This window comes from Cucurbita moschata, unplaced genomic scaffold (assembly GCF_002738365.1).
Source record: "Cucurbita moschata cultivar Rifu unplaced genomic scaffold, Cmos_1.0 Cmo_Scf00002, whole genome shotgun sequence".
NCBI lineage: Eukaryota > Viridiplantae > Streptophyta > Magnoliopsida > Cucurbitales > Cucurbitaceae > Cucurbita > Cucurbita moschata.
The window spans coordinates 6,271,340-6,324,898 of record NW_019268518.1 but is presented as its reverse complement, the minus strand read 5'-3'; the positions used below and the strand labels follow the sequence as shown (position 1 = coordinate 6,324,898).

Genomic DNA, 53,559 nt, shown 5'->3' with positions numbered 1-53,559 from the left:
ATTCATACTTCTCATTCACACATTATAATTGTTCCTTTTTTCTGGACAAAGAGCATACTATCTACCCAAGTGGGTTGGCCTCAGGTAGTTGATTGCTTCAACCATCACCATAAACTGAAAAAAAGCCTAAAGAAAAGCTAAGAGAGGTTAGATACTAAGCTTAAATCCAACAAAAGCCTTGAGTTGGTAGATCCTTGATAATGAATAGCGCATATTCTTGTTCCAAAATCCTCTCAATCGTAATGGAGCAACGTGTAAAATGGGTTATAGGGGACCCATCGTTGAGCAAGTTGGTGCTATGCAACTTCACCTAATAAATTCAACTCAAGTTATACTAATATTGACTGATGAAGGTTATACCTTGTGCATATCCACGAGAAAAGAAACAGAAGAAAAGAAGGTTATCTCGTGCATGGATAGATGCCCAGAGTGCTAAATTTATCCTGAACCACGTAAGAAATTGAATCAATACACTAAACATAACAAATGAGAATTTCAGAGGAAAGTAAAAGGCCAAGAAACACAAACTTCTTTTAAAAGAAAACATCATTGTTTACAGTGACTGACATACGGAGGGTAGGTGAAAGATGGGTTAGACTACCTGTCTGTTATGGTCGGGTTCAACAAGCTTCTTTTGTTGTTGAACCCTATAATAAAACTCAAAATGTAGCTGGCTAGTTTTTTAACGGACTATGGTTAGAAGGGTAAAACTACAAAAGGAATGAAAAAAAAAAAGTAAAAGAGAAATTCAAAAAACCCGAACTCATAACAAATAATGAATTTCAAAATTTAACAAAGAACTAATGCATCAAATGAAATCAAGATAATTAACGTCGGCCCATCCAAGTTGGAATATACTTCTGAAAGCTCCATTGATTATTGGCAGTCTTCCTTTCAAGGAACTTTGTTTCGCAAAGAAGCTTCACCTTCCAAACTCTATCCACTTCCTCGTCCAAATGAGATACCGAATTTGGCTCCATAAGAAATGTTGAAAATAAATCTCAAAGGGAGTCTTGGAAGATAAAATTCACACATCTAACGAATATATATAGAAAGGAGAAATGCCAAAAAATTTCTTGAACTTCCATAAAAGATTCAATTTTTCAGAAGATTGATTTTTCTTGAAAAATGAAGGGATAAAAGAAGCATTTACTTTCCATTAGTAGAGTGTTTATGGAAAGGCCAAAGGTTTGCCAGACGCTCGAGTACTGCGGCACTTTTCGAGAAGTAACCCGAGAAGCCAGCAGGGGTTGATGGCGGAGGAAAATCTTCAGCTGGCATTGCAAAAGGACGCATCATTGTTTCCATTTTTTCTAGCGTTAGGCACGATCCCACTTCTTGCAGCCTCTCTGGACCCATTATTGGCAGCGTATGTTCCTGATGCAATGAAGTTGCTTCACTATCGTTTTTCTGTCGGACAAGATTGAAACATTAGCTTAGTTTGAACTGGAAACCATAGGAAATTCTGTTAGGAACCCAGTGATGCTTAGGGCATGTTTGAGAGTAATTTGGAATAACTAACATCACTTTTGTCATGCCCATTTAGTGCTTTTGGGCATGCCTCAAGTGATTTTGGAATAATTTTGGTCATTCCAAAATCACTTCCATATATATCACTTCTAAACATGACCTTAGTTTCTATTATCAATGGCCAGCTTACATGAATCATATCTCGTAAAATTAACACTGTTCTCAATTGCACAAGGGAAAGTGAAATTAGACATTTATACCACTATGTTATCCCAGTTTATAAAATCAATCAGTTTTATTTGAACGTGCTTTAATATTAAGGCACAGATTAGACATGGAATAATGAAAGTAAGAAGCAACGAAGAATATATTACACAAGATACTTTCCTCATGTGAACTTAACATTTAGATGTTTGTTATCGGTACGGTTACATTACCTCTAAGGGGGACAGGTCTGCACCACGGCTGAATGTCAACTCTATGCGAAACCTTTTAGGATCTTCTAAAGCCACCTGCAGTTTATTTGAAATCAACGAATCAGCCTCACAAGAGTTTTGTTTTTCGTTTTTTTTTCAGTAAGAAACACAAATCATGAATTTATTATGATGAAGAGGGCCTGATGTAGGCCCAGGGCCATCAGAGTGCACAATGGGCAAGAAGTCCGACCTTGAATGGACATGGATATCAAGCAGGACTTGAGGGTCACAAGGAAGGTGGGAGACCTGTATAACCCTTAAACACTACCGGCTTTGTAAATGACATCTCATTCCTTATTACCTTGAATGACCAATCGAAGAATGTAGCTCACTGTTTTCATAAACAACATAACCAGACCAACTAGCACTCAACTGACTTAATTTACCATGTGTTACTACAGCTGATTAACCAAATATGCCGCATGTCATTCAAGCAACACCGATAATGTTAGAAAATTAATTTATTGAACCTGCCCGTGTTTGATTAAAACTGAAAAGCTCGAAAGAAATCATGAATGGGGAAAAAAGATGGTTGACTGAAGTAGGTTTTAGCACTAGCACTATGAATCTTCATTAAACCTCATATATGCAGCACCCTTGCAATTGGAACAACTATTTAGGCCTGGTTTCTAAGTGTTTAAAAAAGGATTTTGAAGCATTTAGAAAGTTATTCCAAAAAGCCCCTAATTCTCTAGTTCTCATAAGCAAAATTTGCAAAAAATGGGTTCTTTTACAGTCAAGATGCAGTGTTGCTAGAAGCCCACACTCAGAAAAGCCTCAGGCTAATTTCTGGAGCAAGTGGTTGTTTGAAACATCAGTTGTAGGTCTAAAAATATTGCTCCAACAGAAATCATGTGCAACCTAACAAGGATTGAAATTGAACGTAAGTATTACATTTCACTTCACAATTACCTCTGTGTTCTCGAACATTCTGAGTACAATATAACTCATATAATCAAGCTCCTTGGTTTTATGCAACCGTTCCAAAGCACTATGGCAGGCAAGGCTATCCTCTCCAACAAGAGATTCATCAAGGTTACAGTAACGGATCACATTCATCAAAGAATGGATATGCGATTCCTGTCATTCAAACGAATATGGTTAAATATGAGCACTATCAAATGCACATGTGGAGTGACGAAAAAGAATGATTCATAACATTAAAAAAAGTTTCAAAACAAGCTTGGCTAAATTTTATGAAATAGAAAAAAGTAAATAACACTGTCAAGAATAGAACCCATAGTAAGCAAAAGTTTGTTGCTTGAAGAGTATAAAAATGAAGGTAAGATGACCACAGATAAGCTTTAACAACAAAACTAATATAAGGATTAGTAAAAGAAGGGTGTCAAGTTGGGAGTTGAGTTGAACAACTTTACCTCTACAAGAAGGATAATCCAGATGGAAGCTAGAGACAAACGATTTGCAAGAAATAACTGTTTTGACAAAAAGAACCATTTGATCTTTTCTTTTTTCTTTTTTTTTTTGATAAGAAACCTGAGCGTGTATACTAAGAACAATAATAGACAACAATCTCAGGGCAGGGGAAGAGATTGCCCCTCCCAAAACCATTTGATTAACATTTAACAGCTACATTCCTGGCTATCAAACAAAGATCATGAGGCAATAATTATCAGGCCTCCTTTCCACATGCTCAGCTAAAGAAAACATTAGAACAGTTCAAATAACCATCTTGTTTTGTATGTTGACAGAAAAAGAAAACGAAGAACTCATCAATGCCATGAAAAGTTGGCCATCGTTTGAATCAATCAAGGGATAAAAATAGCGATCAACATATGGGATTCCCATAATGCAAGATTTAATCAAATGAATAACTTATATTTTGTAATTGTTATACTTACTGACGTAAAGTAAAGTCGCGTCCTAACATGGCGTTCAGGAGTCTTTACATTAGCATAACTGAAAGATAGGAAAGAACGAAACAATTAAGTCAAGCTGTAAGAGTTTAAGAGAAATATGAAGCAGTGTCCCAATTCTTACTTTGGATCCAAGCGATATTTGGTCTCTTTATCATCATCATCATCTGGGTCCATCGATATTTCACTTGGTGTGTTGGATTTTCTCATGTCCTCATTCTTACTGCTAGGCTTCAATAGATTGTCTACATCTTTCTTTTCAGTTAACCTCGAATGGTCTTGATGACTCTTTGAATCTGCAACTTCAATTGCTTCTTCACGAGCATTCCGAAGATCAATCAAAATTTTACCCAGCAAACGGCGAGCAATCTAGCAGCAAAAGTATGAAATTTTCAGGTAAAAAAGTATTGGCTGCTGTTTATTGACTCAAAAGTAAAAAGGACTTCCATTGGACAAAATGTTGAACGTGGATGACCAGGGTTGGATGTTGAATGGGAGACTGAGTTTTATTTTGCAGGAAACAGGTTCTTTGTTTGTCAGATATGTGCATGCTTGGTTTTTTATTATTATAAATCAATGTTCTTATAAAACTACGAAGTCATATTTGGCAGATAAATATCATTGTTACTTTAAAGATCAGAAGTATTTAGAAATAAAGGAAAAGGATAATACAGGGTTAAGTTTAATTTTAAAAGATCTTAATACTTCGAACTATTGATCATCTAATCAAATTATTCATATATATATATATATATATATATATATCTAAGAAGTAACCAATCCTCATGGAGCAAAAATACATTGAAGCCATCTGTAAATAAATATCAGTGTTATCTAACTATAAATTAATATTCTACATTAGAATCTTTGAAAAAACTTTGGAGTCGCCATTAGTCATGTTGAAGGTAGGATTGGTCACCCATTTACAAGAATAAAAAATTGGTCTACATAAATCAAATTGAATTTGGGAGTCATTTGTTTGTGGAAGGTGTTAACACTCTACAACACCCATGTACCAAAACTTATCTTTTGTATCCACTTAAAATAATGGAGTTCTACAAAGTTTTATTTTTAAATGTCCCATGTTCATTAATTCACATTTTAGAAATAAAACATGAACTAACAATTGTGAGTGACATAGAGAAGTCGTTCAAAAAAATGGAATTTTGTTTTGGACTCCCAAAATAATTTTCCTCGCGTTAAGAAATTAGAAAATCAAACTCCAACTTTTCTAATCTCTATTGTCGGAATTTTTGGACAAATTTCTATATGTTCGTTGTAATCAAGACTAGTAGGGGGGTTTCGTAACAATATTTGAGTTATTCAATGAAAGGAGAAGTGAGATATTATTATTTAAACAACTTTTGGGTTATTTTCCAGTACGGTTTATTATTTAATCCTCCTCCAAGGAGAAGTGAGATATTATTATAGCAACTTTTCAAATGCCAACAAAAAGTTTATTTTTCAGTATAAAGTTGGTAAATGGAGAACAATTTTCTACTCAAGTTCCAAGTCACAGGAAGCTTACCTTCAATTGATATAAGGCCCTAATAAAGATCCGCGATACTAAATAATTTTGACAACTGATCTATTTTTTCTCTCTCTAACCTAAACCAGATTCGGCCAAACTTAAAACCTTGGAGATCAGGAACATTCTATAATAAGGTCTCGTATAATAATTTCAAAGTAGGTCATGTATAATGATTCAGCCTGAATTCAAGTTTTCAAGTAGGTCTTGTACAACAGTTTTCAGAAACATTCTCTAATCAATAGCAATTTCTGCTTTGGATTTATCCTCAACAGATCTATTAATGTCCCCCCCACCCCAAAAAAAAAACGAGGAATAAATAAAGGGAAGAATAAGAAAGAGAAGCTAACCTTTGAGCCAATCTTCAATTTCTGCTTTGGATTTATCCCATACTCATTTGGTATGACACCGTCTGCAAGTAACTGCAAAAAAAATGGACCAATTACTTTAGCTAACGTGACCATAGAAGTCAATGCTCAGACGATGTAAAACAGCATTGGTAAAGGAGTAAAACGTGTTGGATAAAACTAAACTCGTGAACAAAGCATATGAAAAGCAAGTTTGAAACCATATGACATCAATAATTCCTTGAGTCAAGTTTGAAATAGCACAACTATTGATTAGTTTGACTTGCAACTTTTCAACATCTGGACAAGACATTGAATATATATTCTTCAAGGTGCAGTTGCATATGTAGCATGACCCAAAATAATAGTAAATCTAGCACAAGATACAACTATTTGAAATATGTAATCATTTTAAGTCCAACCCATCCGCATTTGGTATGACACCTAACCTAGTATCAAGATCAGTGATTAATCACAAGATGCAAGATAACTTGGCACCTATCTAGTCAAAATACTATTCAAAGTTGACCTAGAGCCATATTAGAATCTAAGTTTTGTCAGATTGACCATGCACAGCCTGGACACCAATAAGTGCTTGTAGTCAATTTAAACAGGTAACTGATGGATCTCGTGTCCATGCTAACTTTAGTCGATGCATTAGCGCTTCAAAGATTACAAAGTTGTGAAAAGTTTTGGCATTCGAATGTACTGTTTGGGAATTGTACCTGAGCAACTTGGAAGAGCTCATCCAATCCTTCCAGATTAAGATGGGCATTATGTAAGAGGTCGTATCTGTCAGTTAGTCAATCAAGAAACATTCTCAGAAGAAGATATATATTATATAAAAACTCCATGTAAATAGCCAAATGCAAATCTGTTCATCATATCTTGACGTATGTTCACATATTAAGAGTATAAGAAGAAGACTTTGTCGCTTACTTTAAACGGAGTTTCTCAATAGTTTCTTTTGGTGAGAGGAATGGAAGAATTTACAGACATTCTTTCTCAACCTTTCGTTGTTTTCTGGTTTTGGTTCTTTTTCATGCAATGTATTGGTGAAAATGTAAACACCCATTTTTACTAATATTTAGGAACTAAATTGATCTCCATAATTCATTAAGTATTCATATCAGCTGTCAAGTCTGCAAACCTTATCTGATTGCATTTTGCACTATGCTCACTTAAGTAATGGCATGCATTGGAAACATTGAAGCATTGGGATAACATGAAAAGCAAGCAGCGTTAAATTAATTCCCTGCGTTGGATTCTTGAACAAGTACAGTGAAAACTATGTTTTTTTCTTTTTGTAGAGTTGGAAGTGAAAATGAGTCGTGTGCTGCATACAAATCAAAGGTCAAGACACTGAGAAATATACTTTCAGTTAAGACTGCTACAAAAATGAACACTCTTCATCACCAAATCAACACCTATTGAAAGCTTATTACTTCATGAGTTAGTATCTGGGCCGAGAATAAATGATATCTACACAACTCAGCTTGAGGGAGTGTCAAAGGATGAGCCTTAAGTTAGGAGATATTTGAGTAATCCCTTATTGTTACCTAGCATCTATGGATTTATTTAGATTTACTGTTATCTAGGGATTTTTCTAGATTTACTTCAGGTGTGATGTTATTTACTAAAGAATATTCCTACCACATAATTCCTTAATTACTTATGTATGACTGAAGCAAGTATAGTCGGTACTAATAAACAAGTCAAAATAGGAAGAAACAAGAAAACTTACTTGCACGAGTCATAAACATCAGGGATTTGTGTTATATCAAAGCGACTGCAAGATGATTTGAAATGGTAGTTAAAATGAAATCCACATAATTGCAACATTTTCATATGAAATTAATACTCCTAGCCTAAGCAATCCTCATCAAGTTCAAATTGTATGAGTCTAAAGCAATCCTCATCAAGTTGAAACGGTATGAGATTAATAAAAGATGGCGGCATAATTTCAAACTGCCATAAACTTTTCTCTTCGCTCTTGCTTCACTAGTCAAGGCAGCATAACAAATGGTACGAGTCAGTACTTACTCTTTCCGTTCATTATACAAGTCTCTTTCAAGTTTTCTCCAGCGAGCATACATGAGAAGAAATCCCTCGCTGCCACAAGGTAATCCAGCAGCAATACGATCAATATCAATATTGGTTTTACCGAGGGCCTTTGCTTGATCATAAGGTAGAACTATGTCGTACAAACTTGCCTCTGTAATCTCTTCATCTTCATCTTTGGCAAGGCATCTCACTTGTTCAGTGACCTTCTTAGTCAATTTTACCTGGAAAGAATGAAGCCATGAATACGTAGGAGTAAAAGAGGACTAAGGACATTTAAGTAAAATTATTCTTACTATTTTACAGCTTAAACCATGGATAAATGACAGCATGCGAATTTTTTCTTATAGTTTAAAAAAATTGACAATGACCTTTGGATACAAAATTGACAACGATAACATAACAGGATATTTCATAATAATAATTACCAATTTGGGTAGAAGGTCAAAGGCATTGGAAGGCAGTCCTGCTCCATCAGTCATCCATGGTGATTCCGCTAAACTGTTGCTGTGAGTTATCTTTGCACCCGATGTTATGATCTCATTCAACCTTGCCTTTGTAAAATATGAAAGAAAACCATAAAATTAAAATATGAAAGAAAACCATAAAATCAAGAAACTAGAATAAGGGATTAAACTAGTACATTTTCTTTGACAATCAAATCAAAATAGAACCATGCATTAAAAAAAAAAAAAAAAATCATACATCTATAAAAAAAGGGATTTAACTTTTGAAAGTGCATTACTTAGGTTGGGATACACGTACATAAGATCTTAACACCCTGCCACTTTCCACAGGATACATTGAAACACACACACGCGGGAAAACTTTCAAGTCTAAGAAAAAATACAAAAGTTTGAGCGAATTGACTTTTTCCCCCTTTTCTAATATCCAATTAATTTCACAGGAAAACTTTCAGGTCTTACAATATTTAATTGTCGGGAACCTTGTAGAATTTTAACATTCTATTAGGTGGTTGAGAATGAAGAAATAAAAAGGAGAAAAATATCCTTGTACGTGATGACCATCAATTTTATGAATTGACTGCACTTTTAAGCATACAATAGGATGAAAAAGTTTGATTTGAACGTTCTTTCCAAATATCATAACGAAAAATTAGAAATGTATGTTTGGTTTAAATTCATATCCATTGGTTCCTTTACCTTCTCCTAGGAGGAGCATATGTGATTATATATATATATATATATAAAGGAACCATCATAAACACAAAAAAGAAAGTATGTCCAATATCATTTTAACATTGTATTTTAAATGCAAATTTAACATGAAAACCATAGAAATTAATTGACTAATATTATATTTCAAAACTGTTGCCTTTTCTTTTTCGTTTCTGAAAATCCTAGGATCTAACCCATTCTAAAGTCGAGCAACTACCTTGGCTTCCTCCATCTCTGTACTGGCATTGTCAAGTCCGTCCAACATGGAGGAGTCCTTGCTAACAAGGGAAACCTTCAACAAGATGACATTATGAGCTAGATAATCCCAATGGTAATAGGCATTCAAACTGCATTGAGAGAAAGCTACAAACCAGGATTGGTGTTAATTGACCTTCTAGGTCGAGGAGACCCTTGGCAAATGCAGCTGCAGACATCTGCGAATGGATATTATCCAGACAACCCACATATTAAGAACAGGTTGGACAAAGTTCATAAACAATTCAGAAGCAGAAAAAAAAAATTGACAATACGTGAAAGAAGAAAAATGTTTCTGTTAAGAAACAAAAAATGCACTTCTACCTCTTCTTATTGAAGATTAATATCTAGTTTTTGAGGGGAAGAAATAATAATAATAGTTAATAAAATAATGCTAAAAAAGAAAAGAAAAGAAAACAACTGCACTTATACTGAACAAAATAGCTTCCCTAGTAATTTACCTGAACGCGGCCCTCGTCTGAGCTATAAATTTTTAAATCATGCCTATATGTACTATGGAGGCGAAGCAGACCTGTACCTTCACCTGAATAAGAGTAGAAAACGATCAAGAAGACAATGCAAATACAAAAGCTATTGCTGTCAATCATTTACAGATATGTCACAGACAAAGCAATTCATCTTTATTTGACCATGTAATATCTGCATTACCATCTAATCTAGCAAAATCTTCAACAGATCTTAGAAGACATTATAAAGAATATCCTAATTTCATGCCTAGCAGCGCAACCTACACCATGTGCAAATCTGGTCCACATTAAATGTGGATCAACATTCCATGGTTTAGTGATGGTACAATAAATTATAATATCTACTCCAGCAGTTCTCAAGTGCTATCAAATACAAAAAAAAAAAAAAAAAAAAAAAAAAAAAAAAAAAAAAAAAAAAAAAAAAAAAAAAAAAAAAAAAAAAAAAAAAAAAAAAAAAAAAAAAAAAAAAAAAAAAAAAAAAAAAAAAAAAAAAAAAAAAAAAAAAAAAAAAAAAAAAAAAAAAAAAAAAAAAAAAAAAAAAAAAAAAAAAAAAAAAAAAAAAAAAAAAAAAAAAAAAAAAAAAAAAAAAAAAAAAAAAAAAAAAAAAAAAAAAAAAAAAAAAAAAAAAAAAAAAAAAAAAAAAAAAAATCCATTGAATGATGAGAGGGTGTTCTTTTTAGTCTCAAAAGAACATGAATATCTATCAGCCTAAAAATGCTCCAAGTCTCGAAAGGCCATGGATATCTATTGTGGAGTATGCGACACAATTGAGAAATGGTGTCAAATCTCTTTCGACAAAGATCTTCTGCAGGGGAATTTTTGGCTTACAAGTGATATCCTTCAAGTGGTGTACCTAAGAATCTACTAGTGGCTAAGTCCAAAAATGTCCCAGTACAATATTGCCGATCAAAGGAGCTAAACGGGTGGAATACATGGTTAGGGAGAAATCTAACATGAGATGCAAAGAATTCCATGTCATAATACCTCTTACATTTGGCTCTTTTTCAAATCCCTAATAAAATGATAATGAGTTTGAAAGTGAGAAAGCATCCTAGATAGCTGGTGTCTTGGATTTAACAAACTAGAATGCAACATGAAACCCAAGTATTTACATGATTTTAAATGGTTGGTAAGGACCTATAGAGAAGAATTAAGAGGAAGAATGTAAACTCAAAGATTATCCCATAGGCCATAATATCAGTAAAAGGTTGATTAAGCCAATACAATGCTCATAATATTTTCAACAACCATTACTATAAGGCTCAAAAAAACAAACCTAATTCAAATGTTTATATCAATAACCTATTATTTCCCCGTACATGGTCTATTATATAAAAATATATTCATAATTCTAACCTGGATACATGTTGTTGCGAAAATATCTTCCAAGTTCTTCAGCCTGCAAAAAAATGGAAACAGACACGAAAAGTGACGAAACTATGACCAGAAATGTTTTTATGTTTACATGAACTGAGGAACTGTATGTGCATTACAAGACTGACATTTTAAGATCACAAATTGAAGAAATACCACAGCCACACTATAATAAATAACAGTTTGGTTCAAAATTGAGAATCAAAACCTGTTTCCGGCCCGCGTGTGTAAGAACGCCTCCATATTTAAGAACCATGAGAGCTTCCACAGGCCGTTCTTCCTCTTCACCATTACTTTTTGTAACTTTAACCCATTTTAGTGGCTTCAGCTGAACCTTCCTATAGATACCAGAGAAATGCCCACCCTGGATAAATAAAAATAAAATAAAAATGAATAAATAAAAAGCATGAAAAAGAGGGAGAAGATGCAGTCTGCATCATAAAATCTAATAATAATTGAAAAATATGTTTGGGTGGGGCTGGGGCAGGGAGGTATGTCGTTCATATCTCATAGCATAGCAAGGCATTAAGGTGCACAAGACACAAATATGACGTCTAATGGCAACCTGTCAACTTCTAAAGAAGTAGGACTCAAACATGTTGAGGGTTCATTTTCTTAACAAACATAAACAAATGAAATATAATTGCAGAAGCACAGCAAGTGACATGAACCTTTCCTCACAATTTCTTTAATCTTTCAGATGGACTTTTAGGGTTGAGTTAAATTGTGGGGCTCAGGCCGACCATAATAAAATAAGAAATGGGTTGGGTTGATTAAAAAACTTCTCATTTTTTTCAGGTGGACTTGTCTATATGTCCCCTATGTCTGAACGTATCCCTGAAGTGTGAAGTTTAAAAATAGAAAGAAAAAGAAACTACGTTTTTTTTGCATGTCAAATATATGCCTAGAGATCCAAATAATTAATTATCATTTTACAGATCGGTTCAGGTACTGCAGGTAACCACGTGTTTGCATTGACTAATGTTGGCAACAAGATGTTTTGCATTTTGCATTCATACAAGTGAATGACAACTAAATGTCTTATTATATTTGCCTCCTAAAACTACTTGACAGGATGAAATTGATATAGGATTCATACAAAAGTTGTCAGACCTGTAATAATACCAATGAGACGAAACACTGCTTTAGTTTGGCTTTTTTGTGGGGCTCTTTTCGATGCCCTTTTATTCTTTCATTACCTTGATGAAAGTTTTAGCTTTCTTATTGAAAGAATATGAAAACAGACACTGCTAAGTTAAAACCTTAAATTAAACAGATAGAAAGAAACCTCCTCAAGCACTGCTTTAACTTGACGAAGCTTCTCTGCATGCTCAAAGTCTTCTGCTTCACTATCACTTTCTCGATCTGGTCTATACGGTCCACAAATAATTTAAGAATTTAAATCAAAATCAATATCTTGGTAAGTAAATTCATCATAATGTTGGGTTTTTCATTTTCCTACTTACAAAAATGACAAACACATAAATATAAAAAGTGTAGTATGATGCATGTTCGAATAACGAAAACCTCAAAATGGAAAAGATAGTTTGCATTCTTTGAATCTTGTTGAATAGATAATTGGTAATGATAATTGACCCTTAATTTCAGCGAATAATTTGATAAATTGAAAAACAGTTGAATAAATCTATCAACCGCACATTGATGAGAAAATAGAGAGAAATATACATGGATAGACTACATGCTAAAATTTCGGGATAAAGCCCTGATAAAATTATATAATTGCAGTCTGATACCTAGTACGAGGTACAAGCATTCTGGTGGCATCTAGTAGATCCTGCAACTGCACAGCACTTTTTAATTTTGTCTGCAAAATGATTTTTAATAGGTGTCAAAAGGTTTTGTTTAGTCGGACGAAAGAGAAAAAGGATATAGATATAAATATATTGCCTCAGATCTTGGACGCCCTCCATTATACTTCAACATCAAGTTGAGTAGCTTTTCCTCGGTAACCTTCAATTTCACCTTCTGTTTGGGAGTTCTATCACCACTGACGATATAAAATGTAAGTTGTGTTAGACATACAGAACTGATACTTTGTATACAGAGAGAAATCAAAGTATTGTAACATACTGCCGAATGACAACAATTACACATCGTAATTCCTCAGACTGGCCAAATGTTCCAATAATACCACTTCCTTGACGAGTCAATCCTTCAGAGACCTGAATTTGTTCATTGACTTTCCATGGTAAAGTAGGAGGAATAGCTGAAGAAAGATGGGGAGCTTTTGCATCTAAAAACATCTTTCGGAGAAGACAAGCGGCATCATCATAATACCTGCACTTACTCACCAAATATTAGTGTATTATTTGCCAAAACAAAAATGATTTTTAGTATTAACGACAGTGAGCACAGTAAAAGATGTCAGTGATTTGAGCATTCTCCTTCGCATATAGCCAAATTATTAACACAATTGAAAAGGTTGAATGCTATTGAAATCTTTAAGCAACTTGAATTACAACCAACCACCAGAAATGATTTTAAAAGGCAAGGTACAATAAGTGATAGCTTAGCAAATTAGTCAATTAGAGCCGGCATCTCGAAGGGCTGAGATATAACAAATATGATCGTCTCTCCAGACACCTCTCATCTAGCGTCTATGAAGGTGGGTAATCTCATCGCTCATGAAAGAAAACTCTCACATACAGATATGTTCTTCAAATTGTATAAATTAATTCACGTTCAGACATTCGGCTTATCATTCTGTTAGCATAGTAACTTACTGATTAGATTCCAATCCACTAAAAAAAATGTAACAAAAAAGAACCAGCAAGCACCCTTTGACCACGTTATCTAATCACCTTTCACCATGATAGAGTACACCATGAATACCCTTAGCTTCTACTAAAGGCTTCCACTTAACAGAGACCACCGTTATTCTAAAGGAGAAAGCATCACCCTATTCAAACTACTATTCTGTAATCTTCCTATTAATAATGTCTCATTTTTCATGGCCGCTAAGGAGTTCGATTCCACAGACAAACAATTTTTTTTATGAGGTTCCAAAAATAACTTTACAGAGGCTTTCTTTAGAAAGATTCAAAAGGTAAACGGAGCTAGTCACTTGGCCTGAGGCTTAGCTTTCTTCCCCTAGTTTCATACTATCAATGAAACTAACAAACATTGCTTTAGATGGATACAATGCAGCTGCTATGTAGTCTGTTTCAGAGGTGTTAAGTTCTCGTGGCACTCTAAGAGCCTGGAGGATTTGATTTCGGAAAAATGTCTGGGAAAAAAGAATTCAAAATTCCTACTTTAGATTAAATGAGTTGTGGGCAAAGTTACAGTTCTTGGCCCCTCTTGGTGAACCCTGTTCCAAGTTTCGTGTAGTTCTGATGTGCTTTTGATCATAACAAAGGAGATTCAGTAAGGCCCCTTGGCCCTCGAGGGTGATTCCTTACCCCTTGGCATTAATGAAAGTCTTCTCTCAAACACAGCTCAACTGCTAGATGATGACTCAGAAGGATCTTTAACCCTTTTACCTTGGATATTATAGGATTTGAACATTAATGCAACGGTGCAGCAGGTTGTAAATAGAGGTATAAAAGGTTTCAGAACAGAGCCGAACCAATTGAAAAATTAGGTTGAAGTACGATATTATTTATCACAATTTTCTAGAAATGAGATATAAAGCATAAAGCATTACTTGTGAGAGTTCTTAACGAAACTCCATCCATTTACATCACAAACATATGAGCGGCCCTCACATCGTAGAAGATCAAATCCACAAACCTGCAGAAATAAAGGAAAAATAGAATCAGCTGTTAAAAATTTACACCGAAAAGTAATTTAGGGAAGAAGGAACAAACGCACAACGGTTGTGGCTGTGCAGGTCTGTGTAATAGGAGTTTCTTGAACACATAACTACAACAAATTATATTCAAAGGAGCTAATTCTTGTACAAATATAAAAAAGTTTTCATCTATAAGCATTTCATAGGAATTTGAAATGAGGGAGTCAAATACGCAATCCAACCATCCATACTTCAGACCTTAATAAATTATTAGTTTGAAAAGCAAAAGAAAAGGGAGATGGAATCAGAAAACTGAAAAATAAATTAATTGCGACACATAGTTTCCCAACTTAAGGAAAAAAAATAAAAACAGAGCTCATAAGTACCTGTTAAGAAAACTTAAGGAATGTCAAAACTAACACATTCTACTTAAAAAATTGTGAAAATCTGTTAATAGCCACCAGACTACTAAACATTTTGGGTTGTTCAAGCAGGCAAGATGAACAATTGAACAATATAAATAGTTTCTATCACGTAAAGCAATCAAGAGAGAGAGAGAGAGAGCAAAAGAGAGGAATGATATCAATTATTTCAAAGATCAATTAAATTATCAAATTTTATTCAACTTACCGCTTGCCTAAATGCACGACAAACATCTCTAGCCATTTGCTTCTCGGCAGGAGTCAAGAGTACAGGATATCTCACCTGGAAAAATACAGATATATGGTACATTATATATATATATATATATATATATATATATATATATTTATTTATTTTCTTTTTTTCTTTTTCTTTTTTTGAGTAATATATAAATATGTCTTGAATGATCGTGGATGTAAATGCTAGCTCAACACCTCTTGTAATATCAATTAACTTACTCAACAATCTTTTTCTTTTTTAACCAAAAAAAACTATTCATTGATGAAAAGGTTTTAAAAAATGGTCAAGGAAACAGCCTCCGAAGGGGGAGAACAAAAAAAAAAAGCAAAGTATAGCAATGAGCCAAAGAGATCATAGAAGAATCTCCATGTGGCGGCAATGATCCAAGTACTGTAAATACTATTATCATTATGTAGAGCACTTTGAAGCCTTCGAAATGACAATATCCCATGACCACTTGGAGCTTTCTCCATCCCTTGGAAGATTCCCACGTCTTTTAAATCAAATAATCCATAAAGCAGCTTTAACTGGAAGTATATGGATGAGCCAAAAGAGACCACAGTAGAAGTCTCCAATTGGCTACAATGATAGAAGTACAATAATTATTAACTTCCGCTTGCGAAGTTAACCAAGATGAAAAGTAGAAACAGCATTATCCTAAACATCATCAGGAGCTTCTCCATCTCTTCAGAAAATTCTAATATTTCATTCCAACAAAATATTCCACCAAAAGCTTTAGTTAGATCTTCAGAGTAAACGACAGTAAATGAAAATGGTTAGTATGTTTTCCATCCTTCTTGTAGGGGCTGCAACAGTTCGGAGAGAACGTTGCTAGGAATTCTAGCTAGGATCTTGTCAAGCCACTTAGAAATCAAGTTAAACTAAAATCTTTAATTTTAATTGGTATATTAACCGTCCAAATAGAACTACAAAGGAAGACATAGCAGAAGTTGAATAGTTTAAATCTTGAAAATGAGGTTAACAGGAAAAGAGTCTTAAGCCTTCAAGCTCCCATATTCCAACATCTTTTTTCTCTTATAAGTGAATACCCTCATTTTTAGTTATTGGGTCTTCAAAGTAAAAGGTAGTAAAAGCAGGCAGCTAGGTAAAATGCTCATCGATTCCAGTAATTGGTAAACTGTCCACAACCATACCTCGGTCAAAGACATGCAAGAGTCTAGAAATGACGATTGGGAAATTGATTTAAATGAGGTCTTCTAAATAGAGTACACTGATGGATTCCAACTTTTGCTTTTCTTTGCGGGACCTCTGCAAAGATAAAACCTAGCTTTTTAATAGCCCTACCAAGTTTACAGTGAAATCCCTTCAGCTTCCTCATCAAAAGAGATCTGAAGGCTCACCACAGCTTTATGCAACCAATTGCGAAAATCTTCTGTTCCCAAAAAAAGAAAATTCTTTTTTCTGACCTTCAGTCTTGACAACTTGAGCAAAAATTATAGAATTTGGTGAAGGAACCAAACTCTAACCTCAACCTAAATTGGTAAGTTGATGTTTATCTGCATGGGGAACAACGAGCCATCTCTGCCCTTTCTGCCCCTTCCCATCCAAACTTGGGAAGAATTTACTGTGCCGCTAAAGCTTCAACCTCCCAAGTCCATACAAGACCAGTCAATTTATAGAGCAACTGTTAAGTGATCATCGTTTCAAGGGCCAGAACTGTTGGAAGAGAGATCTACCTACAGTTGTTTCAGCTTCTTCCGGAATCTTAAATCCAAGTTCATTAGCAATTATTCCTTTTGGTCCATGCATGCCACTTGGAAAATGCTTTTGCAACTCCTTTGGCAGTTTTTCATAATTTTATTGTCTTCATGAAATGGTATCTTATCTAAAGAAGAAATAAGAAAGAGAATAATTATGATAGCAGAAACAATGCAGCCATGTAACTGAAGAATTGTCCATCCCTATTCCATGCATATTTGAGAACTACTTGCTCAAAAGGGACAAAAATTCATCTTCTCATATTCCACTAGAAAAGGATATGTTCCTTCTATATTTCTTTTTTTAAGACTTTAACAACTTTTTTATAAAATAATAATAATAACAATAAAAAGATAAAAAGATAAAAGCATGCAGCATAACTAGAACCCACGGAGAAAAAGATAAAGACGGCCAATCAAAGTGTAGAAGAGGGTAAATGATTTTTTTTTCTGTAAATTAAATGACCTACAAAATATAATACACGCCACCTACTTCTTTTCCATCAGGATTTCTCATAACAACGCCATCAACAACGGGAGATTTGCGTGCCTCGGCATGGGCATATTCAGGACCAACAGTGTAAACCTACAACCATTGGACAAGACAGTGAAACAATTATTATGCCGCCCCCCAATTAACGAGGAATTATAGGATCAACCAACTGTGACATCAGAAATTGAAAAACATTCAACAAATAAACTTCAGAAAGTATTCAACATTTCCAAAACATGGAGAAGATGTCGATTCAACTTGCACATAAACAATGAAAGAAATAAATTTCAATAGGTAAACATATGAAAGAAAATGTACAGAACCTTGACATCTGTTCCTCCAGTTGGCATAAATTCTTCATATATATATGAGCCTTCACGCCTTACTCTTCTAACCTCTGGATGAAACTCACTCGACCGATTACCAACCTGAAGTTAAGCAATTAGAATAAATCACAAAAGAATTAATCCTTCATAAGGACCTCTTAATATCTTGGAACAGAATCTAGAACTATTAATTTTTCTACCAACGCCAATGACTTGGAAATAGGTTATATGCAATGCAGAACAGGAAAATTAAACTTGTTTTCTGTTAAGATTCTCTCATATATTCATGTAACATAAAATATAGCTTCAACAAAACAGCTTACCTTCCTAAACAATTCCTTCATACCGCCACCAGCTGAACTGGGGTAATATATCATTATGCTATGATCATCCCCTTCAAATAATGATAAATGAGAAACGGTAAATCACTATGAAAGAAGAATTGCACAATAACAAAGCAATATATGAAACAATGTAGATGTTGTACGAAGGAGAAGAAAACACTTGCTGAAGGATATTCAGGAAAATATTTTTAGAGAGCGTCTTGTATGAAAATATATCAAAATATTTTTACTAGAAACTTTCATGGTTAAAATCTAAAGTTATATAGAGTATTTAAAGGATCTAAATAAGAGAACAGACCATTTTAGAAAGAACAGGTTTTTTTTTTTTTCTTAATTCAAGTGTAGAGTTAAGTGATAAGGGTTACAAAATAATTGCAAAAGAATATTGGTTTTAGAAAGCAATAAACAGAACTTCCAAAAAAAAACATGGAAGTAATACAGGGCAATGTAATTTGAGCCATCAAATGAAAAGGAGAAAACACAACATAGTTTAAAGGTCAAAAATACTTTTGTTAGCTATTTTGGCTTTTCTTACTTTTCTTTGTAATATTGAAGGCCTTGTATTTTTATAAATGTAACAAACAAGCCCAAGACATTAGAAGCTTGCGCAAGACCTTCTATGTCCACCACTTAAAACCAAACTCCAAAGCTTTTTTTTCCTACAAAATAGCATCAAATGTCTTCTATGTGGGCCTTTACAAGGTCAACCTTGAGAAAAATCACCTTGTTTACCTACTTGGCACATCTCAAATATAATTTACGAGGACCAATAATATGACTTATTTTTAAGGACCAACAAGAAGACCAACACATCGGAAATCCTTCAAGTTAGCAACTTTTTTCCTTCACAGGAAGAAAACATAGGTACACTGATGGATACAACCATTGATATACTGATTCCAGTATGATTATAGTTCTGGACCATCTTAAAATTTCCCCTTCAACGGTGTTCTAACCTTTTTAAAGAATTCGTCCTCTCAAAAGGGTTTCCCAGCCAATTACTGTCATCAGAGAGAAAAGTGTCCAACGCAACCCTCAAGAATAGACCTGGGGACTTCCACATGAACATAGAGTTCCCCTTCAATCTCATTTTCCAACCCATAAACAATGCCTATCCAGAAACTGGAAGGCTAGAACTCACTTATCAAGCTTTTTTTTTTCCATCAAACAATTACAATTCTGTGAAGACAGTACCCAATATACAATCACATTAGAAAATGAATAAAAATAAACATATACTCTTGAAACATCCATCATAGTTTGAATATTGATGCCGCTATCATCATCTATTAACCTAATAGTCAAAGGAGAAAACTATTGGTTCAGAAGTTAATATCAATCACTTAGGATATTAAATTTCATATGAAGTTTTTCTTTTTAATTTTGTCCTACGAGTATTGCATACGAGTTTTCTGCCACTAAATATAGCACAGTGGCTAATCATTCTATTAAAATATCTGACCAACGCAAATTCTTTTGGCCACCTACAATTATAAAGAGAAATTTAAGAAGCTAATAAAAATGTTTAAGATGTGATGTAAACAACATAAGTAAAACTTTAGGCTCTCTTTGAATCAAAATTTAAGATATATGTGAAAGTATGTTACCAAAATCCTAAATGTTACTCGCAATACACATGCTTATAAAAAGATAAATGGAAAGTAAAAGAAAACAAGAAAATCATAGATGCAAGCTCACCATCAACAGGCTTCTCCACAAATGGCTTCCAAAATCGGTTACCATTAACCTCAATGAAGTCTTCTTCCTCAACAAAATACTCCACCTCCTGGTATGGCACTTCTCTATTCACAAGGGCATAGCTTGGAACAGAAATTCCAAACGTTTCGAGGCGCTTAATTCCAAAAGTGAACGCAACATTAATTATTATTATTTGAATTCCAAACCACCAAAATACTCATGCAATAGTTAGTTTTTTCATCAATAAATTCATGTATGGAGTGATATGCATCTAATTCTCATAACAGTGTGACATCAATTTTAAAGATAAACTTCAAATATTATCACTTACCAATAACAATTTTTCACAAAGTATTTGTTCAAAGAAAAAGAACAATAAATCCAATTAGATTTACAAGCTTCGTATGCACAGCGGTGCCCCAACTGGAGCAATTAACCATTCAATCTCAACGTTCAACAAACCAAGGAAGAAAGAATGATGGAAATCATCAACAGACAGGAATATCCAGTCCAAGGGCCCATAGAACTTTTTCCTATGACCTACTCCTATCGAGCCTTCTTCAAGCAATTTTTTTGTTTGTAGTCCTGTACAAGTCAATGTTGCAAGTCTAAATTAGCTTGCTGTTTTTTTAATACAGAGAATTACATGTTCTTTTTATAAAAGAGAGAATTACTAGATAGGTAATAGTAAATCTAAATAATAATTCCTAGATACTAGGTAACTAAATCTAAATAATAATTCCTAGATACTAGGTAACTAAATCTAAATAATAATCCGTAGATAATAGGTAACTAAATCTAAATAATAATCCGATCATATAAATTAAGGAGGTCATCCACTTCCCAAATTATACAAATATCCTTCAACACTCCTCTCAAGCTCAAGTAGAGTAATAGATATCATTCATTCTCAGCTTGTATACTAACTCATGAATTACACAAATATCTCCTAACTTAAGGAGAATCCTTCGACACTCTCCCTCAAGCTATGAATGAATATATCTATTACTCAACTTGGACTGAATAGGTTTATGTGCAATATTGATTGCACTACTTCGACAACGCAACTCCAACGTTAAGGAAAAAACTCCAACGTTAAGGAAAAACTTCAACAGTAACTATGAAAGCTTCGAATAATTTTGGTCCAAGTGGATGATCTATAGCTATGAAGGCTCTGAATAAATTTTCCAACTGTAGCTATGAAGGCTCTGAATAAATTTTCCAACGGTAGCTATGAAGCCTCCGAATAAATTTGTCAACGGTAGCTATGAAGGCTCCAAATATATTTAGTCGAAGATCAGCTATGAAGGCTCACGATGAAAGAAGTAAGACTCTGATCATGGAGGCTAGAACTTGGTGGGTTTGCGGCTTGTGGAACAGAGAGAATAATTTTGGTCCATTGGTGGAACACATTTGCAGATTGCTGGGGCTTTGAGCAGCAGAGGAAGTCGGGGATATTTGGACTTAATATTATTTGCAGATTGCTGGAAAAAAAAAAATCAATTTGCGGTTTTCTTTTTTTCCCCCTTTTTTTTTTTTTCCATTTTGCAATCTCCTTGTAGAGGCTGAAAATTTTTAGCAACTTCTTTTGTTTTGAGCAGCAAAGTCTGAGGGTCTTGTTGAATGAGGATTTTGATGACAGCTATGCTTTGATACCATGCTGCAAGTCTAAATTAGCTTGCTGTTTTCTTACTAATTTTTAGAGAATTGCATGTCCCTTTTATAAAAGGGAGACAGGCTAAATAAATCTTAATTTCAACTACTTCGCTTATTTAATGGGATTATACAAATATCTTTTGACACTCCCCTCAAGCTCAAGCTGAGTAACAGAATAGATACCATTTATTCTGAACTTGTATACAAACTCATGAATTACACAAATATCTCCTAACTTAAGGAGAATCCTTCAATAGTTAACAGTAGTTTTTCTTTCTTCCATAAAATAGTGAATTAAGATTTTAGGCACTACAATCATTTAAAGTGTTTTGCAATGGGAACTTCTATAAAACCACCTTTTCAGTTGGCTTTAGGGGCGAGGATATTCCTGATACTTCCTTTCCTCTGCATTTTCTCCCATCTTAATGAATAATTTTTATTGAAGAAGAAACATTCACGCTCCTTAAATCAGTAAAGGTTAAGCATGTAAAATCAGTAACTCTGTGAAAGTCAAATAGAAAGATTAACGGATTATATGACCAACAACATACTAAATAACTTAAGACAAAGCACCACATAAAAACTGCCGTATTTAACAGATGTAAAAGAAATAGCATAAAATGATACAAATCAAAGAGGCATACCTGGTAAACCTTCCTTCGGTCATGAAGAAGGTATTGTGGTTCCAACTCATTTACCAAAAAGGGTCTGAATATGAGAGTATATTATTGAATATTCCATTGATGTAAAGGCATTATAAGGAAGTAATCAACCTTCTAGATGTCAAAGGACGAAAAATTTAGGCTCATATGAATATATAAAGCATTAGGAGAGACATTCCCACATCCACGCAAACAAAAGTTTGTGGATGATGTCAATGACTGCCAAACTTGCATACTCCTTGAAGCTAACTCAATTTTTACAGTGTGGAATTCTAAGAGGAAAATGAAAGTAGTTACATCGAGACTAAATTTTTACAATTAGCTTCAAAGGGGAGAAGAGGAATTGATACAACCAAAAAATTTCAAACGATAGGTCCAATCTTTTCTAAATTATTCTGGAAAAGGAGATGTCTGCTTCGGCAGTAAAAGGCCCAGGAAGACTTTGTCAATACTCGCAAGAACTAGCATGGCTGAAGCACTGATAACTAATTTATTGATGAACACAATGTACTTAATAAATGAGTAAAGCTTACTTGCGAAGAGCAGCATACTCTTCAACCTTCTCCAATGGATAGCCACTGGAGTAAAAGGCAATCAAGCAATCACAATCTGGCCATCTGAAACAAGAATTCTGATAGTTAAACGTATAGACAAGAAGAATCTAATAATTCATCAAGTACAGTAAGCTTGATTCACCAGCAACACACATGCACACTATCTGAGTTATTATGTCTATTATGTCTAAGACCTCAAACTCTAAAATTTCACCTCCATGGCATATATCCAATGTTTATTTAGTAGAAACGAATAATCTATCCAATGTTTAGTAGAAATAATTTGGAAAAAAGAAAAGAAAGAAATATGTGAATATACACGTGCTAAATTAAAATGATTAAAACTATCCCCAAAATGGAAGGCAGGGAAAGAGAAGAGACCTTCAAATTAGTAAGATCTCCACCCCTTAAATAATGCGAAAAGATTTATGTTCTCTTTTGTAATTAAACAAACCGCAAGTTAAAAGATATATGTTCTCTCTTTTGTAATCAAAAAGCCCGTAAAGTAATATTTAAGTGAATATATTCCCAACTATCTGTATGCCACTAACTTATTCTTTTAAAAAATCAAAACATCTCTTCCTTTCAGTCCAAACTCCCCAAGAAGTAGCTAAAACTTCGGTAGCCCATCTTTTCCCTTCCAAAAGGCTACTTGTCTGAAGTTCGTTCAAGATAGCATCACAATTTGAACAGTAAATCCATAGCCAAAGATGTGATATTCACTGGCCAGAGTAGAACAAGTTATTTAGCACGTGGCGGGTTAAATATTGGCAAGAGAATGTAAAACTTCTCAATGTACCAAGTAAGTGATGAAGAGTCTGCTCATGGTTATAAGAAAGGAGAGGGTCAAAATAGCAGCTAACCTTTCTCATGAAATACATGCGATAATACAAAACCAAAGATGAAAAAAATTGAATACGCGACCTCAAAATAGTTATATTCTGGTTGTAACCATATACTATACCTCTCTATTGGATCTTCAAGAATGACCTTGTCTCCAAATACTATTATCTACAATCAGTCCACATATGAAAAAGACCAATGAGAAATAAACATCCGCAAAAGCATAAACTTATAATACAATCAGAAAAATTAAATCTCCGCAAATATACACCAGTGAAAGCTTAATTTCGCAAACCTCTACAAGATATGAGATATAACCACACTGCCAAAGAGAAATTATAACACTACTTCATTTCTTAAACAACTAGGTCTTCATAGTCCATCTGTCATTCATTAATAACAGGGAGGGAAAAAACTAGCGCGTGCAATGAAACTTGTAGCAACTGTAGGAGATTTGAACTTCGCAAATATAAGAAACACGGTTGGATGATTAAAAAACGACGTACCTCAAATTCACCAAAGGCCTCCAATCTATCTAATATCTGTCTCATTGGCGACGAGGACACCTATGCAGTGCAGAAGTTCACAGAGTAAGATGATAAGCAAACAAAATAGAGTTCTGTTTCAGAGTGAGATGCGGACATGATTAAGCTTGGCGTCGCATTTCACCTTCTTTACCATCACGCAAACTCCAATCCTAATCTTCTTTTCCTGAACATCATTCTCTTCCAGTTCCACCTCCATATTTCCCATTCCAGAAAAACACAAAATCTAAATCCAATTCACACGTTCTGCTTCCACTCCAACATCAATGCCAAAATTCACAACACCACACACAAAACAGAGCAAAAAGAAAAAAAAAAGAAAGAAAAATATCAGAAGACAACGTAATCAAATCCACAACTCAAGCAACAACAAGAACACCGCAAAAACATCCAAGAACGCCAACATAAAACGAATAAAACGTTGTAAAATGAGAACACACGCAAAAAGATAACAAAAAGAGAGAGAGAGAGAGAGAGAGAGAGATGAGTACCAGAGCTTGAAAAGTAGGAGGAAGAGAAACAAGAAACTCGCCGTGGAAGATGGAGACGTTAAGGACCGAGATTATAACGGAGGTTCTAAAATGCGAGAGGAAAAGTTGAAAGCGCCATAACAATGAGAGAGAGAGAGAAAGTGATATGTATTGGAGAACGACGACGGTGAGTGTCTGGATACGCAGTTGGAAACTCGGATTCCGGAATATGCAAACAAATAAAAATAGAAAGGGATGATTTGGTCTCTGACTCTCTTTTCCTTCTTTTTTTTTTTTTTTTTATTTTATTTTTTATTTTATTTTATTTTATTTTATTTCTGCATATGGTAGGGACGTGGAAAGGGGCAGGAAAGGGAGGAGACCACACCATCAGCCACCATACGGTGTGTTTTGGGGATTTTGCGTAAAGCCATGGGCTCTTTACAAACATATCGTTCTTATCTGACCTGTCTACGTCATTCCCCCCCTCTACTAATTTAACTCCGGATTAGGTTTACATGGTCTCTCATAATTCTAAATACAAAATAAAATAACAACATCCACATATATTTCTATAAATCAAAAAATTTATAAAAATAGATAATTCAACCAACATAAACTACTATCGAGCCAAACATCAAAAAGTTGCAAATACTTATAAAAATTATATATATTAAAAATATCAACGTCAATATTCTATATTTTTATTTAATTATTATTTATCTCAACATAGATGAAGGTAAAGTGTTAAAATCTCTTTCATTAAATAAAAAATATATATATATATGTATATATTAATGTTCGTACATTTTAATTCTTTATTTTTTATTTAATAATAGTCTAATGAATGAAGTCAAGCTGGAGAACAGTAGAATGGAAGTTTTCTCAACTGGCTTGTGTACTAAGTCATTAGTTCTTAGTTTTATGACAACTCAGAAAATATTAAATTTCAATTATATTATTTATATATATAAAAGTAATTTATAGATAGTCTAGAAGGCGGGAGCTAGAAACTTTTTTTTTCTTTTCTTTTTTTGAATTGTAGAAAAGTATTATAATAATTAAAACCCAAGTGAAAATTCCACCAAACAACTGCTGATTAATGCATTAATTAATCAACTATTTAATGTGGACAATCTCAACGACTAAATGGATTCCACAATAAATTTATTGACTTAATGTATTAAAAGAAATATCTTATAACATCCTCAACCTAATCTTTCTGGTTTGATTTTTGTCTTTGGTTTGAGACTATCAGACCAAAAGTCTAGTGCATCAGAAGCCATTTTCTTAATTACCCAAATAAATATATTTGGAACAGCTAGTGAGTCATTATCATTCTTTTATTATTATTATTTTTTTAATGTTACTTTTTGTAATAAAATATGAGAAGGGTTGCACTTAGTGGAGTTGATAATTGTGATTATAAAAATGCTTAATACTTTTTGGTTTAAATTACTTTTAAAAATATATATATATATATTTACTTTTAGTTAAATAAATGTTAGATTTGGTTCCTTTTGATATTTTAAAATAAATGTTTAGTATTGGTATAGTTCATCCTGCAACTTGAACTTGTTAGGTAATGTATTAAATACATCAGGCATTTCATATGAGCCCTACCAATGTCACGACAGTTTTGGGAAAGTACAGAAAGTTGGCTACCAAATAACTTAAAACTGAATTGAATTATAAATTCGAATTTGAATATATAAAACTCGTCTAACTACATTCGGGTGAAGGCAACACACTTCTATTCGGCAAACGAAGGTATCGTAAATCGAGACAATGACATATGCATAGGATAGTTATATTTAAATTTTTAAAAAACTTTAAGTTACAATAGCGTGTTTTTACTTTTAATGTTTATTTATTTTATTTATTATTTCATTACATTGTTTTAAATATGTTTTCGATGATGTTTTCGTTACACCCTAAAATCGTTATAGTTTGAGTATATATTATTTCATTACACCTTAAAATCGTTATAATTTGAGTATATATTATTTTAAAGTGATCAGAGATTTGAATATTTTACTTTGCGTATAGTTGAGGTAAGAAAAATTACAAAAATTTGCCACGTGATTAAGATAAGAATCAATAAATTCAAATTTATAAATGATCGAGAATTGAATAACAATAAAGTGACGAGGACAGCTTTATTGACTAAACACACGGAATTATTCTCCCAAAGAGAAAGACGTGAGTATAGGGAATTAACCACAGTACCATATACTTGAATATTAAGTAAAGTAAAAGAGGAGCATAATTAAATTGAAAGTTGAAGGCGTTGAAAGAGTGAATTAGGGTGCTTCTCTCGACACTTCGATGGCATTCATTCGTATATATCAGAAATGACTTTCCTTCCATTAAGAGTAAAAGAAATATAATAATAAAAGAATTGCCTTTATTTACAGATAAAAGAGGGAAAAAAAGTTTAATTATAAAATATTTATGGTATTATTATTTTTAGTAGCCTAATTATGACGATATTCGACTTTTAATTTCTTTATAAATAGCCTAATTGTGATAAGTTTCTACCATTTTTTTCTGAGCCCCTAAATAAGAAATGCAATTAAGACTCATTCTCTACTTTATTAAAATAAAAAATAAAAACTTTAGACAAATGGAATATCATATATCTATGAACCTAATTTTTGCTTAGGTTTAATTTCTGTCGCCTTTCGGTTGGGAGCTTCGGAGCAAATGTGCACTGGGTCAGAGCCCACGTTCTTTAATGCCCCAAACAAACATGACTGAAACAGCTACAGCGTCATTATCATTGTTTAATATTACTTTTTCTATGCACACCATACTGTGGTGTAGGCCATTACTATTAATTTATTATTATTATTTTTTAAATCCACATGTATCTTTTATATCTTTGTTTATTATTATTAGCTGTTGAATTATATTCATTTTTTACTGTCCTTTTTTTAATGAGAAATTGTTATGCCAAAGTTGATAACAATAACAAGGAGAATGAAAATAAATTTCTACGGTTATGAATTATTTAAGAATGTATACAAGGAATGTAATTAATGAATAACTGTGCCAATATTTTAATATTGTCAAATAGTCACAGTCTATCTGCATCTTCTATGTCAATATTAGGGTTTAGTTAAATAGCTCATTTTTTTACTCCATAATTTGTGATATTGTATCATTAAAGAATATTAATAAATATGATTTTATTCTTTTAAATTTCATTCTATTAAAATCATCAATAAATAAATACAGATATTTTATTAAAATAGTTTGTCATCAAAGACGTTGAACTAATGTTCTTCATATATTAAAAATTTTTATGGCCAAATAAAAATTTTGACCCTTTGACATTCGAGACGGACATGCCAATTTTCAAATCGAACATGTCTTGAATGTTGAAAAATTATTAATAATTAAATACTAAAACAACATTTCTTAAACAAGTGGATTGAAAATTCAAACCCAATCAAATTAATTGTGTAGGATTTATTTTTCAAATACTTTTAAACAAAATAATTTTCCATTTAATTATACAACTAATTAATATTAGTTGTTGACAATAGATTACGAAGTTTGACTATTCCACGTTGTGAGCGTTGAAATCCCCAAGAAATTTACAAATATATATATTTAAAATTTAAGAATAAATTGTGGTCTTATAAGTCTACAAAATAGCATATAATAATAATAATAATAATAATAATTTAAAATGAATAATTTGATTCGGCAAAAACTTGATTGGTTCCTCCCAGTATTTATTTGGAGAAATTGATTAGACAGAAAGTTGGTCAATTTTTAGGGCAATCGAAGAAGCACAAGCAAGCAACGTGAGGGGGATGCAGAGGATTTGGAACGCATTCAAATGTTGAAGTGGAGTACTTCTCTTCACACTGTTTGCGACATGCAGAAGCTTCGCATCCAGTTTCATATAGCCTCTCATGGCAAGGACTTGCCTGCGCTGCTTCAGGCATCATCAATGCAACTGCCAACATTAGGAGTATCATTTCATCATTCCAACTAAATATTATCCTAAACCAAACAAAAACAATGCTACTAAACAAACCTGACAGAACAAGGAGAAGGAAAAGGAGAGGGCAACAAAACTTTGCCATCTTCTGGAAAATCAACGCTTTGCAAAATTTATTTGTTTTGATTCAAAGATTGTTGGTGTTGTTTGTAATTGAAATGATTGTATTTATATGAAGAGAGGCTCCCCAACTTGTGGATCCATCACTCTATTTTCTTTTTTTAGCATCCTAATTATGGAAAATCAACTATCTACCGTCCTTTTTGTTTTCTTTCTTAGGTGATGATATAACAATCCGGTATAAATTTAAGAATATTTAATATTTGTAACTAAATTATACCATGTTCTACTTACTTTTAAATTTATTATAAAATTTAAAAATATTGGATATTTGTAAGTGACAGATTGAGTAACACCTAAGTCATCCAACCATTTTATTTAGGAAATATGTGGAATTAAGGCATTCCAATGTGTGAATTAGTACTAGGAAAAGAAGAGAATCACATCAAAACTCATTTTTCTTCACAAGGGAAGAAACAATGGCAAGCGAAGTTGGTGGGAAATTCAGGAGTTTCAACACATTGAGACGTTGAATTTGGGTAAACCTCTAGGCACTTTTGGTGACATCCAGTAGTCTCGCATGCATATTCGAACATCTTCACATCACATTGTTTTGCGTGGGTTGTTAGAGGTACCATCCAACCAGCTACACAAATTTTCAAAGTTATACATAGTCTAATACCCATCCAAGCTTACAACACAATACTTAAAAGGTATTTAAACAACCATACGTACCTGAGAGAACCAGGACAAGAACAAAGAGGGAGCGAGAGAAGTTCGCCATCTCTTAAAATATCAGCGTTGTAATATACTAAATTTTATGTGTTTGAATGTATACTTGGTTTGCTCATTTGCTATTGTAGAGCCTATATTTATATACACATTTTGTTGGACAAATATGGTGACTCAATAACTTTTATATCTTCATTGGAAAGTAGGCCAACTATGGTAGGTTCAAATCCTTATGGAATTAACTAATCTTTTCATGGAATGACCTTAACTACCTCGACCAGAGTAGTATGTATCGTCGTATAAATTACAACTATTAAAAATTGTGACACCTGAATAAAGGAGTAAATGAATGAATTGAGACTATGTCCAGATGAAAATAATCTTGAGGATAGGATGTTAAAAAAAGCTTAAAAAAATTAAAAGTTATTATCTATTCAAACTTTAGTGTGTTTTGCTTGTAATAATTGTACGAAGGGTGACCTCCTCAGAATTTCCTTAGAATGCATGTAAGTTATGACAAAACATATTGGAATGACTCGTGTTGGTCTGTGGAAATAATATTCACTCTTACAAATAAGTAACGTAACTATATGGCAGGAAATATTAGAATCATTAAGTGCCAAATCGAAAAGAGTCATCTCCATTATAGAAATTCTCTCAAATGTCACCTCAACTCAAAGAGTTATGTCGAATCAACGTAGCTAAGGGCAAAATAGATATTTAATAAAAATTTAACTAGAAAAGAATTGTACCATTGTAAAACCATCCTTTTTGACCTAAATATAGTTTAACTATTACATTAAAAAAAAAATTGACTACTTATCTACGGGATCAAAATATATATGTGTGTGAATTAGTTCCATACAAAAATAATAATAATAATAATAAAGAAGCGATTTAATAATTTAAAATAGCTATTAATAATAAAATAATTTTCTTTTATAATTTAATAAAAAAAATTAGAGTTTTGAGTCTCCATTATCTATTTTAGTGATCGGTCTTATTTAAATCTTAACCTATCCAAAGTTGTTTTAAATTAAAAATATATATTATTATGGGGCAAATTTATATATCAATGAAAAAAAAAACACAAATCATTCACTCGATCAAATTGTAACAAAAAAAAAAAATATTTTTTCATTAAATTATAAATGACCTTCGGTTCGTGTTCATTCTAGAGCCTACATATTCCCTCCTATTATTTTTATAAATAAAAAATATTTATTTTTATTAATAATTAATTTATGTTAATATACTGGTTGAATCCACCGACCTATCGACAAATAATTTCATTTATGATTAAAGATAAAGATGGATGAGTAAAGAAGAAATGAAAGGAAAGAGTTGAATGTCCAATTATTTACTATAACAACCATGGGTTAGATATTATATTTCATAATAATATGCCTTTATAACAAAAATACTATATTTCATCTCAATATTTTAATGATGATGTTACAAGTTATATTGAGATTAGCAATTGTTAAAAAACATACGAACTGAATATATATGTTCTCTTTCTCAACTTACAACTTTTCTAATAGTCATTGAATTTATTATAACACGTTATATTAGTAGTCAAGTTATAAGACAATGAAAGTTCGAACTAAGACGGGCGAGAAATGAATAAATGGAGGATTATGATAAAAAAGTTGAATCCATGCATCCAACCATTTTATTTAATGGAGACCGGTAAAAACCAGAATTGATCACTCTCTAGCAATCATGGAAGCAACAACAAAAACAAAAATAAAATAGTTACACGGGATTGATTGAATTCATAGAGGCATTCAACCGTTTTATTTAATAGAGACTGTGATAAAAACGAGAATCGATCACCTTCTAGCAATCATGGAAACAATAGCAAATATAGTTAAATGGGATTTGTCCGGTTGGAACACATTCAGAGGTTGATTTGGGAAACTTCTGTAAACATCTCTCGCTACAGTCTTTAGGTACGCATCCTTCGTACAACTTTTCTTCACATTGTGTTGCATTGACCGACACCATGCATGCAGCTGTTAAAAAATCAAATAGTTATCAAACGAAAATGTACAAATTCTTGAAAGTTTATAAGATGTTTCTAAATCTAAAAAACAAACCTGAAAAAAGGAGGAAACCAATGAAGAATAGGGAGCAAGAAAACTTTGCCATTTCGTATAAAAAGCAATGATAAATTGAATTGATCTGTGATTGAAAGGTGTATGATACTCTCATTTTTAATCGAAGATTTATATGAAAATATTTGGTTTCAAATATGGCAACTCATTAAGTTAATGTTTTTTATTTGGAAAGTAAGCCAATTATGATAACTTACAACTTTTTTTTTCATTCTTGAATCAAGAGATAGTAAGGTTATTATGTCAATATCATTATTTGTTATAATCTAGATATTATCCTCGTTAAGTAGGATTATTTCACAATTTTTAATTAATCATATTTAAATAAAACATTTCAAGATATATTTACATTTAAATTTATTATATATTTAATGTACGGTGAATATTTCTTTCTTAATATGAAGATTTCAAATAAAAATACTCTTCTTCTTTATATTTAATATATAAAATTATTAAATATTAATTTAAATCTTTTAAATTTTTGTTTCAATTTAAGTTACCGACCGTTATAAACTCTAATAATATAAGATTAATTAATTAATAATTTTTCATTCATTAACTATAGATCAATTACCTATAGCAAAATTGTTGTACCCTGTAAAACAAGTTGTGTTCATAGATGTAATTACTACAATCAAGTCGATTATCGATTCTTTACGAATTGTTTGTAACAATAGTTAGGTTAAAAATTTGTTTTACTCTTTTAAATATATTTTTCACTATAAGAACTACTGAATTTCTAATTAATAATTTTTTTACGATTAACTATAAACTAAGTCATACTAATAAGAGGGTGTGCTCTCATTGTTCAAAATGGTAGACATATTAAATCGGTTGTGAAAGTCGTTCTCACCCATGCAAATCAAATACAAGTTTCCCGTAAAGAAGAGTTCATAACCTACTTAAAATTAAAATCGCGTCACATATGATCATTTCATGAAATATTAATCTTCTCAATCAACACACTTAGAAGAAGAGATTAAATATTTCGTTAGTCAATCTTAAATATTTTGTGCTTTACAAGGCTAATATTCCAATCACAAATAAAAAATAGATATTTTGTGCTTTGGACTTCCTCTCAAGGTTTTCCACATCTTGGCTGACACACCATTCGGTGTTTGGGTTTGATACCATTTGTAATAGCAGAAGCTCACAACTAGCATATATTGTCCACTTGGCCCGTTATGTATCATAGTCAGCCTCACAGTTTTAAAATACGTCTACTAGAGAGAAGTTTTCACACACTTATAAGGAATGCTTAGTTCCTCTCTCGAACTAATGTGACTATATCGCAACAAATGTTCGGGTCATTAAATGCAAATTTTTTTAAAACCAACTCCATTATATAACTTCTCTCAAATGACACCTCAACTCAAAAGATTTATGTCAAATCAACACATAGACCAGAGTAGTATGTAGACCAATTATGGTAGCTTCAAACCCCTATAAAATGTAACTAATCTTTTTCAGGGTATGATCTTAACTACCTAGACCAGAGTAGTATGTATGGTCCTATAAATTACAACTTTTAAAGATTGTGTCACTCGAATAAAGGAGTAAATGAATGAATCGAGACTATGTTCAGATGAAAATAATCTTGAAGATAGGATGTTAAAAAAAGCTTTAAAAAATTAAAAGTTATTATCTATTCAAATGTTAGTGTGTTTTGCTTATAATAATTGTACATTGGATGATCTCCTCAGAATTTTCTTAGAATGCATGTAAGTTAGGACAAAATATATTAGAATGACTCTGTGTTGGTACGTGGAAATAATATTCACTCTCACAACCAATAATCAAGTAACGACTCTGTGTTGGTACGGAGAAATAATATTCACTCTCATAACCAAGAAACAAGTAACGTGACTATATTGCAGGAAATATTGAGATCATTAAATTACAAATCGGAAAAGTCATTATAAATTCTCTCAAATGGCTCCTCAACTCAAAGAGTTATGTCATATCAATATAGCCAAGAGCAAAATAGATATTTAATAAAAATTTAACTTTTTTTTTACCTAAATATAGTTTAACTATTAAGATATATATTATCCACCAAAAAAGGTTAAATTTACCTTCTTAAAAAAAAAACTACTTATCTACTCGATCAAAAAAAATGTGTGAATTAGTTCCATACAAAATAATAATAATAATAATAATAATAATAATAATAATAATAATAATAATAATAATAATAATAATAATAATAAGTGATTTAATAATTTAAAATAGCTATTAATAATAAAATAATTTTTGTTTATAATTTAATAAAATAATTAGAATTTTGAATCTCCATTGTCCATTAAAAAAAGACTTATTTTATTTTTTATTTTAGTACTCATCTTATTTAAATCTTAAATTATCAATTTTAAATTTAAAAAATGTATTATTATGGGACAAATTTATATGTCAATGAACAAAAATAAACACAAATCATTCACTTAGGAGATGATCAAATTGTAAAAAAAATATTTTTCCATTAAATTACCAATGACCTTGAGTTGGAGTTTATTCGGAGTTCATTCTAGAACCTATATATTCCCTCTGATTATTTTTATAAATAAAAAAATATTTATTTTTATTAATAACTAATTTATGTTAATATACCGATTGAATCCACCATTCTCTATCGACAAATAATTTCATTTATGATTAAAAATAAAGATGGATGAGCTAAGGAGCCATAAAAGGAAAGAGTTGAATCAGATTGTCCAATTATTTACTGTAACAACCATACGTTACATATTGTATTTCATAATAATATTCCTTTGTAACAAAAATACTATATTTCATCTTTTACTAATGATGTGACAAGTTATGAAACGCCAATCTTGTAAGACGACGATTTGGTAGCTTATAAATTAAATTATATTGAAATTAGCAGTTTAATCGTTAAAAAACATATTGACCGAATATACATATTGTCCTTCTCTACTTCCAACTTTTCTATAGTTGGATTTATTATCACACATTATATTAGTAGGTCCAATTAGTGGTCTGAATAAGACAATGAAAGTTCGAAATAGGACGGGCGAGAAGGAATGGAATGAAGAATTATGCTAAAAAGTTGAATCCATAGAGACATCCAACCATTTTATTTAATGGAGACCGACATAATTGATTACTTTCTAGCAATCATGGAAGCAACAACAAAAGAAAAAATAAAATAGTTACACGAGATTGGTTGAATTCATAGAGGCATTCAACCGTTTTATTTAATAGAGACTGTGATAAAAACGAGAATTGATCACCTTCTAGCAATCATGGAAACAATAGCAAATATAGTTAAATGGGATTTGTCCAGTTGGAACACATTCAGAGGTTGATTTGGGAAACTTCTGTAAACATCTCTCGCTACAGTCTTTAGGTACGCATCCTTCGTACAACTTTTCTTCACATTGTGTTGCATTGACCGACACCATGCATGCAGCTGTCAAAAAATCAAATAGTTATCAAACGAAAATGTACAAATTCTTGAAAGTTTATAAGATGTTTCTAAATCTAAAAAACAAACCTGAAAAAAGGAGGAAACCAATGAAGAATAGGGAGCAAGAAAACTTTGCCATTTCGTATAAAAAGCAATGATAAACTGAATTGATATGTTTATTTGAAAAGTGTAGAATACTTTTATTTTTAATCGAAGATTTATATGAAAATATTTGGTTTCAAATATGGTAACACATTAAGTTAATTCCTCTTTTATTTAGAAAGTAGGCCAATTATGATAATTTACAACTTTTTTTTCCGTCCTTGAATCAAGAGACAGTAAGGTTATTATGTCAATATCATTATTTGTTATAATCAAGATATTATCAATTTTAATTGGTTACCGCTGAAAGATAGAAAATTAGAAGATTTATGTCTAAGAAAGATGGATCTTATTTAAAATGACAACTTTTATTATATAATATATTAAAAAATAATTTTTTGACTAGGTCCTATTTAAATATATATTTATCAAATTTGAATGTAGTTTATATATTATAATGTATCATAAATAATGTGAAAATTTCAAATCAAAAATATTTTTTTCTTTAAATTGAATTATAAAATTATTAAATATTAATTTGAATCTTCCTTGGACGGGTACGTTATAAATTCTAATAATACAAAATTAATTAATTAATTTAATTAATTAATTAATATTCATTAATTAGAGATCAATCCAGTGTACGCTAGGTAAAACATGTTGGGTTCATGGATGCTCTAACTCTTATGCTCTATAAAATAAGTTGTGTTCATGGATGTTCAACACTTGTGGTCGATCATCTGTTCTTCACGAATTGTTTGGAATTATAATTAGGTTAAAAGGTTGTTTTACCCCTATAAATATATCTTTCTTTTATATTTTAAGAACTAATATTTGAAATTATAGTTAGGTTAAAAGCTTGTTTTACACATATAAATATATCTTTCTTGTATTTTTCATTATAAGAAGTGATATCTTTCTTATATGTTTTGAATCGGATTTTTGTGAGGAACATATAGAGAGAGAATTGGATTTCGTTAGACAATGTGTGGTTGGTAAACAAGGATCCGTTTTTAGCAATTGTCAAATATTCAATATAATTCCACAAGATCTAGTTCAAGTAACTGATTTTAGCTAATTTCGGATAGAGATCATTTCGATTCCATTAGTAATGAGGATTCGGAATATCACACATTGATCAATCAAAAAGAGATTCAACAACTAAAAGAAACATCGATTCTTTGGGATCCTTCCTTTTTTCAAAGGGAACAAACAGAGGTAGAATCAGACCGATTCCCAGACCGATCCCTTAAACGCTTTTCTGGTTATTCCTCAAAATTTCTAATTAACAATTTGAAGTCTTCTCATGGTTCTATAGGATTAATCAAAGTCATTCTCACCCATGCAAATCAAACGTATACTTTTAATCATCACAAACTTACATCGATTAGGATCTGAATATTAAAGGATGAACCTGGTCTATGACGAACTAATTAAAAATTGATATTTTTGGTAAAATACAGCCCTCCACACAAACACACATGATTACAGATTTAGAAACTCACATCCATTAAAATTAAAATTCCAAATTCTATACAAGGAAGAAAGAGAGTGGTAGTAATAGTTTCAGTTGGATTGTTGAAATCAAAACCGCATAACAGGATATCTGATTCACCCACCCTTTTGAATCGGCAAAACCTTAAAAAAGCCTTTTACTTAGTCATTTTGGAACAACTAATCATTTCTTGAACCTCAATAATATCACCCTCTAACCTCACCACAACATTAGCTAATTCCGTTTCTGATTATGACCATGAAAGGCGGCACCACCCAAGCCTGCGCTTCTTGCAAATACCAACGTCGCCGCTGCTCCAAAGACTGCCCCTTAGCCCCATATTTCCCAGCCGATCAGCCCAAGATGTTTCAAAACGCCCACCGCCTCTTCGGCGTCCGCAACATCATGAACATACTTAAGCAAGTCCCCCCCTCGCAAAAGGACGAGACAATGACTTCAATTATCTACGAGTCCAACATGCGCTCTAGGTTTCCGGTTTATGGTTGTTGCGGCGTGTTGTGGCAACTCCATTATCAAATACAACAAGTTAGTGAAGAACTCCAACAAGTAAAAGCTAGGGTTTCTATGATGAAGGACCTCGGGATTGCCGACGACAACGACGCCGTTTTTCCCGTTTATACACAGCAGCAGCAACAACAATACGATTGTTTGGGAGTAGATGGGAATGATTTATTATTTGGAAATGTGAACAATGGTGGTGTTTATGTTGATAACGATGATCATAATAATATTGGTTCCATGCTGAAGGAGTTGAGAATTCAACAACATTATAATGATAATTTTGGGATTAACGTTGAATCGATGCTAATGCAATCTAATTTGATACCCGCTGTACTGCAACATGAAATGGAAATTTCTCATGATTATGATGAAATTCCATTTGACACAATTGCAGATGACCGACAATCGTATGTTGAATCTCAAGAAGCATGTAACTCTAGGTTCGTAGTTACATTTTAATTAAGTATAGAAGAGCAGTGAAGAGCTCGCATTTAGTTAAACATTTTGGTTAAAATTGATGGATTTGTGGGTTTGGTTCGCAGTGCGGAATCGACCTTCAAAGATGTGTCGGAACCATCGGCTGAGTATCTATCGAGGACCGATCTCAAGAACGCTGCAGCTTGTTTTAGTCTAACGAGTTAAGACCAAAACAAATAGACCCCCAAACATTTGTATGTAAGGAAGTTTAGATTTTGGTCTTTATTAGTTGTTATTGTTTATGGTTGGTTATCAAAGTTTGATCAAAATAAAGGAAGAGCTGAGATCAGTTGAGCGATCCCTTGAGTTTTGATTTATTCACTCAACTTTTTGTATAGAAGAAGATCATGGCATAGTTCACACATTTCATTATTCAATAAAATCAATGGCTTTGGTGTATGTATATATACATTATTTATTTATTTTGAATATATGTGCTTGTGCATGGCTAGAAACTTGATAGAGATCGATGGTATGAGTGAAACAAACACAAAATCATGGAACTTTAATCATACCAATATAGAGATTCTTTTTCTTAAAGTTGTTGGAGCACATGAAATATTCCATCTAGACTTAAAACAAAATAATCTTCAAAATTTTGTAATGATGAATGAATAGAAAAATTGGTTAAGGGGTCATTATCACTATGATTTATATCCAATTAGATGGGCAGTACTGAACATAACTTAAGAGGACTGTACTTGAGAGAACATGAGTTCGAATAAAGAGGACTGTACTTGAGAGAACATGAGTTCGAATAAAGAGGAACATGAGTTCGAATAAAGAGGACTGTACTTGAGAGAACATGAGTTCGAATAAAGAGGACTGTACTTGAGAGAACATGAGTTCGAATAAAGAGGACTGTACGAATAAATAACTTAAGAGGACTATTGAATTCAGAGGACTGTACTTATGAGTTCGAATAAATAACTTAAGAGGACTGTAGTTAAGAGAACATGAATTCGAATAAATGAAGTTAAGAGAACATGAATTCGAATAAATGATATGGTTGGTATTCCAACCCAAGTCCCCCATATACTAGATAAGGAGAAAACAATTTTTTTTATAAGAAAAATGTTAATCGGTAAAATATCTATTTATTTATAAGTATTTAATTAAAATTTACCATAATTAGATTATTTATAAGAGTAGTTAGAGAATAAAAAAATAATAATTATGCAATTAAATAAAAATGAAGTAAAAATTTCGGAACTTTAAATTTAAAGAAAATAGAACACTCACCAGAAATTAAAGAGGAGGAGAAAAGATGAGAAATTTATAATTAGTTGCAAAGGCATCGTGGTGCAGGAGGATGGCATCCGCTACAAGCAATCTGATACCGAAATTGTAATGAATATTCCGCACCGCGTTGCTCAGACGATGCCATCTCTCCTGCAACATGAACCCTCCAACTTTAATCTTCGCACCATATTGATGGTTTCAAAATCTCTAAGCCTCTTCATTATTTATACACAAGTTTGAAGCAATGCCATGGTAGATTCCTCATGTAACGTTAAATTCATAAGGGGTTTCTGTGAAATTGCGTTCTCAATGTATTGAAATTGCTCAACTTGTCCATTTTTCTAAGCTTTTTGACCAGAAATGGTGGAATTAGAATAGTCGAAGAGAGCACTGGAAATTTACATGAGCTTGGCTTTGCTCTAAGGCATCTTGAACCCGACCATACTGAAGTTTCCATGAAACGACCGTCAAATAAATCATTAGGGAATTTCACAAAAGGTTACCAAAAATGAGAATTCTACAAACTAATTCCACATGTTTCTACTTTTTAGGATTTGGAGGAGGGTTGAATTATGAGTTTTGTTTTCTTTTTCTTTCCATGCTTGATCCAACATTTCTCGTCTTTTAAGTTTTTTTTTTTTTTTTTTAATAAGTTTGGTAACTTTCTTTCCAGAGATCCTCGCATAGTTATGTATTTAAGTATGTGATACCAGGTAAAGGCGAGATACATGAATGAAACGAGACTACATTCGAACGAGAGTAATCTTGAGAACAATATAAGTAAGAAAAACTTGAAAGAATTAAAACTCAATACTTATACTAACGAGATGCACCTTCCTTTTTTGTGACTCAATCATACGAATTTCATGGTTAAACATGTTTTACTTGAAACAATTGTATGTTAGGTGACTGTCTAAGAATTTTCCTAAAATGCATGTGAATGAGGACAAAACATGTTTGTGATGTCCCACGTTAGTTGGGGGAGGAGAACAAATCACCCTTTATAAGAGTTGTGGAAACCTTCACCTAGTAGACGTGTTTTAAAGCCTTGAGGGGAAGTCGAAAGGGAAAGCCCAAAAGGGACAATATCTGCTAGCGGTGGATCTGGGTCGTTACAAATGGTATCAGAGCTAGACACCGGACGATATGCCAACCTTCTCGTTGTTCCCCAAGGAGGGTGGATTTGGTGGTGGGCCCACATCGATTGGAGAAAGGAACGAGTACCAGCGAGAACGCTGGGCCCTGAATGGGGGTGGATTGTGATGTTCCAGATTGGTTAGGGAGAAGAACAAATCACCCTTTATAAGGGTGTGGAAACCTTTACCCAGTAGACGCGTTTTAAATCCTTGAGGAGAAGCCCGAAAGGGAAAGTCCAAAAATGACAATATCTACTAGCCGTAGCCGGATCGTTACCATGTTATGATTTGTAGAAATAGTCTTCACTTTTAGCATCAAGGAAGTATTTGTTCCTATTCATTTGATTCAACTAGAATCCTATAAAAAATGATAGATATTATTAGAAAAAAATAGGTGGGAATGGTGAGTAATTGTTCATTTATTAACATTAAATTAACATCCTATTAGATTTGACTTTAGCTTATTTATTGTTCATAGGGAACCAATTGCATCTATGTGATAGAGTGGTATAAATTGACGTTAATGTTCATAGGGCACCAAAACCTAATAAATTTTTTTTTCTTCAAAATTTTGAGTATTCAAGGTAGCTTGTGTTACCAACTCTTCTTATAGGGACATTGCATGACACGAGTTTATCTAGGTAGGTGGCCACCGCTATTGGTTATTATCAATTTTAGGATTTTCTCGTTAGCACATCGCTCGATGATGGGCTATGATACCACTGTAACAAACCATGCCCACTACTAACAAATATTATCCACTTTTATTAGTTACGTATAGTTGTCAGTTTCACAATTTTAAAACGCCCTTCTTTAAAGAGAGACTTTCCACATCTTATAAAAAAAATGTTTTGTTCTCTTCTCAACTAACCTGAGATCTCACCACAATGGTATCAGAATCTGTTGGATTGAGGAAATCTTTTAGACCAACTCGAATAGAATCGTGGACACAATCCTTCGTTTTTTTAAGTTAGGTTACCATATTATTATTATTTTTAATCATTTAATTTTTTTTACTTATCTACGGAATACATTACATTAATAACTAAATTCTCATAAAACACAAATATCAAACATTTACAAAACGTATAGCGATCACAAACATTACTTACAAATGTCGAATATTTTTAACTTCATAGTAATCTTAAAAATAAAATATGATTGTAACCTTATTTTTGTAAAAAAATTTACCCACGAACCGACTTAGATTTTGGTTTTTTAGAAATTCAATTCAACTCAAACCAAAAAAAAATCTAACCTAACCTAATCTCTATTATTTGAGTCGAATAATTTGGGTTCGTCGAATTTTTTGATCATAAGAACACCTCTACGAATCACAGTTATTCAACTTCAAATGTAATTCAAATCCACAAGAAAAAAATAATGGTTTGAATTATTGAATTAAAGTAGGAAATATATAATTTTTTTTTTTTAAAAAGGAATCTTATGATTTCAACCATGCAAGCTACAATTTCATGCAAATATCAATTTCCGTGGATGAATATGAAGAGAGATGGAATTATTTATTATAAAAATGTCTTAAATTAACCATAAAGGCATAATTGTATATATAGTAAGAAGTTTAGCGTTTTATGAAAATTGCATAATTAAAATCCTCCATTTCTGCAATATTCAAAATCGTTCCTATATTTGCTGTGTCATTGGTACAATTTCCAAGTTTGAAACGGTTCTGAAGAACAGCCCACCGATTCCCATCCTCATTCATGGTCTTCACGGTTGAAATTGCGTAATAAATTTCAAATCCGTTTCTCCGGCACCAACCAAAGAAGTGTTCGGTGATGGATTCCCGTTGGTTCCTCACATTCTCCCTTTGCGTTCTGTTCGTCTTCACTGCCTTCGCTCGCTTGCCCCAATCGCTTACGCACAACAAACTGTATGATCCTTTTCCTCTTCTTCTTCTTACTCTTCGGTTTGTTTTCATGATTCCGCTTACGCATGGCTTTGGATTCTGATTTTTCGTGTTTTTTTCTTCGAATTTCAGAGGCGGATCTGCACTTCGGTTGGAGGGGAGTTCATCTCCGCTGATTTTCGATCCAACTCGAGTCACTCAGCTCTCCTGGCAACCTAGGTCATCTCTCTTTCTCACAACTCGCTTCTCATATACTCTCAAACCTCTCCCTAATAAAATCGTGAGGCTCACGCCAATATGTAACATTGGTTAACTATGTGTTTGACTGTTACAAATGATATCAGAGCCAAACATTAGGCGGTGGCTCTCAAAGGGAGTGTATTATGAGATTCCACATTGATTAGAGAGGATAACGAAACATTCCTTAAAAGGTGTGGAAACCTCTCCCTACTTCACTCGTTTTAAAACTCTTATAAGTTTTATAAGAGGCGGTGTATTATGAGATAGAGAGGGGACGAAGTATTCCTTAAAGGGTGTGGAAACCTCTACCTAGTTGAAGCATTTTAAAATCGTGAGGCTAACGATAATAGATAACTAGCCAAAGCGAACAACATATGTTATGTGTGGGTTTGGGCGGTTACAAGTGGTATCAAAGCTAGACACTGGGTTAGTGTGCTGCTAGAAATTGGCACCCAAGGGATTGGATTGTGAGATCCCACGTCGGTTAGAGAGGGGACGAAACATTTCTTAAAGAGTGTGCAGAAACTTTTCTCTAGCAAACGCGTTTCAAAACAATAAAGCTAACGGCAATATATAACGAGCAAAAACGGACAATATTTGTCAGCTACGAGTTTGAGCTGTTACAAATGGTATTAGAGCCAGACATCGGTCGGTGTACCAACTATGACGTTGGCCCGAGATCCACGTTAGTTAGAGAGGGGAACACAACATTTCTTAAATATGTGGAAACGTCTCTCTAACAAATACATGTTTTAAAACCGTGAGGTTGATGACTATAGATAACTAGCCAAAGCTAACAATATCGGTTAGTGGTCGGCTTAGCTTGTACCGTCACATATCCAAACGTGGCTTTAGTTTTTTTTATTGGGGATGTGTTTGTGCAAATGTACAGGGCATTATTATATAAGGGATTTCTATCTGATAAGGAATGCGATCACCTAATCAATCTGGTGAGTGAATAAGGGAATAATTTAGATTTGAATTCAACACCTCTAAAATGTTTGTTTGATTGTATCATTTTTTGGGAATAGTCAAAGGGAAGGTTAGAGAGGTCGATGGTAGCAGATAACAAGTCCGGTAAGAGAATAAGTAGTGAAGTCCGGACCAGCTCCGGCACGTTCGTGCTGAAGGGGCAGGATGAAATAATTGCTGCCATTGAAGCCAGAATTGCGGCATGGACATTCCTTCCAATAGGTATATATATGTATATGTATATGTATATGTGTATGTATATTCTGGTTATTAAAGTTACCGTTCTTTGAATCAGAAAATGGAGAGCCCATTCAAATTCTGCACTATGAGAATGGTGAGAAGTATGAACCGCATTTTGATTTTTTTGTGGACGAGGTGAATAAGGAGTTGGGTGGCCACCGAGTAGCCACAGTTTTGATGTATTTATCCAATGTTGAGAAGGGTGGAGAGACCGTGTTTCCACATTCAGAGGTATATGTATATATATGCCACTGCCTCTGCAGCGTCTCTCTTCTTTATCTCTCTGAAAATTAATAGGCAAGCGTTGTTGCTCTGTTGTTTATGCAGTTTAAAGAGTCTCAAGAAAAGGATGATAGCTGGTCTGATTGTGCTCGAATGGGTTATGCAGGTACTCCTTGTAATTTTTTTTTTAATCCCATCAATAATAAACTTACTTAAGGTGAAACTGAATAATAAACTCAGTTAAGGTGAAACTATCTGATCCAGAGAGAAATTAAATATTATTTATAACAAAGTGGAAACATCTCCTTATATGTGTTTTAAAAATTTGAGAAAAACCCGAAAGTGATAGTTCAAAAAGGACAATATTAGGGGTACTTGGGCTGTTTTAAAAATTTGAATGAATTTGATTAGTTTGAGTTAGTTCAGTCATTTATTCCATTGTTTTTTAATAGAGTAGAGGGGGGTTTAAAACATTAGTTTATTTATTTTTAAATATTGAATTAAAATTTATAATTAGTTGAAATTTTGCATTAAAAATACTAAAAACAGGTTTTTTTTTTGTTAAAATTTTCTTTTTAAAAAAATTATAGAATTAAATAAAATTTAAATAATTAGAAATATCTAATTCAACCTCACCCATATAATTTTATTTATTTAAATTCAATCCAACTCAAATCATATAATTTTATTTATTTAAATTCAATCCAACTCAAATCAAAATACATGGATTTTTTTTAACATCATTTTTTACCAGCTGAATTTTGAATTTTGATTTTTGATTTTTTTTTTTTTTTTTTTTTTTTTTTTTTTTTTTTTTTTGATTTTTTTTTTTTTTTTGATTTTTTTTTTTTTTTTGATTTTTTTTTTTTTTTTGATTTTTTTTTTTTTTTTGATTTTTTTTTTTTTTTTGATTTTTTTTTTTTTTTTGATTTTTTTTTTTTTTTTGATTTTTTTTTTTTTTTTGATTTTTTTTTTTTTTTTGATTTTTTTTTTTTTTTTGATTTTTTTTTTTTTTTTGATTTTTTTTTTTTTTTTGATTTTTTTTTTTTTTTTGATTTTTTTTTTTTTTTTGATTTTTTTTTTTTTTTTGATTTTTTTTTTTTTTTTGATTTTTTTTTTTTTTTTGATTTTTTTTTTTTTTTTGATTTTTTTTTTTTTTTTGATTTTTTTTTTTTTTTTGATTTTTTTTTTTTTTTTGATTTTTTTTTTTTTTTTGATTTTTTTTTTTTTTTTGATTTTTTTTTTTTTTTTGATTTTTTTTTTTTTTTTGATTTTTTTTTTTTTTTTGATTTTTTTTTTTTTTTTGATTTTTTTTTTTTTTTTGATTTTTTTTTTTTTTTTGATTTTTTTTTTTTTTTTGATTTTTTTTTTTTTTTTGATTTTTTTTTTTTTTTTGATTTTTTTTTTTTTTTTGATTTTTTTTTTTTTTTTGATTTTTTTTTTTTTTTTGATTTTTTTTTTTTTTTTGATTTTTTTTTTTTTTTTGATTTTTTTTTTTTTTTTGATTTTTTTTTTTTTTTTGATTTTTTTTTTTTTTTTGATTTTTTTTTTTTTTTTGATTTTTTTTTTTTTTTTGATTTTTTTTTTTTTTTTGATTTTTTTTTTTTTTTTGATTTTTTTTTTTTTTTTGATTTTTTTTTTTTTTTTGATTTTTTTTTTTTTTTTGATTTTTTTTTTTTTTTTGATTTTTTTTTTTTTTTTGATTTTTTTTTTTTTTTTGATTTTTTTTTTTTTTTTGATTTTTTTTTTTTTTTTGATTTTTTTTTTTTTTTTGATTTTTTTTTTTTTTTTGATTTTTTTTTTTTTTTTGATTTTTTTTTTTTTTTTGATTTTTTTTTTTTTTTTGATTTTTTTTTTTTTTTTGATTTTTTTTTTTTTTTTGATTTTTTTTTTTTTTTTGATTTTTTTTTTTTTTTTGATTTTTTTTTTTTTTTTGATTTTTTTTTTTTTTTTAATTTCAACTCATTTTTGTTTATTGGATTTAGCCAAGAATTCAATGTCTTCCAAAGAAAAGACACAATTTTTCATTATGAAGTTGTATTCTATTTCTGGTGTCCATGTGTTCTAAAGCTTGGGGGTGATGGTTGTTGCAGTTAAACCGCAGAAGGGTGATGCATTGCTGTTCTTCAGCCTCAATGTGGATGGAACCACAAATCCAAGAAGCATGCACGGTAGCTGCCCAGTGATTGAGGGAGAGAAATGGTCTGCAACCAAATGGATTCATGTCAGATCCTTTGATAACCCAATTCTCCCAAACAAGGGCTGCATGGACTTCAACGAAAATTGCCCTTTGTGGGCCGAAAACGGTGAGTGCAAAAACAACCCCAGGTACATGCTGGGCTCTGAAACTGCTTCAGGGTACTGTAGGAAGAGTTGCCAAGCCTGCTAAACTACAAACTACAACAACCAAGTCTCCATTCTGTCATGGTTATCATGTATATAACATTCGACACTAACTAGATATAGCTTTGCTTCTTCTAGTCGACCTTCTCGGTTCCGTTATACAAATAAGGTGGGTGGTCAAATGGATATTATATCTATTTCTTTAAATTGTATCTTTTGCTTCACTCCAACAATATAAATTTCAATTCATCTGAGATGCTTATTTAACTATTGAAGTTGGTTTTTATGAGACCCGCATACATAGAATCTTTGTTAACCAAACGGGATTCATGATAAAAAATGAAATAAGAGGTAAAGATAAGGGCATATTAGATGGGAATGGAGACAGGTACGAGGAGGACTTTTCCATCCCTACCTCATCGTGTGGACATGTACATAAAGGGTGAAAATACATCACCATTATTTAAGCATTGAAGATGGCAAGGCCATCTTGAGTGCAAAGGATGGTGAAGCATTAATCTTTTAGGTTGTTGCTCGGAATATCAGTTCATTGAGCTGCAACTTTTGACTAAAATGGTGTGTCGGTGGCATTTATTTCACCAAATTTGAATTCATCTCATTTGGCAGATGCCTTCACATTAGTTGAATAGAATAGAGAATAAGACTGTTGAACGAAAATTTGTTTGTTCTTTTTGTACATAATTTGGCAAATACAGCCATTTTAATTAAATGAATATGATGGTCAGAAGCAACAAAGGTTGGTGAAGATGCTTCTTCCTTGAAACTGCGTCCAGAATATTCTCCATAAAGTGGAAGATGTTTTTAAAGAGTTTGGACAAATTATTCTTTTTTTATTTAATTATTTCAACTAGACCCTCAAATTATAAAATTGTTATAATCAAATCCAAGTTGCTTAATTATATCAAATTGAGAACATAGTTTTAACATCGATCTGAAAACATTATTTTATGAATTAATCTTAGTGCTCATATGTATGTATGCAAGTTTATGAAAATAATCAATGAAATTGAAAGTATGAATTTTGTACTGTAAACAGAATTTTGGTATTCATCAAAATCTGTATTTCAGAATAATCTATCTTTTACAGAATTATCAGGAACGAAAGAATGATTGTACAAGAACTACAACTACAAACTGCATATATATATATATATATAAATATATATAATATATATAACGGAATACATTATGCCAAAATGGGTTACACTTTTTGTTTCTGTTGTTGATTTGCTTTGCTAATCTTCTATTTACTGAACAGCACAGCGTTTATTTCTGAGTTTCCCTCCCAGACATCACAAACAGTTGATGGTTATGCACTTAAATACCCAGTGATTTATAAGTGGAGTAATCGATTTCGTTCAGTCGAATACAACATAACATGTGTTCTGGCAAGTCTTCTGCCTTGTTTCCCTATTGAATTACAATACCACATTAGCAAATAGTTTAGGCATGATCCTATGAACTGTAAGAGAAATGATGAACATTGTTTGTTACCTGAATTGTCAAGCCAAAATCCAAGATACATAGCTTCAATCTGTCAATAAAGGATTCAAAACCTTTTCTTGAGATATAGCTAAATCTGTGCATGTCCAAATCGATTTCAAAGTATTTCTCCCCCTGCAGAATTTGAAACGAGAATATGATTCTAAATGAATTATGAATATATCTCATTGGGACCAGTTATTGTTTACTGGGAGACGGAACCTTTTTTAGAAAGAAAGTTGAATGAGAAAGTCGTTTCATTTGTAAAGATTGTAACATAAAGGGAGACTTGAATTTCGTGCTGAACTCTTATTAAATTACCAATCCAGAAAGGAACTTTAATTGTTCCAAGCTAAACCCGAAAAGAATTACTGTCATTTTTCATTGAATTAGTCTTTTCATTCAAAAAGATAACTTTGGCAATGACAATGACAGCATTGAATTAGTCTTTTCATTCAAAAAGATAACTTTGGCAGCCAATTAATAAAAAAGTGAAACTTTCCTGCGCGGATTCAGCATTCAAACAAACACTAAACAAGACACAATAAGAAAAACATGCAAATAAGGGGGAAAGTTATAAAAGTTGAGGATTTAGATTGGCGCGTAAGATTCAGAAGATAAGCATCCCCATATCCACTTTTCCTTCCCAAGAAACAATTATGTTTTATTTTTCCTAATACAAAAAGACGTATAAAAAGACTTCCCTATGGTTCCTTTCATCTCAATGATTTATTCTAATCATAAGAAATATATTGTGATGTCTGGATCAGCGTAACAACAAAATGAAGCAACGTACTCGAACTGCCCTGAGAGGCGCCTGTTGGTTTTAGTTATCACCCTAACTAATAATGCTAAAAGGTTATCTATGGCACTAGTGCCAACTATGTAGAAAACAAAGCGAAGTTTTTCTTTTTCCAGCTGAAAACAAATAATTTGTAGCAAGGGACGAAAAATTAACAGTAAGTGATATAAAAGACACACATCATCACAGCCAACCGTGTAAAACTAAAATGTCATATACTGCAGCAACAACCATGTACATAACATGTTCATAGATCAAAGCAATGCTTACCAAGAAAAATTCATGTTGAGGTCGTGAGAGGACAGGTTTTTCGTTGTACGCATTCATAAGCTTTCTTTCAGCTGCACTCAAATGAAGGTCCTCCACATTTGCCGCTCGGCCAATAATTTTCAATCTTTCTCTGAGCGGTACAATGCTATCCAGAGGGAAACCTCTAACCCTTTCGACTTCGTCATTAATTAATTTCTGTCGAGGAAAACAACCCAATTATATATTATATAATTTCTTTAAAAGTTATTTTTCCAATACGAGAACATGAAGGTTGAAATAGATTAAGTTCTCTGAAAAAAAAATTGTAGGACAAGTTCCAGGAAATGTATAGGTACATAGAAAATATAAGAGAAAACTACAAGCATACAGTTTAAGACAACTTACAGTAAAATGTTCTTGGAAAGAACTTGGAAGTTCCTTCGAATAACTCTCAGATAGCTTAAAGTACATAACCACACTCATGCCTTCCCCATCATTTTCTCCTTGAAAGATTGTAGCAGGGTACAGTGGTACCTAATACATCCAATAACTAACTATAATTTCAGCGTGCCCAAGGAGTTTAACAAACAGAAACTATCTCCTAACATATATACATGTTATGAGGATATAGCTATAGGCTTAACATTTATAATTATTAATAGCTATCAGGTACTTAGTTAATGCCGATACAAAATTACTAATGAAATGCTCTCTAGCATGGAAGAGATTTTACACAAAACACCAAAACTAGGACAAGGAAAGGAATGCAGAACGAAAATATAGACACCTGAACATTTACTACAAGAATAGAAGGGACATCTCCAGCTGGATTTATGGCAGGAAGTTCCACAAAACGGGCAATATGATCAATCTTTCTCTGAGACAAGAAGACATCAGCTCCAATGGGATAATATGCAGCACAATTTCGAGCAAACTCTTTCTTCTTATCTCTGTCGAGAGAAAATTTAGTGGATTCACAGGTAAGCTGACTCCAATGGAGGAACAAAAAAAAAAAAAAAGAAGGGAACAAGAAAAAATTGAACATGGAATCCTCACTTGTGTACATGCTTATGATATCAATAGAATATAATTAAAATACATGTGAAATTAAAGAAAACAAAGGAAAAGAACCAGACATGGAAATAGCTACAACATAATAGATTCACCTAAAATAGTTCTTCCCTCGGACTTTAAACACACTGGGGTCAATAGGTGACCAACAATTGGGCATTCTCTTTTCTAATGGGCAGTGCGGAACTGAAGTGCCTGCTATTGGTCTTTGTAAAGGCGCCCTTGGTGAAACTGGCCAAAAAAATTAATACATGTGATTTAAACAAGGCTCGCTAGTCTCCAATTTTAGCGGTAGAAATTCCAATACTCATACAAGTATACATTTGGGAATGCACATCAGCACAAGAAGAAAACTACGAACGTGAAGAGATTAGTGAAAGCACTCACATGTCGTTGGATCATTGTGTCCTTCCTTCAACTTAAATGAGAGTTTTGAAGATGCTTTTCTCCTTAAATTTGGGGCTCCTTGGTTGATTTGTCTCTTTTTTTCAACTGAGGGTCCAGCAGCAAGGTATGGCAAACAAGTATTTGGAAGAAGCCCGCAGTTGTTCAACTCAACCGCTTCACTTCCTTTTCCATTTTCACTTTCTGTGGAAACCTCATCTACAAAAATGGGGGTCAAATCATTTCTGCAATAACTAGATCTTTTAGCAAGAATTGCCGCAGCATTTTTATTATGTTCCTTAGTGTTTCGATGCTTTGGTGACGAAATATTTAATCTGGGTGCGAACTCAGAGCTATTTAAAAAAAGAAGTATCCATCGTTAAGTCGATATTAGTCATAGAGACCTACCATCACGAAAGCTGTAAAACTCGTCATCAAATTCCGAATCAAGGACTGAAGTAGAATCAAACCATGCCGCATCGACACTTCCTCTACCTAGATCAAATCACGGGAAAACGAATCAATTAGATTCCCCAGAAACGAAATTATTATTATTATCAGATAATGTAGCTGATATGTTACAAACTGCTGAAGAACATGCACCAAATCTAATCGCCAACCATCAGAAGAATTCAAGATCAGAAAAATAAAGGTAGAGACAAAGAAAGCTAAAAAGTAGACAAAAGGGAAAGTGCATGTAGGGACCTGCACATGTAGGGGTAGACTGAGGCCGATTATGCACAGAAGACGAATCGAGCTTTAGGGATGATGGGCGGCGCTTGATACTTCTTCGTCTCCGCCTCCGATTCCTTTTTCCCGCCGGAACCAGTCTTCCTCCGACACAACCCACCGGCCTGGAGCCGCAGAGTCCCATTTTCCGGTGGCCGGTAGGCTCCTCCTCCCCGTGGCGGAGCCGAGATGCACAGATCGGACGGAAAAGGTTGAGAGAATCGCAATGCAGGTTGTGTGAGTTTTGAGGTTCTAATGTGGATTCGTAATCGGAATCGGAGCTAAGCGATGTCGACGAATCGCGTACGCAATCCAAAGCTCTCCTTGTTTGCACAATTAATATTCATCAAGGTTGCATTGCATTCCTCTTCCTACTTGATTGTCATCCGACGGTCCTCATTCGTTCAAACGCTGAGAACCATTCCCGCCACGTGTCATCTCTTGCTCCCGCGACTTTGTCTGAACACCTGCGATTTCTTCATTATCTTTTAATTGATAACCCTCTTTTATGATCCATTTATATTTAATTATCAAATAATCTTTTTATGTCCAATAAATTATTAAAATTCCAATTAATAAATGGCCCCAATTTAATTATTGGGCTGCGATACTATAAGCCCAAGTTATTGGGCCTGGCCCATTTATGTAGTTACGCTTGGACGGATATTTTTCCCTCCAAATTTTATTGAGCCATCCGAGAGATCCTTCCCGGTTTTTTCTTCGTGGGAGCTAGTGCTAACATCGGATGTTAGCTTGTTTTTTCTGAATCTTCGACTCGTCAAATTGTGTTACAGATCGAGCACTCCTCTGTTATCGTTTGCTTGTAGAGTGAGTTCCTGTTGTTGTTGTGTTGGAGAAATGGAAAGACGATTTTATTGTATCATATATTATGCTGTTATCAAACTTTCGATTCTCTATTGGTTTCAGAATCTGGAATGATACGGAGACGGAGCGAAGGAAAAAGTTGTTGGAGCTGCGTGGAATTGATCCTGATGAGTTTTTGCTGAACCTTCTACTAATGTTGGCTCTCTCTCTCTCTCTCTCTCTCTCTCTCTGATGGTTGTTTTATTTCATTTCCTTTCAAACATCAAACATGAATAGTTTGTATTATTCTTGTCTGTTTGAATTGTGCAATTTCGTTATATTGGCTACGGTATTGAGCGTTTGGATATTTGGTATAATGCTTAATTTTCTTCGTTCGAGTTGCTCTTTTAATCTCTCTGATCGTTAAGTTTCCTTGAAGTGCGAAATCGGTATAAGGCAAGCATATTCTAGCTGAGAATCTTAAACCTCAACGGCTGACACATAAGTTACTTACGAGTTTTGCTCTTTTTTCCATTTTGTTTAGTGCTTTGTGCTGGGAGAAAGATTACGTAGCCTTAAGTTGTGATAGCGTTACATTGATATCAAATTTCAATTAATTCTATCCTCAGAATTGTCAATCATTCCCTGGCCTAACTGGGCTCTACTATCCACTGTATATCTTCCAAAGTAGAGAGGCCATCCTTCAGAGGGGATATCTATCTCTGCCATAGAGATTACTCCTTCCAAATTTCGAAATGAAGGGAGAGAAATATTTGTATAATTTGATATTGAAGCTCTTTTGGTAATAGAACTTTTCTTACAAGGCTGGAGATGAACAAATACTCTATTTGGATTAAAGATATCCCTCTTTTAAATATCAAATTACACGAATTGAAAGCTATAGTATTAGTTTAATTTTGTAAGTTGATTGAATTATTTCATTTTGGATTTATTCCAGTCACATACTTCATCAACTTAATCATGTTCAATAGGCGCCAACTTAATCATCAACTTAATCAACTTGAATTATTTCACTTTTTTGTGTTTATTGAAGTCTGGACATGGGATCTGCTTTCTGTGAGAATTATTTCTGTTTTTTCTCTTAATCCCTTTCCCTATTGAGTTACAAATATATTTGTGTCTAACTGCAGACTACGTACTGGCGGTTTGATCGGACACTTGACAATTTTTGGACCCAAGTGGACTCATAAGGAAAAAGAAAGAAAAGGTTAAAACGACTTGATGAAGTTTCTGTAGCCGCCGATTGAAATTAGCTTGTGATATTGTTCGGAAACAGATGCTACAAGCCTAAGTTCAAGTGGTCCGAGTGTATCTTAAAGAGCTGCATGCTTTTCCATCAAAGAATTTAAAAGTGCTGCATGCTTTGAAGCATTGTCATCGTTCCATTCTGTTGGTTATTGGGCATTGCAGTATCCAGATGTTGATACTACTTTTCTTGATTGTATTGGCATCTTGGAAGTACAGGGTTCCTAACTGTTGCAGGTCAAGGGTGAATCTACAGCCACCTGCGCTTTGTCTAGTTCTAGAATATATATCCAAGCTTCATGATGGCAAGCCTTAAAGAAAACATGGCAGAGAATATACCACCTAATTATTTCCCCGGTGACCGGTAGTACATACTTTAGAAGATTGTATAGGAACTCAAATATCTTTTTTATCGATCTTTTTGGTTGTGTCCAGCATTAAAGTGTCAGTATGCCTGTGTAGTATTTAGAATCGTGCATTTTATAGACTTACTGATCTCCAAGTTTACCTTGGTCATTCTTGTGCTGCTTTAGTTATTCCAAACTTCTGTTGTACTCAACTAGTAAGAATCTTATCGGATCTTATTTGATTTTGCAAAAGTTCTTTGTTTTTGTTTTTTTTTTATTTTTTTTTTATTTTTGCCTTTGCTTTGCAAGACAAATTAGAATCCTGAATAGCTTTGCTGACACTCTTTTTTTCTGACAATAAAATCATTATTAAAATTTTGTGTATGGTGTGGATGTGGGGGGGGGGGGGGGG

The 53,559-nt window shown here is 32.7% G+C and overlaps 5 protein-coding genes and 2 long non-coding RNA genes across 9 annotated transcripts; 3 read left to right on the top strand and 4 right to left on the bottom strand.

Moving 5' to 3' along the window:
• Positions 1-510: 510 nt before the first annotated feature.
• LOC111455571 (inositol hexakisphosphate and diphosphoinositol-pentakisphosphate kinase VIP2-like) lies at positions 511-25,024 on the bottom strand. Of its 2 annotated transcripts, none has more exons than XM_023097286.1 (31): positions 24,799-25,024; positions 24,405-24,553; positions 24,269-24,328; positions 23,884-23,930; positions 22,899-22,982; positions 22,348-22,411; positions 20,048-20,201; positions 18,329-18,399; positions 18,003-18,107; positions 17,680-17,772; positions 15,436-15,510; positions 14,719-14,804; positions 13,143-13,349; positions 12,960-13,059; positions 12,806-12,876; positions 12,340-12,421; positions 11,260-11,415; positions 11,034-11,076; positions 9,651-9,733; positions 9,306-9,368; positions 9,152-9,226; positions 8,185-8,310; positions 7,739-7,980; positions 7,440-7,484; positions 6,421-6,487; positions 5,699-5,770; positions 3,945-4,189; positions 3,806-3,863; positions 2,859-3,026; positions 1,908-1,982; positions 511-1,410 (listed from the first exon to the last, which is right to left on the bottom strand). In XM_023097286.1, exons 2-31 carry the CDS (start codon positions 24,513-24,515, stop codon positions 1,150-1,152), a joined length of 3,189 nt encoding a protein of 1,062 aa, XP_022953054.1. In that variant the 5' UTR covers positions 24,516-24,553; positions 24,799-25,024; the 3' UTR covers positions 511-1,149. The 2 variants fall into 2 exon arrangements, with proteins under 2 accessions (XP_022953054.1, XP_022953062.1); XM_023097294.1 differs by having other exon boundaries at positions 24,432-24,553.
• On the bottom strand, positions 20,418-22,341 carry LOC111455601. The gene is made up of 2 exons (XR_002712607.1): positions 22,060-22,341; positions 20,418-20,632 (listed from the first exon to the last, which is right to left on the bottom strand). It is a non-coding gene; the product is annotated as an uncharacterized LOC111455601 (long non-coding RNA).
• A 3,488-nt stretch (positions 25,025-28,512) lies between the features above and the next one.
• On the bottom strand, positions 28,513-28,901 carry LOC111431316 (putative defensin-like protein 129). The gene is made up of 2 exons (XM_023067910.1): positions 28,829-28,901; positions 28,513-28,747 (listed from the first exon to the last, which is right to left on the bottom strand). Exons 1-2 carry the CDS (start codon positions 28,875-28,877, stop codon positions 28,554-28,556), a joined length of 243 nt encoding a protein of 80 aa, XP_022923678.1. The 5' UTR covers positions 28,878-28,901; the 3' UTR covers positions 28,513-28,553.
• Positions 28,902-36,859: 7,958 nt separating this feature from the next.
• Positions 36,860-37,893, top strand: LOC111430962 (LOB domain-containing protein 27-like). Its single transcript, XM_023067431.1, has 2 exons — positions 36,860-37,690; positions 37,793-37,893. The coding sequence occupies exons 1-2, from the start codon at positions 36,981-36,983 to the stop codon at positions 37,890-37,892; spliced, it is 810 nt and encodes a 269-aa protein (XP_022923199.1). The 5' UTR covers positions 36,860-36,980; the 3' UTR covers position 37,893.
• Positions 37,894-41,723: 3,830 nt separating this feature from the next.
• Positions 41,724-46,259, top strand: LOC111461644 (probable prolyl 4-hydroxylase 6). Its single transcript, XM_023105246.1, has 7 exons — positions 41,724-41,999; positions 42,108-42,194; positions 43,108-43,165; positions 43,247-43,409; positions 43,483-43,658; positions 43,755-43,815; positions 45,743-46,259. Exons 1-7 carry the CDS (start codon positions 41,905-41,907, stop codon positions 46,036-46,038), a joined length of 936 nt encoding a protein of 311 aa, XP_022961014.1. The 5' UTR covers positions 41,724-41,904; the 3' UTR covers positions 46,039-46,259.
• Positions 46,260-47,056: 797 nt separating this feature from the next.
• On the bottom strand, positions 47,057-51,162 carry LOC111461634 (protein ENHANCED DISEASE RESISTANCE 2-like). Its single transcript, XM_023105234.1, has 9 exons — positions 50,707-51,162; positions 50,410-50,496; positions 50,005-50,220; positions 49,713-49,848; positions 49,334-49,496; positions 48,952-49,080; positions 48,568-48,762; positions 47,508-47,630; positions 47,057-47,423 (listed from the first exon to the last, which is right to left on the bottom strand). Exons 1-9 carry the CDS (start codon positions 50,873-50,875, stop codon positions 47,331-47,333), a joined length of 1,311 nt encoding a protein of 436 aa, XP_022961002.1. The 5' UTR covers positions 50,876-51,162; the 3' UTR covers positions 47,057-47,330.
• Positions 51,163-51,413: 251 nt separating this feature from the next.
• LOC111461665 lies at positions 51,414-53,399 on the top strand. 2 transcript variants are annotated; one of them, XR_002713625.1, is made up of 3 exons: positions 51,414-51,558; positions 51,658-51,750; positions 52,686-53,399. It is a non-coding gene; the product is annotated as an uncharacterized LOC111461665 (long non-coding RNA). The 2 variants fall into 2 exon arrangements; XR_002713626.1 differs by lacking the exon at positions 52,686-53,399 and adding an exon at positions 51,974-52,040.
• Positions 53,400-53,559: the final 160 nt, after the last annotated feature.

Coding starts and splice junctions, on each gene's coding strand:
- LOC111461634 (XM_023105234.1), bottom strand. CDS start 50,875: ATGGGACTCTGCGGCTCCAGGCCGGTGGGTTGTGTCGGAGGAAGACTG. Junction 50,497..50,706: donor GTCTACCCCTACATGTGCAG/GTCCCTACATGC, acceptor GATTTGATCTAG/GTAGAGGAAGTGTCGATGCG. Junction 47,424..47,507: donor ATTTTGGCTTGACAATTCAG/GTAACAAACAAT, acceptor GTAATTCAATAG/GGAAACAAGGCAGAAGACTT.
- LOC111430962 (XM_023067431.1), top strand. CDS start 36,981: ATGACCATGAAAGGCGGCACCACCCAAGCCTGCGCTTCTTGCAAATAC. Junction 37,691..37,792: donor CAAGAAGCATGTAACTCTAG/GTTCGTAGTTAC, acceptor TTTGGTTCGCAG/TGCGGAATCGACCTTCAAAG.
- LOC111455571 (XM_023097286.1), bottom strand. CDS start 24,515: ATGGGAAATATGGAGGTGGAACTGGAAGAGAATGATGTTCAGGAAAAG. Junction 24,329..24,404: donor GCGACGCCAAGCTTAATCAT/GTCCGCATCTCA, acceptor TGCACTGCATAG/GTGTCCTCGTCGCCAATGAG. Junction 22,412..22,898: donor GAGTATGCTGCTCTTCGCAA/GTAAGCTTTACT, acceptor TCTCATATTCAG/ACCCTTTTTGGTAAATGAGT.
- LOC111461644 (XM_023105246.1), top strand. CDS start 41,905: ATGGATTCCCGTTGGTTCCTCACATTCTCCCTTTGCGTTCTGTTCGTC. Junction 43,659..43,754: donor CCGTGTTTCCACATTCAGAG/GTATATGTATAT, acceptor TTGTTTATGCAG/TTTAAAGAGTCTCAAGAAAA. Junction 43,816..45,742: donor TGCTCGAATGGGTTATGCAG/GTACTCCTTGTA, acceptor TGGTTGTTGCAG/TTAAACCGCAGAAGGGTGAT.
- LOC111431316 (XM_023067910.1), bottom strand. CDS start 28,877: ATGGCAAAGTTTTGTTGCCCTCTCCTTTTCCTTCTCCTTGTTCTGTCA. Junction 28,748..28,828: donor CCTTCTCCTTGTTCTGTCAG/GTTTGTTTAGTA, acceptor TAATGTTGGCAG/TTGCATTGATGATGCCTGAA.